A 67,522-nucleotide genomic window follows, 5' to 3' on the forward strand; every position below is an offset into this window, starting at 1 on the left:
TGTATTATACATGGAGATCATATCCCCCCCTTATGTATTATACATGGAGATCATATCCCCCCCTTATGTATTATACATGGAGATCATATCCCCCCTTATGTATTATACATGGAGATCATATCCCCCCTTATGTATTATACATGGAGATCATATCCCCCCCTTATGTATTATACATGGAGATCATATCCCCCTTATGTATTATACATGGTGATCATATCCCCCTTATGTATTATACATGGAGATCATATCCCCCCTTATGTATTATACATGGAGATCATATCCCCCCTTATGTATTATACATGGAGATCATATCCCCCCCTTATGTATTATACATGGAGATCATATCCCCCCCTTATGTATTATACATGGAGATCATATCCCCCTTATGTATTATACATGGAGATCATATCCCCCCTTATGTATTATACATGGAGATCATATCCCCCCTTATGTATTATACATGGAGATCATATCCCCCTTATGTATTATACATGGAGATCATATCCCCCCTTATGTATTATACATGGAGATCATATCCCCCCTTATGTATTATACATGGAGATCATATCCCCCCTTATGTATTATACATGGAGATCATATCCCCCCTTATGTATTATACATGGAGATCATATCCCCCCTTATGTATTATACATGGAGATCATATCCCCCCTTATGTATTATACATGGAGATCATATCCCCCCTTATGTATTATACATGGAGATCATATCCCCCCTTATGTATTATACATGGAGATCATATCCCCCCTTATGTATTATACATGGTGATCATATCCCCCTTATGTATTATACATGGAGATCATATCCCCCCTTATGTATTATACATGGAGATCATATCCCCCCTTATGTATTATACATGGAGATCATATCCCCCCCTTATGTATTATACATGGAGATCATATCCCCCCCTTATGTATTATACATGGAGATCATATCCCCCCCTTATGTATTATACATGGAGATCATATCCCCCCCTTATGTATTATACATGGAGATCATACATGTTGACCCCCCCAGTTGTACCCCCCCTAGTATGTATGATGCATATTCTTAGCCCCCAAGTGCAGAACCTTACATTTATCACCATTAGCCCTCATTGGCCCCATAGTCCCCCCAATTACACAGAGCATTGAGGTCGGCTTGTAAGTTGGAGACATCCTGTAAGGACGTTATTCCCCGGCACAGCTTGGTGTCATCTGCAAAGACTGGAATGGGATTTATAATCTCACACCCCATATTGTTTATATATATATATATTAATAAGTAAGGGTCCCAACACTGAACCCTGGGGTACCCCACTAATAACACTGAACCTTGGGGTACCCCACTAATGACACTGAACCTTGGGGTACCCCACTAATAACACTGAACCTTGGGGTACCCCACTAATAACACTGAGCCTTGGGGTACACCACTAATAACACTGAACCTTGGGGTACCCCACTAATACTACTTAACCCTGGGGTACCCCACTAATAACACTGAGCCTTGGGGTACACCACTAATAACACTGAACCCTGGGGTACCCAATTAAAAACACTGAACCTTGGGGTACCCCACTAATAACACTGATCCTTGGGGTACCCCACTAATAACACTGAACCCTGGGGTACCCCTCTAATCACACTGAACCTTGGGGTACACCACTAATAACACTGAACCTTGGGGTACACCACTAATAACACTGAACCTTGGGGTACCCCACTAATAACACTGAACCTTGGGGTACCCCACTAATAATACTGTAACTTGGGGTACCCCACTAATAACACTGAACCTTGGGGTCCCCCACTAATAACACTGAACCTTGGGGTACCCCACTAATACTACTTAACCCTGGGGTACCCCACTAATAACACTGAACCCTGGGGTACCCAATTAAAAACACTGAACCTTGGGGTACCCCACTAATAACACTGATCCTTGGGGTACACCACTAATAACACTGAACCTTGGGGTACCCCACTAATCACACTGAACCTTGGGGTACACCACTAATAACACTGAACCTTGGGGTACCCCACTAATAACACTGAACCTTGGGGTACCCCACTAATAATACTGTAACTTGGGGTACCCCACTAATAACACTGAACCTTGGGGTCCCCCACTAATAACACTGAACCTTGGGGTACCCCACTAATACTAGTTAACCCTGGGGTACCCCACTAATAACACTGAGCCTTGGGGTACACCACTAATAACACTGAACCCTGGGGTACCCAATTAAAAACACTGAACCTTGGGGTACCCCACTAATAACACTGATCCTTGGGGTACCCCACTAATAACACTGAACCCTGGGGTACCCCTCTAATCACACTGAACCTTGGGGTACACCACTAATAACACTGAACCTTGGGGTACACCACTAATAACACTGAACCTTGGGGTACCCCACTAATAACACTGAACCTTGGGGTACCCCACTAATAATACTGTAACTTGGGGTACCCCACTAATAACACTGAACCTTGGGGTCCCCCACTAATAACACTGAACCTTGGGGTACCCCACTAATACTACTTAACCCTGGGGTACCCCACTAATAACACTGAACCCTGGGGTACCCAATTAAAAACACTGAACCTTGGGGTACCCCACTAATAACACTGATCCTTGGGGTACACCACTAATAACACTGAACCTTGGGGTACCCCACTAATCACACTGAACCTTGGGGTACACCACTAATAACACTGAACCTTGGGGTACCCCACTAATAACACTGAACCTTGGGGTACCCCACTAATAATACTGTAACTTGGGGTACCCCACTAATAACACTGAACCTTGGGGTCCCCCACTAATAACACTGAACCTTGGGGTACCCCACTAATACTAGTTAACCCTGGGGTACCCCACTAATAACACTGAGCCTTGGGGTACACCACTAATAACACTGAACCCTGGGGTACCCAATTAAAAACACTGAACCTTGGGGTACCCCACTAATAACACTGAACCTTGGGGTACACCACTGACACCCCTAGACCATTCAGAGTATGAATCATTAACCACTACTCTCTGAATACGATCTTTTAGCCAGTTTTCTATCCATTTACATTCAGATTTCTCCACCCATAGACTTTACCTTACATATTAGCCGTGTGTGGGGAACTGTGTCCAAGTATACCACGTCCACCGCCACCCCTCTGTCCAAGTATACCACGTCCACCACCACCCCTCTGTCCAAGTATACCACGTCCACCGCCACCCCTCTGTCCAAGTATACCATGTCCACCGCCACCCCTCTGTCCAAGTATACCACGTCCACCGCCACCCCTCTGTCCAAGTATACCACATCCACCGCCAACCCTCTGTCCAAGTATACCACGTCAACCACCACCCCTCTGTCCAAGTATACCACGTCAACCACCACCCCTCTGTCCAAGTATACCTTGTCAACCACCACCCCTCTGTCCAAGTATACCACGTCCACCGCCACCCCTCTGTCCAAGTATACCACGTCCACTGCCACCCCTCTGTCCAAGTATACCATGTCAACCACCACCCCTCTGTCCAAGTATACCACGTCCACCGCCACCCCCCTGTCCAAGTATACCACGTCAACCACCACCCCTCTGTCCAAGTATACCACGTCCACTGCCACCCCTCTGTCCAAGTATACCATGTCAACCACCACCCCTCTGTCCAAGTATACCACGTCCACCGCCACCCCTCTGTCCAAGTATACCACGTCCACTGCCACCCCTCTGTCCAAGTATACCACGTCCACTGCCACCCCTCTGTCCAAGTATACCACGTCAACCACCACCCCTCTGTCCAAGTATACCACGTCCACCGCCACCCCTCTGTCCAAGTATACCACGTCCACTGCCACCCCTCTGTCCAAGTATACCATGTCAACCACCACCCCTCTGTCCAAGTATACCACGTCCACCGCCACCCCTCTGTCCAAGTATACCACGTCCACCGCCACCCCTCTGTCCAAGTATACCACGTCCACTGCCACCCCTCTGTCCAAGTATACCATGTCAACCACCACCCCTCTGTCCAAGTATACCACGTCCACCGCCACCCCTCTGTCCAAGTATACCACGTCCACCACCACCCCTCTGTCCAAGTATACCACGTCCACCACCACCCCTCTGTCCAAGTATACCACGTCCACCGCCACCCCTCTGTCCAATAATACCATGTCCACCGCCACCCCTCTGTCCAAGTATACCACGTCCACCGCCACCCCTCTGTCCAAGTATACCACGTCCACCGCCAACCCTCTGTCCAAGTATACCACGTCAACCACCACCCCTCTGTCCAAGTATACCACGTCAACCACCACCCCTCTGTCCAAGTATACCACGTCAACCACCACCCCTCTGTCCAAGTATACCACGTCCACCGCCACCCCTCTGTCCAAGTATACCACGTCCACTGCCACCCCTCTGTCCAAGTATACCATGTCAACCACCACCCCTCTGTCCAAGTATACCACGTCCACCGCCACCCCTCTGTCCAAGTATACCACGTCAACCACCACCCCTCTGTCCAAGTATACCACGTCCACCGCCACCCCTCTGTCCAAGTATACCACGTCCACTGCCACCCCTCTGTCCAAGTATACCATGTCAACCACCACCCCTCTGTCCAAGTATACCACGTCCACCGCCACCCCTCTGTCCAAGTATACCAGGTCCACTGCCACCCCTCTGTCCAAGTATACCACGTCCACCGCCACCCCTCTGTCCAAGTATATCACATCCACCGCCACCCCTCTGTCCCAGTATACCACGTCCACCACCACCCCTCTGTCCAAGTATACCACGTCCACCGCCACCCCTCTGTCCAAGTATACCATGTCCACCACCACCCCTCTGTCCAAGTATACCACGTCCACCGCCACCCCTCTGTCCAAGTATACCACGTCCACCGCCACCCCTCTGTCCAAGTATACCACGTCCACCACCACCCCTCTGTCCAAGTATACCACGTCCACCACCACCCCTCTGTCCAAGTATACCACGTCCACCAACACCCCTCTGTCCAAGTATACCACGTCCACCACCACCCCTCTGTCCAAGTATACCACGTCCACCGCCACCCCTCTCTCCAAGTATACCATGTCCACCGCCACCCCTCTGTCCAAGTATACTACGTCCACCGCCACCCATCTGTCCAAGTATACCACGTCCACCGCCACTCTTCTGTCCACGTATACCAAGTCCACCGCCACCCCTCTGTCCAAGTATACCAGGTCCACCGCCACCCCTCTTTCCAAGTGTACCTCGTCCACTGCCACCCCTCTGTCCAAGTATACTACATCCACTGCCACTCCTCTAATCGTTTCATGATGGTTTAATCCCAGCTCACCTCTACATGTTGTCTACAGTAAACATTTAAGCTTCCACTGATTACAGAATACTAATACTGTGAGTCCTGACCCTTATACTATATAACTTGTACATTACATACTCCTGACCCCTGCACTATATACTCTATGTTGTACATTACATACTCCTGACCCCTGCACTATATACTCTGTTGTACATTACATACTCCTGACCCCTGCACTATATACTCTATGTTGTACATTACATACTCCTGACCCCTGCACTATATACTCTATGTTGTACATTACATCCTCCTGACCCCTGCACTATATACTCTATGTTGTACATTACATACTCCTGACCCCTGCATTATATACTCCATGTTGTACATTACATACTCCTGACCCCTGCACTATATACTCTATGTTGTACATTACATACTCCTGACCCCTGCACTATATACTCTATGTTTTACATTACATCCTCCTGACCCCTGCACTATATACTCTATGTTGTACATTACATACTCCTGACCCCTGCATTATATACTCTATGTTGTACATTACAGACTCCTGACCCCTGCACTATATACTATATGCTGTACATTACATCCTCCTGACCCCTGCACTATATACTCTATGTTTTACATTGCATATTCCTTACCCCTGCACTATATACTCCATGTTGTACATTACATACACCTGACCCCTGCACTATATGCTCTATGTTGTACATTACATACTCCTGACTCCTGCACTATATACTCTATGTTGTACATTACATACTCCTGATCCCTGCACTATTTACTCTGTTGTACATTACATACTCTTGACCCCTGTACTATATACTCTATGTTGTACATTACATCCTCTTGACCCCTGCACTATATACTCTATGTTGTACAGTACATACTCCTGACCCCTGCACTATATACACTCCATGTTGTACATTACATACTCCTGACCCCATGCACTATATACTACATGTTGTACATTACTTACTGCTGACCCCGACACTATATACTCCATGTTGTACATTACATACTCCTGACCACTGTGCTTTATATTCTATGTTGCACATTACATCCTCCTGACCCCTGCTCTATATACTTTGCTGTACATTACCTACTCCTGACCCCTGCACTATATACTCTATGTTGTACATTCCATACTCCTGACCCCTGCACTATATACTCTATGTTGTACATTACATACTCCTGACCACTGCACTATTTACTCTATGTTGTACATTACTTACTCCTGACCCCTGCACTATATACTCTATGTTGTACATTACTTACTCCTGACTCCTGGACTATATACTCTATGTTGTACATTACATACTCCTGACCCCTGCACTATATAATCTATGTTGTACATTACATACTCCTGACCCCTGCACTATATAATCTATGTTGTACATTACATACTCCTGTCCCCTGCACTATATACTCTATGTTGTACATTACTTACTCCTGACTCCTGGACTATATACTCTATGTTGTACATTACATACTCCTGACCCCTGCACTATATACTCTATGTTGTACATTACATACTCCTGACCCCTGCACTATATACTCTATGTTGTACATTACATACTCCTGACCCCTGCACTATATACTCTATGTTGTACATTACATACTCCTGACCCCTGCACTATATACTCTATGTTGTACATTCCATACTTCTGACTTCTGCTCTCCCCCCTCCCCCCACTGCTATATATACACATAATATGGATTCTCTTTTGTTCCCCCCATTTCCTCCCAGCTGGATATTTTATATCGGATGATGTGATTGGAGCACAGACTTTTACATGGTGATAATAATGTGATCACATCCTCCAACTTTGGACCCTTAAACAGAAAGTGATAATGAGGGAGGAGTCAATACCCCAATGATGGTGGTCTTCAGGATCAGTCCAGTCTTCATCTTGGTTGTTCTCCCCCCATCCTCACTCTCTGACCTCTGGTGGGGCTCAGCCCCGCTGTTCTTCATGACTAAATCATGGAGTAAATAAGGAAGTGCAGTACTTCTTGTGTTGGGAAGATGGTGATGAGTGATAGAGGGGGTGGGGACCCTCGTCCTATAATCCCCTCATCACTGTCCCTCCTATAAAAGACAGTTCTGGTTGTTTCCTCACTCTCTGACTAAGGTCCATGAATAAAGAAATGACCTGGTAGGAGATCAGAGGAGCCATTTCCTAGTTCCCTTGAGGGTGGAATTGTAAGCTCCTCAGAGACCAAGCTGCCTCATGTGGGCGGAGTCCTGGTTTGGGGGAACCAATCAGCTCCTGTCTAGTAATCCTCTTTGTCTTTGTATTTTAGTCCATGGCTGGGAGATGAGGAAAACCTCCGAGGATTGTCTCACTTTGTCTCCAGACTGGAAAGTAGAAGATGAGGACATCACACAGTATAGTCCAGGAGAAAACCCGGCTCCCTCCAATGTCCATCCGGCACCACCCAGTGTAGATAGACCATCGGATTCCTCGTATCCTGAGGAACCTCAGACTGTGTGGGACCGGGCCGGCCTTCCAACAGGGAAGAGATTCTCCTGTACTGAGTGCGGAAAGGGTTTCTGTTCTAAATCCAAACTTAACGTGCATAAAAGATCTCACACGGGGGAGAAGCCGTATTCCTGTCCTGAGTGCGGGAAATGTTTCCAATCTAAATACAATCTTAATGTGCATAAAAGATCTCACACAGGGGAGAAGCCATATTCCTGTCCTGAGTGCGGGAAATGTTTCCAATCTAAATATGGTTTTATTGTGCATAGAAGATCTCACACGGGGGAGAAGCCGTATTCCTGTCCTGAGTGCGGGAAATATTTTTCACGGAAGTCTCATCTTTACTCACATCAGAGATCTCACACAGGGGAGAAGCCGTATTCCTGTCCTGACTGTGAGAAATGTTTTTCCCAGAAGTCTAAAGTTTACAGACATCAAAGATCTCACACTGGGGAGAAGCCATATTCTTGTCCTGAGTGCGGAAAATGTTTTTCAGACAAGTTTAGTCTTCACACACATCAGAGATCTCACACGGGGGAGAAGCCGTATTCCTGTCCTGAGTGTGGGAAATGTTTTTTAAAGAAGTCCATTCTTCATAAACATCAGAGATTTCACACGGGGGAGAAGCCGTATTCCTGTCCTGAGTGCGGGAAATGTTTTTCAGATAAGTCCTATCTTTACAGACATCAGAGATGTCACACAGGGGAGAAGCCGTATGCCTGTTCTGAGTGTGGGAAATGTTTTTCAGACAAGTCTACTCTTCACACACATCAGAGATCTCACACAGGGGAGAATCCGTATTCCTGTCCACAGTGCGAGCAATGTTTTTCAGTGAAGTCCCGTCTTCTCACACATCAGAGATCTCACAAAGTGGAGAAGCCGTATTCCTGTCCTGAGTGCGGGAAATGTTTTTCATACAAGTCTAGTCTTCACACACATCAGAGACTGCACACGGGGGAGAAGCCTTATTCCTGTCCTGTGTGCGGGAAATGTTTTTCACAAAAGACCAGTCTTCACACACATCAGAGACTGCACACGGGGGAGAAGCCTTATTCCTGTCCTGAGTGTGGGAAATGTTTTTCACTGAAGTCTGATGTTTACAGACATCAGAAATCTCACACTGGGGAGAAGCCGTATTCCTGTTCTGAGTGTGGGAAATGTTTTTCATACAAGTCTAGTCTTCACACACATCAGAGATCTCACACGGGGGAGAAGCCGTATTCCTGTCCTGTGTGCGGGAAATGTTTTTCACAAAAGTCCAGTCTTCACACACATCAGAGACTGCACACGGGGGAGAAGCCGTATTCCTGTCCTGAGTGTGGGAAATGTTTTTCATACAAGTCTGGTCTTCACACACATCAGAGATCTCACACGGGGGAGAAGCCGTATTCCTGTCCTGTGTGCGGGAAATGTTTTTCACAAAAGTCCAGTCTTCACACACATCAGAGACTGCACACGGGGGAGAAGCCGTATTCCTGTCCTGAGTGTGGGAAATGTTTTTCATACAAGTGTAGTCTTCACACACATCAGAGATCTCACACGAGGGAGAAGCCGTATTCCTGTCCTGTGTGCGGGAAATGTTTTTCAAAGATGTCCATTCTTCATATACATCAGAGATCTCACACTGGGGAGAAGCCGTATTCCTGTCCTGAGTGCGGGAAATGTTTTTCACAGACGTCCCATCTTTACAGACATCAGAGATCTCACACAGGGGAGAAACCACTTTCCTGTACTGAGTGAGGGAAATGTTCCTCACTGAAGTCCTGTGTTCCTGTACATCAGGGGTCCCACACAACCATGGAGGTGTATTAGTGCCTTGAATGTGGGAAATGTCTTCTAGATGAATGTTGCTGGACATCCCAGCTCTCATGTGGGGAAGAAGCACACCCTGATATACACCTCAGATATACTCCATGGCTGATCTTCACCATGGAAGAAACAGTCCATAAGGAGATGAGAGGTCCCCAAAGACATGGATGAAGTGTGGGACCGGGTCAGACATTTTTTGGTGTAATCTTTCACAAATTCTTAGAGGTCTATGTTTATTAAATGAGTGGAATAAATATGAAATGTGTTTGATCAGCCATGAGAGATATTGTCTGTATTTTATTTCATATAGTGGTTTCCTATGACCATCTAGTGCAGGGCTGTCAGACTCTGTCACTGCGTGCACACCAGCAATATGGGGCCCTCAAAGGTCCGGCTGTGTCTGGAAGACGATAGAAATGTCTCTTCTCTTTCTCATATGAAACATTTCCCTCTGCATTCCATTATCACTGGGTTAGTAAGAAGTCAGAACTCGCTCTGAGAGTAGAAGTCTAGGACACATCATGGCAGCAGATATTCCCGGCTACAACTATCTACAATTTATGGAAAATGTGTTTTGGGAACAAAGTTGTGTTTTTCAATCATCAGACAAATATTTCCAATTGTGCTGCTGCTGCTGGGAAGAAGCTGGGGAAGGGCTGGGAAGCAGAAAGTGCAGGGTCTGGAAGAGGACTGGAATCAGCTGCCAGAGTCTGGATGCTGAGGTCAGGGGAGACAGAGATGGGGGTGTGCTGTGGCTGGAAACAGAAGCACAGGATCTGGTGGAGGAGTGCTGTCCTCCTCTCTGCTACTGACTGCTGGGACAGGGAGTAGCAGAGATGGGCCTCCTCAGCTGCACAGAGAAGCACAGGATCTGGTGGAGGAGTTCTGTCCTCCTCTCTGCCGCCGACTGCTGGGATGAGGAGTAGCAGAGATGAGCTTCTCCACAGCTGCACAAAGAAGAGCAGGATCTGGTGGAGGAGTTCTGTCCTCCTCTCTGCTGCCAATTGCTGGGATGAGGAGTAGCAGAGATGAGCCTCTCCACAGCTGCACAAAGAAGTGCAGGATCTGGTGGAGGAGTTCTGTCCTCCTCTCTGCTGCCAACTGCTGGGACGAGGAGTAGCAGAGATGAGCCTCTCCACAGCTGCACAAAGAAGTGCAGGATCTGGTGGAGGAGTTCTGTCCTCTCTGCTGCCAACTGCTGGGACGGGGAGTAGCAGAGATGAGCCTCTCCACAGCTGCACAAAGAAGTGCAGGATCTGGTGGAGGAGTTCTGTCCTCTCTGCTGCTGACTGCTAAGACAAGGTGCTTGAGAGCCTGAATATCCGAGATTTTCCTTTCTGGGCCTATCTGCAGATAAGACACTTTCTGCTCTCACACAAACCGTTTCTTGACTGGACTCGTCCCCTCACTCCTTCTGAATCTCTATGCTCTAAAGCTGAACCACACAAACATTTGATTTCGGAGATTTACCCCCTCCTCGTTGAGAGCAGGGCTTACGACTCCTTACCCTCCTGCCGTGCATGGAACAGAGACCTGGAAGACAGTCGGACTCCAACTGGGACCAAATATTCATGCATGCCCATAAGTGCTCCCTAATGTCTTGACTCAGGAAAACGGCTACAAATTGGCTTTGAGATGGTACCGAACCCCGTTGAGAATCTCTCATTTCAACCCAGCTTTCCCCAATAGCTGTTGGAGATGTGGAACATCAGATGGGTCCTTTCTCCACATTTGGTGGTCCTGTCCGAGTATCCAACCATTCTGGCAGGAGGTCCACAGGCTTGTAGTGTCTGTAACCACCTTGCCCCTAGCTCTGTCTCCTGCCCAGTTTCTTCTCCATCATTCCCCCCTTCCCAGGGGACAAGACTTCAAATCTCTAGCCATGAATATGGTCAACGCAGCCAGACTCTGTCTTCCAGCTCTTTGGGGCTCCACTCGCCCTCCCTCCATACGTGACTGGCTGACCCGGGTGAGTAAAATTGCGGAAATGGAGGAACTGATTGCGACTGCACTTGACTCCCCCACTAAATTGTCCCACATCTGGGCCTGCTGGACTCATTTTACAACTACCCCTTCATACCAGTCCCTCATGGACCGACCCACCTGATTTATCCATTTCAATACCGGGCAATTTTCCCCCATCCTGCCCAGGCCATTTTTCACGTTTCAGCACTCTCACATTTTGAATGACAATTGCGCGGTCATACAACATTGTACCCAAACTAACATTTTATTGTTTTCTTCACACAACTAGAGCTTTCTTTTGGTGGTATTTAATCACTGCTGGGGTTTTTATTTTTTGCTAATTTAACAAAAAAAGACCAAACATTTTGAAAAAAAAACACGTTTTTCTTTGCTTCTGTTATAAACGTTTACAAATAAATAATTGTTCTTCATAAATTTAGTCCGAGATGTATTCTGCTACATGTCTTTGGTGAAAACAACCCAAATTAGGATTTAGTTTGTAGGAAGGTTATAGAGTTCACAAACTATGGTATAGATCTGAATATTGATCAATCCTGAAGTACTGACAGCCAATCTAATTTCTTGAGGTCCAAGAATGTCAGGACAGTACAGATATTCCCACAAATGACCCCTTTTTGCAGAGTAGACAGTCCGACGTACTTCATAAGAGGAATGGCGAGTTTTTTGAAGTTGTATTTTTTTTGTCATAATTTTTCGTAAAATTAAAAAAATTATTTTCACTATTTTTTTTTTTACATACTGTCACCAGTGCAGTACAGCGTCATCATATAACTGGCATGGCGGTGAACAGGGACACTGACTGGTGACAGTATGAAAAAAATATATATATTTATTTTTTTATTATTTTTCAATTTTTATTAAATTTTTTTATTTTTTTTTCATATTTTACTATGACCAAAGTAGTACAATGTTACCATAGTAACATTGTACTACTTTGGGGAAGTGATCAGTATTTTTTTTTTTTTTTTACACAATTTGCTTATAGCAAAGAATTACTTTGCTATAAGCAAGCATTTACCTCAATGAAATCGATTCATTCAGGTTTTTTTTTTTGTGCTTAGCTGTGATTTGGTCACAGCTAATCACATGACATGTGCATGTGATTAGCTGTGACCATTCACAGCTAGGCACTAGTATACAATGGATGGCATGAATGAAGCCATCCTTTGTATACAACTGTCATGTGACCTGCTGTGATTGGTCACAGCAGGTCACATGGTACCAGCAACGGGGGCCGGTACTCAGATCTGTCATCGGCCGTGTCCGAGGTAAACGGCCGGTGACAGATCGCACCGCTGCTGGGCCTAATTGGTCCCGTGGGCCTTGTGTTTGACACATCTGATGTAGTGGTAATAATGAGGCACTGTGGTACTATTACTACACTATGGACACTGGATGGAGCTACACTCTGGGCTGCTGGAAAGTGGCACTCAGGGAGGCCTAGGAGACTTTTAGCATCAATTGGGAAGTGGAAGGATTCTTTCTCCACCCCCCACCTCTGTACGATGGGCCGTGTACATACATGTGCAGTATGGCCGGGAGACGTCAGGAGTCTGGCGGTTCCTGTACCTGTGTCCATGTTGGGCGGCACAGCCATGCTTCCAGAGTATTCATGGAGAGTCTCCGAGTGCTGTAAGCAGCTGACAGTGTTCTTCCCCACAGACACCCCCCAGACATGCATACTGGAAGGAGGTCCTGATTCCTCTATATAGATCTATATATCACTAGAGGGGGTCACCGGCAGGAGGAAGGAGGTCCCGATTCCTCTATATAGATCTTTATAACTCTAGACGGGTCACCGGCGGGAGGAAGGAGGTCCTGATATCTCTATATAGATCTTTATATCACTAGAGGGGTCACCGGCAGGAGGAAGGAGGTCCTGATTCCTCTATATAGATCTTTATAACTCTAGAGGGGTCACCGGCAGGAGGAAGGAGGTCCTGATTCCTCTATATAGATCTTTATAACTCTAGAGGGGTCACCGGCAGGAGGAAGGAGGTCCCGATTCCTCTATATAGAGCTTTATAACTCTAGAGGGGTCACCGGCAGGAGGAAGGAGGTCCCGATTCCTCTATATAGATCTATATATCACTAGAGGGGTCACCGGCAGGAGGAAGGAGGTCCTGATTCCTCTATATAGATCTTTATATCACCAGAGGGGTCACCGGCAGGAGGAAGGAGGTCCCGATTCCTCTATATAGATCTTTATATCACCAGAGGGGTCACCGGCAGGAGGAAGGAGGTCCCGATTCCTCTATATAGATCTTTATATCACCAGAGGGGTCACCGGCAGGAGGAAGGAGGTCCCGATTCCTCCATATAGATCTTTATATCACCAGAGGGGTCACCGGCAGGAGGAAGAAGGTCCAGATTCCTCTATATAGATCTTTATATCACCAGAGGGATCACCGGCAGGAGGAAGGAGGTCCTGATTCTTCCATATAGATCTTTATATCACTAGAGGGGTCACCGGCAGGAGGAAGGAGGTCCTGATTCCTCTATATAGATCTTTATATCACCAGAGGGGTCACCGGCAGGAGGAAGAAGGTCCAGATTCCTCTATATAGATCTTTATATCACCAGAGGGATCACCGGCAGGAGGAAGGAGGTCACGATTCTTCCATATAGATCTTTATATCACTAGAGGGGTCACCGGCAGGAGGAAGGAGGTCCCGATTCCTCTATATAGATCTTTATATCACCAGAGGGGTCACCGGCAGGAGGAAGGAGGTCCCGATTCTTCCATATAGATCTTTATATCACTAGAGGGGTTACCGGAAGGAGGAAGGAGGTCCTGATTCCTCTATATAAATCTTTATATTATTATTATTACATCGAGTTTATATAGCGCCAAAGGGTTTGCTCAGCGCTGTACAATAGAGGGGGGGACAATACATGAAACAGTACAGTAACAACAAACAGCACACGAGGGGTTAGAGGGTCCTACTCTTTCCAGCTTACAATCTAGGAGGGAGGGGGTAGTGGTACAGGAGGAAATGGCTGTGGGGGATGGAGTGGTAGGAGGAGGGAAGGGCAGCAGCTGTTAGGTGAGGGTGGGGTAGGCTTCCCTGAAGAGGTGGGTTTTCAGGGAGCGCCTGAAGGTGAGGAGGGAAGGTGACAGTCTGATGGATTGGGGTAGTGAGTTCCAGAGGATGGGGGAGGACCTGGAGAAGTCTTGCAGTCGTGCATGGGAGGAGGAGACCAGGGAGCAAGATAGAAGGAGGTCCTGTGAAGAGCGAAGGGTACGGGTAGGGTGGTACCTGGGAATCAGGTCGGTGAGGTAGTTAGGGGCAGTGTTGTGAATGGCTTTGTAGGTCAGAGTGAGTAGTTTGAATTTAATGTGTTGGACAATAGGGAGCCAGTGGAGGGAGAGGCAGAGGGGGGTGGAGGCCAGTGGAGGGATAGGCAGAGGGGGGTGGAGCCAGTGGAGGGAGAGGCAGAGGGGGGTGGCAGAGGTGGAGCGGTTGGTGAGGTGGAGGAGTCTAGCCGCTGAGTTCAGGATGGTCTGAAGCGGGGAGAGCCTGCACTGGGGTAGGCCGGTGAGGAGGGAGTTGCAGTAGTCAAGGCGTGAGATAATCAGGGAGTGTACGAGTAGTTTAGTGGTGTCTGGGGTGAGGAAGGTACGTATCTTGGCAATGTTGCGGAGGTGGAGCCTGCATGTGTTTGTAATTGATCTGACATGAGGTTGGAAGGAAAGGTTTCCGTCCAGAATGACGCCAAGGACCTTGGCTTGCGGGGCGGGATTGATGGTGGCGTTGTTGGTAGTGATGGAAAGGATGGGGGGGCGCGGGGAGGGGGAAAGATGAGAAGCTCGGTTTTGGAGAGGTTGAGCTTGAGGAAATGGAGCGACATCCAGTCAGAGATGTCGTTTAGGAGGTGAGTGATGCGGGCGGAGAATGTGGGGGTGAGGTGAGGGGTGGAGAGGTAAATTTGAGTGTCATCAGCGTAGAGGTGGTAATTGAAGCCGTGGGAGTGTATGAGTTTGCCAAGGGAGGAGGTGTAGATGGAGAAGAGAAGGGGTCCAAGGACAGAGCCCTGGGGGACCCCAACAGAGAGGGGGAGGGAAGGGGAGGTGGCACCGTTGTAGGAAACGCTGAAGGAGCGTTGGGATAGATAGGACGAGAACCAAGAGAGAGCGGTGTCTCTGATGCCAAGGGAGAGTAGTTTATTAAGGAGGAGGGGGTGGTCAACTGTGTCAAAGGCCGCGGAGAGGTCCAGGAGGAGGAGGAGGACAGAGTAGTCACCTTTGGCTTTGGCGGTTAGTAGGTCGTTGGTGATTTTGAGGAGGGCAGTTTCGGTGGAGTGTAGGGGACGGAAGCCAGACTGTAGTGGGTCAAGGAGGTTGCTGTCAGTTAGGTGGGCGCTTAGGCGATCGTAGACCAAGCGCTCAAGGAGCTTGGAGGTGAGTGGCAGCAGGGAAATTGGTCTGAGGTTGTTGAGGTCAGTGGGGTCCAGGGAGGGCTTTTTGAGTATGGGGGTGATGTGCGCATGTTTTAGGGGGGAGGGGAATACGCCAGTAGAGAAGGAGAGATTAAAAATGTGGGTGAGGGAGCGGATGAGGGAAGAGGGGCGTGACCGGAGGAGTTGAGAGGGGATAGGGTCCAGGGGGCCGGTAGTGAGGCGGGCTTCTGAGAAGACTCTGGTGACTTCCTCAGTGGTAGTAGGGCTGAAGGAGTGCAGTGCTGGGGGGGTTATGGTAGGCAGGGCCTTGGGTGTGGTGGGGGGCAGCGCCGTTGCGAGGTCAGAGGAGGGGAGAGATGAGGGGGTGATGGAGGGGGGAGGCTAGATGGGGAGGTAGATTGCAAGTTGACTATGTCCTTGCGGATTGCGTCAATCTTGTTGTGGAGATGAATGGCAATCTCGTGGGCGGAAAGTGAGGTACTGAGTGGAGGAGGGGGGGAGAGAGCAGGGAGTTGAAGGTGGAGAAGAGTCGGCGAGGGCAGGTGGAGAGGGTGTTGATCAGGTTTACGAAGTAGGCCTGCTTGGCGGCGTGGAGGGAAGAGGTGTAGGTGAGAAAGGCAGATTTGTAGAGGGAGAACGCACGAGGGGACCTGGTTTTGTGCAATAGTCTCTCCAGCGTGCGACTGCGACGTTTGAGGCATTTAGTATGGTCGTTCTGCCATGGTTGGAGCGGTCTAGGTTTGATGTTGCGTGTGGTTAGGGGTGCCACTAGAGGTGTCACCGGCAGGAGGAAGGAGGTCCCGATTCCTCTATATAGATCCTATCACTAGAGGGGTCACCGGCAGGAGGAAGGAGGTCCTTATTCCTCTATATAGATCTTTATATAACTAGAGGGGTCACCGGTAGGAGGAAGGAGGTCCCGATTCCTGCATATAGATCTTTATATCACCAGAGGGGTCACCGGCAGGAGGAAGGAGGTCCAGATTCCTCTATATAGATCTTTATATCACTAGAGGGGTCACCGGCGGGAGGAAGGAGGTCCCAATTTCTCTATATAGATCTTTATATCACTAGAGGGGTCACCGGCAGGAGGAAGGAGGTCCTGATATCTCTATATAGATCTTTATATCACTAGAGGGGTCACCGGCAGGAGGAAGGAGGTCCTGATATCTCTATATAGATCTTTATATCACTAGAGGGGTCACCGGCGGGAGGAAGGAGGTCCTGATTCCTCTATATAGATCTTTATATCACTAGAGGGGTCACCGGCAGGAGGAAGGAGGTCCCGATTCCTCTATATAGATCTATCACTAGAGGGGTCACCGGCAGGAGGAAGGAGGTCCTGATATCTCTATATAGATCTTTATATCACTAGAGGGGTCACCGGCGGGAGGAAGGAGGTCCTGATTCCTCTATATAGATCTTTATATCACTAGAGGGGTCACCGGCAGGAGGAAGGAGGTCCCGATTCCTCTATATAGATCTATCACTAGAGGGGTCACCTGCAGGAGGAAGGAGGTCCCAATTCCTCTATATAGATCTTTATATCCCTGGAGGGGTCACCGGCAGGAGGAAGGAGGTCTTGATTCCTCCATATAGATCTTTATATCACTAGAGGGGTCACCGGCAGGAGGAAGGAGGTCCCGATTCCTCTATATAAATTTTTATATCACTAGAGGGGTCACCAGCAGGAGGAAGGAGGTTCTGATTCCTCTATATAGATCTTTATATCACTAGAGGGGTCACCGGCAGGAGGAAGGAGGTCCCGATTCCTCCATATAGATCTTTATATCACTAGAGGGGTCACCGGCAGGAGGTCCTGATTCCTCCATATAGATCTTTATATCACTACAAGGGCAGGGGCGGACTGACCATTTGGAAACTCAGGCACTGCCCGAGGGCCCAGGGTCAGTAGGGGGCCCCATGAGATGCCCCTGGTACCTTTTTTCAAAGGCTTTTTTGAGTTTGGGCAAGGACACAGGGGCCCCATGATCCCCTATTGCCTGGGGGCCCCATGAGTTGTCAGTCTGCCCCTGTACAGGGGTCACCGGCAGAAGGAAGGAGGTCCTGATTCCTCTATATAGATCTTTATATCACTAGAGGGGTCACCGACGGGAGGAAGGAGGTCCCGATTCCTCTATATAGATCTTTATATCACTAGAGGGGTCACCGACGGGAGGAAGGAGGTCCAGATTCCTCCATACAGATCTTTATATCACTACAGGGGCAGGGGCGGACTGACCATTTGGAAACTCAGGCACTGCCTGAGGGCCCGGGGTCAGTAGGGGGCCCCATGAGATGCCCCTGGTACCTTTTTCAAAGGCTTTTTTGAATTTGGGCAAGGACACAGGGGCCCCATGATCCCCTATTGCCTGGGGGTCCCATGCGTTGTCAGTCCGCCCCTGTACAGGGGTCACCGGCAGAAGGAAGGAGGTCCTGATTTCTCTATATAGATCTTTATATCACTGGAGGGGTCACCAGCTGGAGGAAGGAGGTCCCGATCCATTCATATAGAGCTTTATATCACTAGAGGGATCACCGGCGGGAGGAAGGAGGTCCCGATTCCCCTATATAGATCTTCATATCACTAGAGGGGTCACCAGCAGGAGGAAGGAGGTCCCGATTCCTCTATATAGATCTTTATATCACTAGAGGGGTCACCGGCGGGAGGAAGGAGGTCCCGATTCCCCTATATAGATCTTCATATCACTAGAGGGGTCACTGGCGGTAGGAAGGAGGTTCCGATTCCTCTATATAGATCTTTATATCACTAGAGGGGTCACCGGCGGGAGGAAGGAGGTCCCGATTCCTCTATATAGATCTTTATATCACTAGAGGGGTCACCGGCAGGAGGAAGGAGGTCCCGATTCCCCTATATAGATCTTTATATCACTAGAGGGGTCACCAGCAGGATGAAGGAGGTCCCGTTTTCTCTATATAGAGCTTTATGTCACTAGAGGGGTCACCGGCAGGAGGAAGGAGGTCCCGATTCCTCCATATAGATCTTTATATCGCTAGAGGGGTCACTGGTGGGAGGAAGGAGGTCCCGATTCCTCTATATAGATCTTCATATCACTAGAGGGGTCACCAGCAACCTCATTTAGAATACTGTGTCCAGTTCTGTAGACCTCGCTTACATAAAGATATTGATGAGATAAAATGAGTCCAAAGATGGGGAACAAAAATGATGAAAGGTCTGGGGGGGATAAAACATATCAGGATAGACATCAGGAACGTAACATGTCCAGTCTGGAGGAAAGAAGGGAAAGGGGAGACATGACTGAAACCTTTAAATACATGAAGGGGATGAATAAGGTTCAGGAGGGCAGGATTTTCTTGTTCAAACATTTTATTGGTATCAAAACATAGGGGTAAAGACATTAACCGTAGGCTTTAGATAGTATATTAACAACAGGACATAGAGGGAATATATGCACAGTATTAATGTCTTTAAATAGAGAGGGAGAGAAAGATTCAAGGAAACAATGTATCATAGCCTATATTGCTAAGTATATGAAAAAAAAATATTAGCAATAGGTAATAACATGCCAAAGAGAGTTTGTTCAGTGAGGATAGACTCTCCAGAGCTACGTGGGGGATTAGGGGTAGATGGGATGACCAAGGAAGAGAGGGGGAGGGAGGAAGAAGGGTGGTGAAGATGGCTCCATGATTGGTGGGGAAGGATGGAATTAGTTTGCTTGCCCGGTTAGAAGTGGTACCAGGAAAGTGCAGAAAATATGTAGTTTGCATATCAGGGAAGGAGGGATTCATCAAAATTTTGCAGGAGGAAACACTCTACCCAGGGATTCCAGACATTCAGGAACTTAGGGATTGTATCGAGAATTGTGGCTTCAACCTTTGCATGTACCATGGCTTGCGTTACTCTGATTTTGACAGCAGCAATGCTTAAGGTGGAGGATTTCCAGGATTTTGCTATGACCTGTTTGGCTGCTGTGGTTACTTGCAGGACGAGTTTGAATTGTGACGAAGTTACGCCAGGAGGGTGTAGATTGAGGAGAGCTGTTGTCGGATTAGGTTGAAGCGAGTTTGCACAAAGTTTGGATATCATAGTGAAAACATCAGTCCAGAAAATTTGGGCTATCAGGCAGTTCCACCAGATATGATAATGTGTACCCGGATCTGCACAGCCTCTAAAGCAGTTGGGGGAGTAGTTAGGGATGTATTTTGCGATTCTCGCTGGGACCAAGTACCAACGAGTCAGAACTTTATAGTTGGTTTCCAAGGCTACAACATTCTGTGTAGATGATTTTGTGTTGGCCCAAATATGGTCCCAATCAGATGGATCTAATTGCCTGTTCAGGTCTGTTTCCCATCTGAGGGTGTATGAAGGGGGGGTGTGGAGGCCGAATTTGTGATGAGGGAGTATAGGCTGGAGATGAGGCTGCGCCTGTGGGGATCTTTATAACAAGCCCGTTCAAAAGGAGACATGGTATTAGTTTGATTGGGTATTTTAGTGTAGGGGCCGTAAAAGTGGGAGGCTATATTCCTCTTGTAAGGAAGCAAAGGATTTGAATTTGTTCCTCTGTAGGAAATGATGTGTGCGGAGTAGGTTAGCAGAGGTCCATAGGTTGAATGGGAGTGGCGATGACCATGCTGGGGGGAAAGCTGGGTTCTTAAGAAATGAGAGTAAGGGATTATGCAATGATTGGAGAAGGTAGCGAGTCTTTATTTTGTCCCACACTGATAGAAAGTGAGAGGTGATGGGGTTCGTTATCGAGCAGCGATCAATTGGTCTAAGCCAAAGTAAGTTAGCCGTGGACAGGGGGTTGCAATCTATAGATTCGAGAATGACCCATTGAGGAATTTCATAGGTCGCATGGTATTTTGCCAGTTGAGCTAAGTGTGCTGCCTGATAATATTTACCAACACTGGGAAGGCCAAGACCGCTGTTGAATTTGGAGTGAAAGAGGGTGGAGCGGGGTATGCGGGGGCGAATAGTGCCCCATATGTAAGAGAAAATACGCCGCTGTAGTACGCTAAGATAGTGGGGAGGTACTGGTATTGGGAGAACTCTGAATAGATATAAAATTTTTGGAAGTATTGACATCTTTACAACTGCTATTCTGCCTAGCCAAGCGAGTGGTAAGGAGGACCATTTAGTCATTAGAGCAGTAAGGTGAGTTAGCATAGGAGTATAGTTAGCTGCATACAGGTCTGATATATTAGGGGTCAGTTTGATTCCCAGGAAAGGAATATGATTCTGCAACCAAGGAAATGGGAGAATCTGTTTCAAGTGAGCCAGTTCTGAGGGAGGAGGGAAATATTAAGAGCCATGGAGTTGCAGGGATTTATTATTAGGCCAAAGAGTGATCCAAACCTCTCGAGAAGCCGGAGGAGGGAAGGAGAGGAAGTCAAGGGAGAAGTGAGAAATAGTAGAACGTCATCTGCAAATACGCATAGCTTGTGGTGAGAGCCCCCTATCTCAAGCCCTCGGACATCCGGGTTATCTCTGATTAGGAGGGCAAGCGATTCTATGACCAAAGCAAAGAGTAAGGGGGAAAGAGGGCAGCCCTCCCTTGTGCCACGGGAGATTAGAAGGTGAGCTGACCTATGTCCTAGGTATCTAATTCAGGCCGAAGGCTCTCGATATAGAGAGAAAATCCAGGTTAAAAAGTGTGGGCCAAAGCCCCAGCGGCTCAGAATGTAGCGTAGATATGGCCAAGAAACCGTATCAAATGCCTTCCTGATGTCCAAGGACAGGAAACAGGTAGAAATGTTGCGGGATTTGGCAATGTGTGCCAAGAGAGTTGCGCATCTAACATTATCTCCGGCCTGTCGAGTTGGAATGAATCCCACCTGGTCATTATGGATTAAAGAACCTATACATATATTGAGGCGTGTGGAAAGAATTTTGGCTAGTATTTAATATCAATGTTGAGGAGGGAGATCGGCCTATAGTTGGACCATTGCCTGTCATCCGAGTTAGGCTTTGGGATCATTGAGATGTTAGCTTGCACTGTTTCTAGGTTAAAGGTATGGCCCGATAAAATGGCATTAAAAGCATTGGTGAAGATGGGCGTTAGAAGATGGGCAAATTTTTTGTAATAAGTAGCGGAAAAACCATCCGGTCCTGGGCGTTTGTGAAGCTTTACATTTTTAACTGCGTTTAAGGTTTCAGTTGGGGTGATGGGTTGTTCTAATGCTGCGAATTGGTGTTCGGAAAGTGTCGGGAAGGAGATGGGAGCCAGAAAGGCGTCAGCCTGGGTGGGATCAAAAGGTGTGGAGGGAGAGCAAAGTCGTGAAAGATGTTTGTGAAAGGTTTGTAGGATGTGTTCTGGATTGCTATAGAGGTTGCCAGAAGAGGTGCGTATTCGGCCTAGTAATCTGATCAAGCCTACGAAGCGAGAGTGCTAGAAAGGTATTAGGTTTATTTGCTTTTGTGTAGTATTTGTGTCGGGATCTACAAAGTGAGAGCTCCGCCTGATCTGTGAGAAATAGATCAAGAGCCAATCGCGCTCTCTCCAGAGCTTCACGGTTGGCTGGTGTAGGGGTCACTTGGAAGGCTTGATGGGATTGGTTGTAGGTTCTTTCGAAGGAGAGACGTCATTGCCTTCTTGCTTTGTGTAAAAAGGACACTTTACTAATGCAGAATCCCCGTATGACCGGTTTATGTGCTTCCCAGAGGAGATATATCGGGTGTTTGGTTTAGTGATAAGTAATCTTTGAGAACAGCTTCAATTTCTGAGCAGTGAGTTGGATTTGCTAGTAAATTGTCATTAATGATCCATGAGGGGTCAGAAGGGGATGGGACTAGGGAGGCCATGGAGGTGAATACGGCGCTATGATCAGACCAAGGGATTGGAAGTATTTCAGAGGTCAAGAGCCGAGAGGAGGAGCTGGCGGTTATGAAAATGTGATCAATCCTAGAGAAAGACTTATGGGGGTGTGAATTGAAAGTGTATTGACGTTTAGTTGGATTAAGTTCCCTCCAGGTATCTATCATGGAATGACGCTGTAACACGGTTTGAAGGGTTTGCTTGGGGGTGGGGAGGGGAGAGGGTTGGGGAGATTTGTCAAGAAAGGGATATAAGGTGCAATTTGAGTCTCCACAAACAAAGTACCTCGCGTATGGTGGTCTATAACCGACAATAGATGGGAGAGGAATGGTAAGGGACCTTGGTTCGGGGCATAATATGTGACTATGGTAACGTCTACATCTAGGAGTTGTCCTGTTAACAGGAGATAACGGCCCTCAGGGTCTTTGATTTCATTACATAATGTAAAGGGTGTCGTGCGATGGAAGGCGATGAGTACCCCTCTGGTCTTGGTTGAGGCTGAGGCTGTGTAAACCTGTGGGTACCGGGGGCCAAAAGACTTGGGAGTGGAGTTTGGGGTGTAGTGTGTTTCCTGCAGGCAGACTACATGGGCCTTGAGTGATGCAAAAGAGTGGAAGGCTTTGTTGCGCTTCCGCGGCGTGTTGAGGCCCTGAACGTTAAGGGTGAGAATATTTAATGGGCCCATAGGGAAGGTGTGTGGCATGTTAGATGATAAAGTGTTGCTAGCCGTGAAAGAAGCTGGTAATTGCTATGTAAGATGGTCTGAATGCCTAAAAGGCAGGGTGAGGTCATGGAGCCATATAAAGGAAAGGGTGAGGGAACATAAACAGGGAAAGGTACCAGGAAAAGGGAGTACGGGGCCATTCTGGGCCCGAGGAGCGGTCCCTGGAGCCACCTAAAATCAGGGTGGTTCAGGGAGCTGTAGTAGCCCAAGTGCTATTAAATGAGCAATAGCACCGGGGTTAAAGGAGAGTGCACAGGTACGCGGACCGTGGGGATAACAGTGGTTTAAGTAAATGTACAATTATGGGATCCCAGAAAAGAGTAGGTCTATTCTCATACATCTCAAGAGGTCCTAAGGTCAGGCGGCATCAGGTGTGAAAGCAGACCAACAGGAAAGAAAAGAAGTGGCATCCTAAGCCTCCAGAGTTGGGGTCCCCGCATACAATCTAAGACACATCCAAGATGAAGCAATGTCAACAACGGTGTACATAGATCAATAGGCTCTCAAGGATATGTGGGAGAAAACATTTCAAATTAACCATCAATTTATGAGGAAAACCCAAAACAAGGGTTTTGTTGCAAAAGCAAATGCCAAAAAAAGGAAGGAACAAGGAGGCCAAACTAGTCCTGGGGACCAAAATAAGGATACACAATGTCCGCATCAGAGCGTGAGGCCAGGAACATGGATACCATTGGTACCATGGGTACCAAGATCGTCAACATGTGTCTGGAATGAGTCGTCAAGATTGTCTACTCTCTGTTCTAGGTCGGCAGTGCGTTGTCCTAGTTCGCGGATTTCTCTGGACAATGTAGCTGTAATACGGTCAGAGGTTTGTTTCAGAGCTTTATGTAGCATCTTCTCAAATCATGCTAGGAAATCGGGGGATGTAAGGTCAGGTGTTGGAGCGTGTGCGGGGGTGTCTTGATCAATGTCAGACTCACCCTCTGACTCGCTGAGATGGCTGGGCTGTGCGTCCTGTAAGGCCTGCAAGGCTGCATAGGACTTTGTAGCCTGTTTGCTGTCCTGCGTTGAAGCAGTGGCCATCTTTGAAGAGGCTTTTGCTAGTGCCTCTTTTATAGGCTTATGTTTTGGTGGAGCCTGGTTTCGGGGTGCCCCTTTAACTATGGTGTGATCTGTCAAGTGAGGGTGCCTCCTTGGATCTGTGGGCAGGCCCCTGCTTGGCCTGCAGAGGAGATGGGGCGGAAGCTCCCTGCACCCGTCCTGCTGACCGAGCCAGAGCAGGTCTGAAGGGTTTTGCCGTGGGGACCTGCTCCTCCTGAGGTGCGGTGCTGGCCGGAATCCGTGGTCGGGCTGCTGTGTCACCCGGCGGGGAGACAGAGCACTGGCTCTGTGTAATCATCCCGCCAGCCACACATGCGCACTCCCCTTGCTTGGCATGCTGAGGAGACGGAGCTGAAGCTCCCTGCACCTTTCACGCCTACCGAGCCAGGTCGGGTCTGGGAGTGTTGCCGAGGGGACCTGTACCTCCTGTGATGCCATGCTGGCCGGGATCCGTGGGCGGACTGACGTGTCACCCGACGGGGAGATGGAGCTCTAGCTCTGCATGTCCGTCCCGCTTGCTACGCATGCACACTCCAGGAGGGCAGGATTTTAAATATGAAAACAAAATGAAAAACACGGCACATGACCTCCAACTAACTGGAGGAAAGTTCACAACTAATCTCTTGAGTACTGTCCGTGATACTTTTTTTATTTGCACTAACATACAATATTGAGGACAAGCTTTCAGGGAATGTCCCCTTCTTCAAGGTCCAAGCAGTACTATACAAATCACAAAGTTTTAGCAGAAGGGAGTCAAGCTTGAGCTGATAGTCATAAAAATGTTGGATAATGGTTGAGGAATCCCATGTCCAAGTTAAGGCCGTTATCTTTTGTGTCAAATAGAATTATCATTCTTAGTGCAAACGTTTTTCTTTCCTGAATGGATTTGAATTTTCCTTTAAGAACAAAAATATTGAGGTCTCCCATTGTGTGGCCTGGTTGTGTGAAATGGTGTCCCCCAGGTGTTCAGAAGTCATTTTCTTTATGTTCCTTGATGGTATGTCTGTGCAGATTCATCCTTGTTTGTAACTTCTGTCCTGTTTCACCAACATAAGATCCTTTGCTGCATTTTCTGCACTGGATAAGGTACACAACATTACTGGAGGTGCCACTACAATCACCTCAACTAATCTCTGAAAGTATTATTTTACTGAAAGAGTAGTAGATGCTTGGAATAAATTTCCAGTAGAGGTAGTGAGCCAGAGACAAATCACAGAGACCATCACAATAGTACACAATGGATGGCTATGAATGAAATTCATTGTATACAACTGTCATGTGGGCTGAGGCCCTTGCCGGGCCCCTTGGCAGGACTGTCACAAAAAATCTTTCTGTTGGCTGTTCGGAAAACTCCAGCTGATAACCCCTTCTCACAATGTCTAAAATAAAGGGGCTGGAAACCGCCGCTTCCCACTGTGGGAGAAAGGCCACCAATCTTCCTCCCACAGGGGGAACCGAGTCATTGTGGCTTCTGGGGCTTTTTAGGAGGACAAAAAATCACTCCCTGCCTCTACCTCTCTGCCCCCAAGACCTTCTCTGTCCCTCTGATATGAGGCTCTTTGCTGGGCGTGATCTCCGAGTCCCCACCTCCTGCAGCTTCCTTTTTAGGGGAAAGGACTTTTTCCTGTCTGCCGTCCGGTCTAGAACTTCCTCCAACCCAGGCCTGAACAGGAAATCCCCTGTAAAGGGGATGCCACACAACTTAACCTTTGACGTGATATCTTCCTGCCATGTTTTCAACCATAAAGCCCTCCTAGCTGAGTTTGTTAGGGCCGCTGACCTGGCCCCCAGCCTCACCAACTCTGCAGAAGCATCCGCAATATACCCCACACCTTGTAATAAGGTTTTGAATGAAGCCAGAATTTTTCCTTTGGGGGAGTCGACCACAATATGGGCCTGCAACTGTGTTAACCAGTATTCTAGATTTCTGGCCATGACAGTTGTGGCCATGGCAGGTTTCAGGTTTGACAGGGTTGAATCCCAAGCCTTCTTAAGGAGGGATTCCGCTCTCCTGTCTAACAAATCCGGCAAGACCCCCATATCCTCGAACGTCAGGTCCGTTTTCCTCGCTGTTTGTGAAAAGGCTGCGTTGAGCTTGGGGTTTTTATTCCACACGGCCCCAGGATCCTCACTAAATGGAAACCTCCTCCTAAGAGCTCTAGAAAAGAAGGGCTTCCTTTCCGGGTCCTGCCACTCTTTCCTGATAGTATCAACTAAGATCTCGTGCACCGGGAAAACTCTGTGCCTTTGTTCCTCTAACCCCTGGTACATCTGATCATGCAAGGACAAGGTCTTAACTTCCTCCTTTATGTCTAAGGTTTCGTATATGGCCCCTAAAAGGTCATCTAACTCCTCTAGGGATAACTTGTACTGAGAAGGGCCCCTGAACTCATCTGAGGGACCCTCCCCAGCTGACTCCTCTTCCGATTGGGAATCCCCTGAGGGTTTCTCATCCTCCCCTGTCATGAGAAGTTCCCTGTTCTGACCTGCTGAGGCCACCGGGGGGGCAGGGGGCTGTCTGGGGAACGGCTAACCTTTCCATAAGACTCTTGAAAGAGTTGAAGGTACTGGTCAGCTCCTTCACTGAACTGACCAAGTCACCCTGTTCTGGCCCCTCCTCCTTCACTAACCCTTCAATGCAAGGGCCGCAAAGAACCTTCCTCCAAGATTCCTTTAACACTGCCTTGCAGGATGGGCATCTGCGCTTAGGCTCCTGATGCTTAAGCTTCTCCCGAGCCTTGCCCTGAAAGACAAAAAAGGGAGCAGAAAGGGAGCCGATCACCCACTGCCATTCACTCCCCTGCTCCCCCCCTTACTTCCCGGCAGGGCCTAAGGACCTGACACCCTCCAACAGGACCCTCACCCTGCCCAAAAAGACCCTCTCACCACAAGAGGGTCCGGGAATACCCCAGGAGCTAGGGGCCACCAGGTAGGGGAGGACTCCTCTGAGTCACCTTAACTGAGACTGGCTGGTGCTGGCATCCCCTGGTCCCAGTGCTTCTGCTCCCGACATCCTTCCCAGGAGGGTGGTCGCCTGATGCGGTAGCCTGTCCCCCAGGCTGTTCCGCTCCACATTTGAATTTTACGTGCCGCGGTGTCTAGGGCTGCGGACGGAAGCAGAAACCGTGACCCTGGGAGAAGCCCCGCCCCTTCTGCCGGAACTGCCGTTCCCCGACATCCGGCCCGGCAAGCTCCATTGACCGCCAGCATGGGAAGGAGCAGGACTCCTCCCCGATCCTCACCAGATCTCACCGTGGCCGCCCCAATGCCCCAACTCACCGGAGGGGGTCGGGGGGCAAAGAGCAGGTACGTGCTTGCCCCCTGTCCCCCACAGTACACACTCACTGCATGGCAGCAGGCCAGGGGAGGATCGCAGCCGGACACTCCGGCCTTCACTCCCTGCTGCCCTGAGTCTCCCAGCCAGCTCTCCGACCCTCGGCTCAGCCCTAACCTGCCTTGAGCTTCCTCACATGTCTCCCCACCAGAGGAAACACCTGAACTGAGGTCGGAGGGGAGTGGAGAGCTTTTTATTTTGGGTGGAGGTGTTTCTTCAGGTGGGGAGGAGCCAAGGTCTCTCAAGGTGCTGTCCTGAAAGACTAAAGGTGAAAAAGGGGTTTGACAAACACAGTGTATCGAGACATTTCAAAATAAAACACAACTGTGATGCTAGTTTGCTAACCTTTTATGGTATAGATATGGATAAACCACATTGGAGAGGAACCGATTTAATAAATGCTTTTTCCAAAAAAGAGACATACTGGATCTATGAATTCTTTGAAACCTAATGGGTTGAATGTGGATATTAATTTGAATTGCTTTCTCACAAATTTTTTATATTTTTTTATATTTGATTATATTTATATATTTTACACTTGTTAGAGTTCCCTTTTAATCTGGTACTGCCCCTTTAAATATCCGTCATGGGTATTTTTTTGATTTGATTGTTTTTCGCTTTCTTTACCTGTGTTTTTTGGTTCTATAAATATTTTTATTTTCCTGTTTTTTTCTTTTCTTTTTTCCCCAGTATTTGTTATTCATGCCATTTATATGTTTTATGTTGTTGATTGTATCGATGGCGACTGATTATGGAGATATTATGCTTACGGCATATGTCCCAATTGAGATCAGCTGCTGGCTGTCAAGTGCAGTGAATATTTAATGAGGGTTTGACGTCTCACATCCATCCGCTCCGTGAGGACGTTGATGATGAAATGCATAGGGCGGAGCCTTTGGATGTGATGTCAGGATGTTCCCTAGTCGTTGGTATGGCGCATGTGCAGCCAGGCTGGGTCCGTGTCTGTATTATTCTATACGCTGCTTATGCTGGTGTCGGCTTCTTGTAAGTGCAACATGTTTGACTAAATTGACAGTTTTATGAAGTACTGCACCATGAGTCTTTATTCCCTTGTATTTTGAGTGGAGGTCTGATCATCCTAAGGATTCGGTGGTTGAGTGGTGAAGTGGATCTAGATGGTACACATTCTCTGCAGAGTATTGCTCCCTGGAGACCAGTTATCAAATTCCTAGTGTTGCTGCCTCAAGTTACTGATCATTGCTCCCAGAGCAGAAAGCGTTATATGCTGATTTATAAAATGATCAGCATCACGCTCTGGTGAGTTCATTCAATCTATTCGGTGGTGGATGCACTTTTGCTGATATTTGGTTGAACATTTATTTCATCACACATTATTTATTTTGGACTTTTTTGGTTGGACTTTACAATATATTTTTATTGATTTATTTTTTTTTATTGAATTATATTTTTTGATTGTATTTTAATTTGATTTGTTTATTTAAATACATATTTGTTTAGCGCAACCTGCTTTTTATCATAAGCGCTTGCTTGATTTCTTTACTAAAAGGCGCAATACTCACCATCATCTGGTGAGTGCGGTTGAAGTTCGTTTCACACTAGTGGATGGTGGAAGCACATTTCTTTAGGAGAAGGATTTTATTTAAAATTATTTTTTCATAAACATTTGGGAAGAAGGAATTTTTTACACTTTTTTTTATTTTTATTTATTTAAAAAAAAAATTTGGACACTTTATTAGTAATATTATTTAATATCTAATATTATTTATTTTGAATATTGATTCAGACACTGTTTTGGTTTGATATATGTTATATATTTGGTGAGGGGGCTTTTGATTTGCGCTGTTTATTTATAACTTACAGTGCTAACAAATTGTTTTACCAAGTAATCGTCCGTTAACCACTTGCCTACCAGGCACTTATACCCCCTTCCTTACCAGGCCAATTTTCAGCTTTCAGCGCTGCCGCACTTTGATTGACAATTGCGCGGTCATGCAACATTGTACCCATATGAAATTTTGATCATTTTTTTCTCACAAATAGAGCTTTCTTTTGGTGGTATTTAATCGCCACTGGGCGCTTTACTTTTTGCGCTATAAATTAAAAAAAGTGCAAAAAATTTGAAAAAAAAAAAAGTTTATTTGTATCTTTTATAAAATTTTTCAAACAGGTATTTTTTCTCCTTCACTGATTTGCGTTGATGAGGCGGCACTGATGGGCACTGATAGACGGCACTGATGGGCACTGATAGGCAGCACTAAAGGGCACTGATAGGCAGTACTAATGAGGTGGCACGGATAGGCGGCACTGATAGACAGCACTAATTAGGGGTCACGGATAGGCGGCACTGATATGCAGCACTGATAGGCGGCACTGATAGGTGACACTGATGATGGGTACTGATAGACGGCACTGACTGGCATCACTTCTGGGCACTGACTGGCGGCACTGACTGGCACAACCCCTGGGCACTGACTGGTGGCACTGACTGGCGGCACTGCTGGGCTGCACTGGTGGGTGGCACTGGTGGGCAGCACTGGTGGGTGGGCACAGGTGGGTGGCACTGGTGGGCACAGGTGGGTGGCACTGGTGGGCACAGGTGGGTGGGCACAGGTGGGTGGCACTGCTGGGCACATGTAGGTGGCACTTCTGGGCACAGGTAGGTGGCACTGCAGAGTGGCACAGGTGGGTGCACTGCTGGGCACAGGTGGGGGCACTGCTGGGAACGGGTAGGCGGGGCTAGTGGGCGCACAGCTGGGCAGAACTTGCGGGTGTCACTGCTGGGCACCAATCATCAGGGCACTGATCATCAGTGCCCTGATGATCGGTGCCGATCCCCGCTCTGACAACTGCCGGTTCTCGGCAGTACTTTCCTCACGATCTGACAGCGTGAGGAAAGTGCAGCCGAGAACCGGCACTTGCATTTCCCTGTGATCAGCGTGTCATTGGACACCGCTGATCACGTGGTAAAAGGCCGGTGGGATCGGCCTTTCACCACATCACGTGATCAGCTGTGTCCGTAGGACACAGCGATCACGGAGATCGCCGGGTGCGCGCCCCCTGGGGCGCGCAGGAGAGCGCGTTCTGGGAGGACATCATATGACGTCCACTCAGAACTGGCCGGCCGCGGTGAAGCCGTCATTTGGCTATGCGCGGTCGGCAAGAGGTTAAAATTGACCAATGACGTTGTAAAATGTGTCTGATTAGAATATTTGAACACTATCCGAGTGGGTTCAGCCACCATGTTGACCTTCTTCTTTTGATAGAGATGGTTCAAACATGATTGTCGACAAGTGCAGTTATATGCTTTGCAGACAGGTTTTGCTATCGCCTCTATCAAGCAATCGCTCTCTTAGGTTGTTGGCTGCCTCTTGGAAACAATTCAGTTGAACAATTGCACTTAGGCCTCAGATACTGACTATATGGTATAGAGTTCTTGAGTGGTTGGGGGTGAAAGCTGGATGCATGTAATATGCATTTCCTGCTGCATCTTTCCTATATAGTCCACTTGATAAGTGGCCATCACTGTCCTTGTATATGCGAACATCCAAAAAGTTCACCAATTCCCTATTATAAGACATAGTGAATTTAAGGTTATAGTCATTGAAATTCATTTTGTCAAAACATTCCAAAAGCATTTGCTCCGACCCCTCCCAGACTAGAAAAACATCGTCAATGTACCTGTGCCACATGGATATGTGGCTGAAGTACATAGTGAGGCTCTCATCTTAGAGGAACCACTGCTCCCACTCCCCCAAGTACAGATTAGTGTAGGATGGGGCACAACAAGTCCACACCCTGGACACACTCTGGACACACCCTGGACCTGGAGGAAGTGGGAGCCGTTGAATGAAAAATAATTATGATGAAGGATGTAGTCTAGCCCTGTCAATACAAAATCATTCATAGGCCAGTCTTGAATGGGTCGTTGGGAAAGAGTGCGTCTTATGGCTGCTAAACCCCGATCATGGGGAATGGAGCTGTATAGGGCCTCAATATCGATGGTAACTAACAAGCCTTCTTTGGGAACAGTGGAGTCCTCAATAATTTGTAAAAAGTGGACGGTATCCTTAAGAAATTAAGGTAATGATGATAAATGAAGTTGTAGGTATTAGTCTATAACACGACTCAAATCTTCAGTTAGACCGCCATTCGCCAAAACTATTGGACGTCCAGTAGGATTTTTTGGATCCTTGTGTATTTTAGGTAAACTAAAATGTAGGAGTTCTAGGGAATTTCACTCTAATGTATTCCCATAATTGCTTCTGGATGATACCTTGTTCTAAAGCACTCTCAATAGAACTCTGCCACAAACCTTGCAATCAAAGTTGAGGGGATGGAGCGATACCAATTGTTGTTGGACAGAATTTTGTAACACATTTCCTTGTAATGTATGTTGTCCATAATGACTACGTTACCACCTTTTACAGATGGTTTCATTGTAATTATGTTATTGTTCTGTAGGGCGCGTGGCACTTCTTGTTCCATAGAAAACAAATTGTCACTGTACATATGATTATAGGAGAGGTTCTTGATGTCTTTCAATGTTTGTTTAAGGAATATAGCAATGCTAGGATAATTGCTCAAAGGTGGAAACTTTGAGGACGGCTTTTTAAATTGAGTAAAGGAATTGAATGGTGATTGGTCTGATTCCCACAATAGTGAGTCCAGATCGAGTTGATCAATAGGATCACTGGGTTGGCTTTCTTCCAGCAGGAGCGTCAAATCTCTGAGGGCTTTGAAATCTCTGCTGGAGTATTGCGACCAATCAAAAGATTCAGTGGCATGGCTGTATTTCCCATAAGCACATCTTATGGAAAGTTTTCTGGCAAAAAGCTGTAAATCCTTAACTAATTCAAACCCATCTGTATTTTGATGTGGACAGAAGCTTAGTCCACGAGAGAGAAGATTTTCTTCAAATTGGGTCAAGGCATATGAGGACAAATTGACAATATTCAATGCAGAGGTCAAGTTCGGGTCAGGTAATGTTCTATCCCCAGGCCCGATCTCCCTCTTTGGGTTCTAAAAAAAGCAGTAGAACTCACCTGCTATTGCATCCTCTACAAGAGAGAGTCATGTGATAGGACTTCGTGACTCACTTATGTGTTCTCCTGTAAGGATACGGGGTGAGTATCCAGAGAACGTTTTTTATTTTTCTATTATGGTTTCTTTTAAGGCGACCTTGTCCCCTGTTCAGAGTAGAATACATTCAAAGAGAGGAGGAGGAGTCAGAGTCCAATGGTGTATTATTGAAATGTGATAATTCTAAGGTGTCCTGTGTAGTGTGGTGATCGCGCCTCCTCTGGAGGTTCATGTTCTAAGGTGTCCTGTGTAGTGTGGTGATCGCGCCTCCTCTGGAGGTTCATGTTCTAAGGTGTCCTGTGTAGTGTGGTGATAGCGCCTCCTCTGGAGGTTCATGTTCTAAGGTGTCCTGTGTAGTGTGGTGATAGCGCCTCCTCTGGAGGTTCATGTTCTAAGGTGTGCTGTGTAGAGTGGTGATAGCGCCTCCTCTGGAGGTTCATGTTCTAAGGTGTCCTGTGTAGTGTGGTGATAGCGCCTCCTCTGGAGGTTCATGTTCTAAGGTGTCCTGTGTAGTGTGGTGATCGCGCCTCCTCTGCAGGTTCATGTTCTAAGGTGTCCCACGTAATGTGGTGATAGGGCCTCCTCTAGAGGTTCATGTTCTAAGGTGTCCTGTGTAGAGTGGTGATAGCGCCTCCTCTGGAGGTTCATGTTCTAAGGTGTCCTGTGTAGTGTGGTGATAGCGCCTACTCTGGAGGTTCATGTTCTAAGGTGTCCTGTGTAGTGTGGTGATAGCGCCTCCTCTGGAGGTTCATGTTCTAAGGTGTCCTGTGTAGTGTGGTGATCGCGCCTCCTCTGGAGGTTCATGTTCGAAGGTGTCCTGTGTAGTGTGGTGATCGCGCCTCCTCTGGAGGTTCATGTTCTAAGGTGTCCTGTGTAGTGTGGTGATAGCGCCTCCTCTGGAAGTTCATGTTCTAAGGTGTCCTGTGTAGTGTGGTGATCGCGCCTCCTCTGGAGGTTCATGTTCTAAGGTGTCCTGTGTAGTGTGGTGATAGCGCCTCCTCTGGAGGTTCATGTTCTAAGGTGTGCTGTGTAGAGTGGTGATAGCGCCTCCTCTGGAGGTTCATGTTCTAAGGTGTCCTGTGTAGTGTGGTGATAGCGCCTCCTCTGGAGGTTCATGTTCTAAGGTGTCCTGTGTAGAGTGGTGATAGCGCCTCCTCTGGAGGTTCATGTTCTAAGGTGTCCTGTGTAGTGTGGTGATCGCGCCTCCTCTGGAGGTTCATGTTCTAAGGTGTCCCACGTAATGTGGTGATAGGGCCTCCTCTGGAGGTTCATGTTCTAAGGTGTCCTGTGTAGAGTGGTGATAGCGCCTCCTCTGGAGGTTCATGTTCTAAGGTGTCCTGTGTAGTGTGGTGATAGCGCCTCCTCTGGAGGTTCATGTTCTAAGGTGTCCTGTGTAGTGTGGTGATAGCGCCTCCTCTGGAGGTTCATGTTCTAAGGTGTCCTGTGTAGAGTGGTGATAGCGCCTCCTCTGGAGGTTCATGTTCTAAGGTGTCCTGTGTAGTGTGGTGATCACGCCTCCTCTGGAGGTTCATGTTCTAAGGTGTCCTGTGTAGTGTGGTGATAGCGCCTCCTCTGGAGGTTCATGTTCTAAGGTGTCCTGTGTAGTGTGGTGATAGCGCCTCCTCTGGAGGTTCATGTTCTAAGGCAGTGATGGCGAACCCGTGGCACGCGTGCCACAGCCGGCACGCCGAGCCTTATCTGTGGGCACGCCAGGAGAATCCAGCGGCGCGCTGTCTTCTCGGCTGTAGTGTGCGTGACAGCCGGGTCCCAAGTGCGCATGCACAAGAAGCAGTGCTCTTTGTGAATGGTAAGGCGGTACCTGGGACACATGACAGATCCCAGAAGCCGCCGGACCAATCACAAAGCGCAGCGCTTCTCGCGCATGCGCACTGGGCATCCGGCTGTCCGACGAGCGCCCACACTACAGAAGCCGGGAAGACAGCGCGCGGCTGGATAGAGGAACAGGTAAGATAAAAAAAAAACTCTGCGGAAGTAAGAGCGGGTACCTGTCAAATTCAGGTACCCGTTCCCCCTCCCTCCCCAAAGGTCAGCAGTCATCTCCTGTACTGTCCGCAGTCTCTGGTCATCCCTGTGCTGTCCGCAGTCTCTGGTCATCCCTGTACTGTCCGCAGTCACTGGTCATCCCTGTACTGTGTCCGCAGTCTCTGGTCATCTCCTGTACTTTCCGCAGTCTCTGGTCATCCCTGTACTGTCCGCAGTCACTGGTCATCCCTGTACTGTGTCCGCAGTCTCTGGTCATCTCCTGTACTGTGTCCGCAGTCTCTGGTCATCTCCTGTACTTTCCGCAGTCTCTGGTCATCCCTGTACTGTCCGCAGTCACTGGTCATCCCTGTACTGTGTCCGCAGTCTCTGGTCATCTCCTGTACTGTGTCCGCAGTCTCTGGTCATCCCTGTACTGTCCGCAGTCTCTGATCATCCCTGTACTGTGTCCGCAGTCTCTGGTCATCCCTGTACTGTCCGCAGTCTCTGGTCATCCCTGTACTGTGTCCGCAGTCTCTGGTCATCCCTGTACTGTCCGCAGTTTCTGGTCATCTCCTGTACTGTCCGCAGTCTCTGGTCATCTCCTGTACTGTCCGCAGTCTCTGGTCATCTCCTGTACTGTCCGCAGTCTCTGGTCATCTCCTGTACTGTTCGCAGTCTCTGGTCATCTCCTGTACTGTGTCCGCAGTCTCTGGTCATCTCCTGTACTGTGTCCGCAGTCTCTGGTCATCTCCTGTACTGTGTCCGCAGTCTCTGGTCATCTCCTGTACTGTCCACAGTCTCTGGTCATCTCCTGTACTGTCCGCAGTCTCTGGTCATCCCTGTACTGTGTCCGCAGTCTCTGGTCATCCCTGTACTGTGTCCGCAGTCTCTGGTCATCTCCTGTACTGTGTTTGCAGTCTCTGGTCATCCCTTTACTGTGTCCGCAGTCTCTGGTCATCCCTGTACTGTGTCCGCAGTCTCTGGTCATCTCCTGTACTGTGTTTGCAGTCTCTGGTCATCCCTGTACTGTGTCTGCAGTCTCTGGTCATCTCCTGTACTGTGTTTGCAGTCTCTGGTCATCCCTGTACTGTCCGCAGTCTATGGTCATCCCTGTACTGTCCGCAGTCTCTGGTCATCCCTGTACTGTCCGCAGTCTCTGGTCATCCCTGTACTGTGTCCGCAGTCTCTGGTCATCTCCTGTACTGTGTCTGCAGTCTCTGGTCATCTCCTGTACTGTGTTTGCAGTCTCTGGTCATCCCTGTACTGTCCGCAGTCTATGGTCATCCCTGTACTGTCCGCAGTCTCTGGTCATCTCCTGTACTGTGTCCGCAGTCTCTGGTCATCCCTGTACTGTCCGCAGTCACTGGTCATCCCTGTACTGTGTCCGCAGTCTCTGGTCATCTCCTGTACTGTGTCCGCAGTCTCTGGTCATCCCTGTACTGTCCGCAGTCTCTGATCATCCCTGTACTGTGTCCGCAGTCTCTGGTCATCCCTGTACTGTCCGCAGTCTCTGGTCATCCCTGTACTGTGTCCGCAGTCTCTGGTCATCCCTGTACTGTCCGCAGTTTCTGGTCATCTCCTGTACTGTCCGCAGTCTCTGGTCATCTCCTGTACTGTCCGCAGTCTCTGGTCATCTCCTGTACTGTCCGCAGTCTCTGGTCATCTCCTGTACTGTTCGCAGTCTCTGGTCATCTCCTGTACTGTGTCCGCAGTCTCTGGTCATCTCCTGTACTGTGTCCGCAGTCTCTGGTCATCTCCTGTACTGTGTCCGCAGTCTCTGGTCATCTCCTGTACTGTCCACAGTCTCTGGTCATCTCCTGTACTGTCCGCAGTCTCTGGTCATCCCTGTACTGTGTCCGCAGTCTCTGGTCATCCCTGTACTGTGTCCGCAGTCTCTGGTCATCTCCTGTACTGTGTTTGCAGTCTCTGGTCATCCCTTTACTGTGTCCGCAGTCTCTGGTCATCCCTGTACTGTGTCCGCAGTCTCTGGTCATCTCCTGTACTGTGTTTGCAGTCTCTGGTCATCCCTGTACTGTGTCTGCAGTCTCTGGTCATCTCCTGTACTGTGTTTGCAGTCTCTGGTCATCCCTGTACTGTCCGCAGTCTATGGTCATCCCTGTACTGTCCGCAGTCTCTGGTCATCCCTGTACTGTCCGCAGTCTCTGGTCATCCCTGTACTGTGTCCGCAGTCTCTGGTCATCTCCTGTACTGTGTCTGCAGTCTCTGGTCATCTCCTGTACTGTGTTTGCAGTCTCTGGTCATCCCTGTACTGTCCGCAGTCTATGGTCATCCCTGTACTGTCCGCAGTCTCTGGTCATCTCCTGTACTGTGTCCGCAGTCTCTGGTCATCCCTGTACTGTGTCCGCAGTCCCTGGTCATCCCTGTACTGTGTCTGCAGTCTCTGGTCATCCCTGTACTGTGTCCGCAGTCTCTGGTCATCCCTGTACTGTGTCCGCAGTCTCTGGTCATCCCTGTACTGTGTCCGCAGTCTCTGGTCATCCCTGTACTGTGTCCGCAGTCTCTGGTCATCCCTGTACTGTCCGCAGTCTCTGGTCATCCCTGTACTGTCCGCAGTCTCTGGTCATCTCCTGTACTGTGTCCGCAGTCTCTGGTCATCTCCTGTACTGTCCGCAGTCTCTGGTCATCCCCTGTACTGTGTCCGCAGTCTCTGGTCATCTCCTGTACTGTGTCCGCAGTCTCTGGTCATCTCCTGTACTGTGTCCGCAGTCTCTGGTCATCCCTGTACTGTGTCCGCAGTCCCTGGTCATCCCTGTACTGTGTCCGCAGTCTCTGGTCATCCCTGTACTGTGTCCGCAGTCTCTGGTCATCCCTGTACTGTGTCCGCAGTCTCTGGTCATCCCTGTACTGTGTCCGCAGTCTCTGGTCATCCCTGTACTGTGTCCGCAGTCTCTGGTCATCCCTGTACTGTCCGCAGTCTCTGGTCATCCCTGTACTGTCCGCAGTCTCTGGTCATCTCCTGTACTGTGTCCGCAGTCTCTGGTCATCTCCTGTACTGTCCGCAGTCTCTGGTCATCCCCTGTACTGTGTCCGCAGTCTCTGGTCATCTCCTGTACTGTGTCCGCAGTCTCTGGTCATCTCCTGTACTGTGTCCGCAGTCTCTGGTCATCTCCTGTACTGTGTCCGCAGTCTCTGGTCATCTCCTGTACTGTGTCCGCAGTCTCTGGTCATCTCCTGTACTGTCCGCAGTCTCTGGTCATCCCTGTACTGTCCGCAGTCTCTGGTCATCCCTGTACTGTCCGCAGTCTCTGGTCATCCCTGTACTGTCCGCAGTCTCTGGTCATCCCTGTACTGTGTCCGCAGTCTCTGGTCATCCCTATACTGTGTCCGCAGTCTCTGGTCATCCCTGTACTGTGTCCGCAGTCTCTGGTCATCTCCTGTACTGTTTCCGCAGTCTCTGGTCATCCCTGTACTGTCCGCAGTCTCTGGTCATCTCCTGTACTGTGTCCGCAGTCTCTGGTCATCTCCTGTACTGTATCCGCAGTCTCTGGTCATCCCTGTACTGTGTCTGCAGTCTCTGGTCATCCCTGTACTGTGTCCGCAGTCTCTGGTCATCCCTGTACTGTCCGCAGTCTCTGGTCATCCCTGTACTGTCCGCAGTCTCTGGTCATCTCCTGTACTGTGTCCGCAGTCTCTGGTCATCCCTGTACTGTGTCCGCAGTCTCTGGTCATCCCTGTACTGTGTCCGCAGTCTCTGGTCATCCCCTGTACTGTGTCCGCAGTCTCTGGTCATCCCCTGTACTGTGTCCGCAGTCTCTGGTCATCCCTGTACTGTGTCCGCAGTCTCTGGTCATCCCTGTACTGTTAATTAGTTTGCACTACTGTACGAGTTGTTTTTTCTAAACCAAAAGCTCGATATTCAGGTTTCATTGCAGTGTTGGCACTTTGAAAGAAATAAGTTGGTTTTGGGTTGCAGTTTGGGCACTCGGGCTCAAAAAGGTTCGCCATCACTGTTCTAAGGTGTCCTGTGTAGTGTGGTGATAGCGCCTCTTCTGGAGGTTCATGTTCTAAGGTGTCCCACGTAATGTGGTGATAGCACCTCCTCTGGAGGTTCATGTTCTAAGGTGTCCTGTGTAGTGTGGTGATAGCGCCTCCTCTGGAGGTTCATGTTCTAAGGTGTCCTGTGTAGTGTGGTGATAGCGCCTTCTCTGGAGGTTCATGTTCTAAGGTGTCCTGTGTAGTGTGGTGATAGCGCCTCCTCTGGAGGTTCATGTTCTAAGGTGTCCTGTGTAGTGTGGTGATAGCGCCTCTTCTGGAGGTTCATGTTCTAAGGTGTCCCACGTAATGTGGTGATAGCACCTCCTCTGGAGGTTCATGTTCTAAGGTGTCCTGTGTAGTGTGGTGATAGCGCCTCCTCTGGAGGTTCATGTTCTAAGGTGTCCTGTGTGGTGTGGTGATAGCGCCTCCTCTGGAGGTTCATGTTCTAAGGTGTCCTGTGTAGTGTGGTGATAGCGCCTCCCCTGGAGGTTCATGTTCTAAGGTGACCTGTGTAGTGTGGTGATAGCGCCTCCTCTGGAGGTTCATGTTCTAAGGTGTCCTGTGTAGTGTGGTGATAGCGCCTCTTCTGGAGGTTCATGTTCTAAGGTGTCCTGTGTAGTGTGGTGATAGCGCCTCCTCTGGAGGTTCATGTTCTAAGGTGTCCTGTGTAGTGTGGTGATAGCGCCTCTTCTGGAGGTTCATGTTCTAAGGTGTCCCACGTAATGTGGTGATAGCACCTCCTCTGGAGGTTCATGTTCTAAGGTGTCCTGTGTAGTGTGGTGATAGCGCCTCCTCTGGAGGTTCATGTTCTAAGGTGTCCTGTGTAGTGTGGTGATAGCGCCTTCTCTGGAGGTTCATGTTCTAAGGTGTCCTGTGTAGTGTGGTGATAGCGCCTCCTCTGGAGGTTCATGTTCTAAGGTGTCCTGTGTAGTGTGGTGATAGCGCCTCTTCTGGAGGTTCATGTTCTAAGGTGTCCCACGTAATGTGGTGATAGCACCTCCTCTGGAGGTTCATGTTCTAAGGTGTCCTGTGTAGTGTGGTGATAGCGCCTCCTCTGGAGGTTCATGTTCTAAGGTGTCCTGTGTGGTGTGGTGATAGCGCCTCCTCTGGAGGTTCATGTTCTAAGGTGTCCTGTGTAGTGTGGTGATAGCGCCTCCCCTGGAGGTTCATGTTCTAAGGTGACCTGTGTAGTGTGGTGATAGCGCCTCCTCTGGAGGTTCATGTTCTAAGGTGTCCTGTGTAGTGTGGTGATAGCGCCTCTTCTGGAGGTTCATGTTCTAAGGTGTCCCACGTAATGTGGTGATAGCACCTCCTCTGGAGGTTCATGTTCTAAGGTGTCCTGTGCAGTGTGGTGATAGCGCCTCCTCTGGAGGTTCATGTTCTAAGGTGTCCTGTGTAGTGTGGTGATAGCGCCTCCTCTGGAGGTTCATGTTCTAAGGTGTCCTCTGTAGTGTGGTGATAGCGCCTCCTCTGGAGGTTCGTGTATTGAGGGGTAGTCCACCTGTATGCTTTCCTTTCCAAAAACGCTGTTTTATCTCTCTAAAATGTATTCTCTTTTTTTGTTGATGTGTTTGTACAAATCTGCTAGGCCTTCCCTAAGTTTCCTCCCCAAATCAGAATACAATGAATGTGTTGTGAATGCAGATAACAATCTCTCTGCACCTCCAATATCCTTCTCCAATGATAACATCTGTTTATTATATTCCGGAGCCAATATGGACATCATTTGCTGTGAGCATGATTGTAGGCTTTCCTCCCGTTCCCTCTTGAATTCCTCACTTATTTTTTCAATGTTGGGAAAGATCTGGATCCTCCACCCAAGTGGGTTGATCTTTTCTCGGGCATACTTATCGAATGTTTTAATATGCCAAAAAAGTGCCGATTTCTTTTCCAAGAGCTTTCCCAACCTCAAAAACAGCGAATACATTTCTGTTTTTTTTGTTCCTTCAGGGAAAAGTCCACCTGATAAGAAAACATCAAATGTAGCCATTCTTGACCCCGGAACTCACTCATATTGATGGATCCACAATCCCATTCCAACAAATGTAACACTTCAATGGCAGAGGATGTGCCCTGTACAGAGGAAAACATGTAAATAATTAGAGATGAGCGAATCGAACATGACAAAGTGGAATTCGTTTCGAAGATTAGGAAATATTCGATTCGCGCCGAATCCGAAAATTAGCAGACTTCGGATGCACGAATCGAATTTTCCCAAAAATGGCGGCGACATGTGTGGCGACAGAGCGGGGATCTCTGGGAAGGCACGCAGACAAGGCGCGCTGACCCATAATGCATTCATTCATGACATGTGATCGCATTAGCCAATCAGCAGCCAGCCAGCCAGCACTGTGTAATGGTGGAGCTATAAATCGCGGCCATCTTAGAATTCTCCATTAGCCTCCGGTCATTGAAGAGAGACAGACCTGTGTGTATTAGGGACAGAGTTAGGGCCACAGAGACTTTAGGGCCACAGAATCGTTACTCAGGGACACAGAATCGTTAGTCAGGGACACAGAATTGTTACTCAGGGACACAGAATTGTTACTCAGGGACAAACACAGAATTGTTACTCAGGGACACAGAATTGTTACTCAGGGACACAGAATTGTTACTGAGGGACACAGAATTGTTACTCAGGGACACAGAATTGTTACTCAGGGACACAGAATTGTTACTCGGGGACACAGAATTGTTACTGAGGGACACAGAATTGTTACTCAGGGACACAGAATTGTTACTCAGGGAAACAGAATTGTTACTCAGGGACACAGAATTGTTTCTCAGGGACACAGAATTGTTACTGAGGGACACAGAATTGTTACTCAGGGACACAGAATTGTTACTCAGGGACACAGAATTGTTACTCAGGGACACAGAATCGTTACTCAGGGACAGACACAGAATTGTTACTCAGGGACACAGAATTGTTACTCAGGGACAGACACAGAATCGTTACTCAGGGACACAGAATTGTAAGTCAGGGACACAGAATCGTTACTCAGGGACACAGAATTGTTACTCAGGGACACAGAATTGTTACTCAGGGACAGACACAGAATTGTTACTCAGGGACACAGAATTGTTACTCAGGGACACAGAATTGTTACTGAGGGACACAGAATCGTTACTCATGGACACAGAATTGTTACTCAGGGACACATAATTGTTACTCAGGGACAGACACAGAATTGTTACTCAGGGACACAGAATTGTTACTGAGGGACACAGAATCGTTACTCAGGGACACAGAATTGTTACTCAGGGACACAGAATTGTTACTCAGGGACACCGAATTGTTACTCAGGGACACAGAATTGTTACTGAGGGACACAGAATCGTTACTCAGGGACACAGAATCGTTACTCAGGGACACAGAATTGTTACTCAGGGACACAGAATTGTTACTCAGGGACACAGAATTGTTACTGAGGGACACAGAATCGTTACTCAGGGACACAGAATCGTTACTGAGGGACACAGAATCGTTACTCAGGGACACAGAATTGTTACTCAGGGACACAGAATTGTTACTGAGGGACACAGAATTGTTACTGAGGGACACAGAATTGTTACTCAGGGACACAGAATTGTTACTCAGGGACACAGAATCGTTACTCAGGGACAGACACAGAATTGTTACTCAGGGACACAGAATTGTTACTCAGGGACAGACACAGAATCGTTACTCAGGGACACAGAATTGTTACTCAGGGACACAGAATCGTTACTCAGGGACACAGAATTGTTACTCAGGGACAGACACAGAATTGTTACTCAGGGACACAGAATTGTTACTCAGGGACACAGAATTGTTACTGAGGGACACAGAATTGTTACTCAGGGACACAGAATTGTTACTCAGGGACACATAATTGTTACTCAGGGACAGACACAGAATTGTTACTCGGGGACACAGAATTGTTACTGAGGGACACAGAATCGTTACTCAGGGACACAGAATTGTTACTCAGGGACACAGAATTGTTACTCAGGGACACCGAATTGTTACTCAGGGACACAGAATTGTTACTCAGGGACAGACACAGAATCGTTACTCAGGGACACAGAATTGTTACTGAGGGACACAGAATTGTTACTGAGAGACACAGAATCGTTACTCAGGGACACAGAATTGTTACTCAGGGACACAGAATTGTTACTCAGGGACACAGAATCGTTACTCAGGGACACAGAATCGTTACTCAGGGACACAGAATTGTTACTCAGGGACACAGAATTGTTACTCAGGGACACAGAATTGTTACTCAGGGACACATAATTGTTACTCAGGGACAGACACAGAATTGTTACTCGGGGACACAGAATCGTTACTCGGGGACACAGAATCGTTACTCGGGGACACAGAATTGTTACTCAGGGACACAGAATTGTTACTGAGGGACACAGAATCGTTACTCAGAGACACAGAATCGTTACTGAGGGACACAGGATCGTTACTCAGGGACACAGAATTGTTACTCAGGGACACAGAATTGTTACTCAGGGACACAGAATTGTTACTGAGGGACACAGAATCGTTACTCAGGGACACAGAATCGTTACTCGGACACAGAATCGTTACTGAGGGACACAGAATTGTTACTGAGGGACACAGAATTGTTACTCAGGGACACAGAATCGTTACTCAGGGACACAGAATCGTTACTCAGGGACACAGAATTGTTACTCAGGGACACAGAATCGTTACTCAGGGACACAGAATTGTTACTCAGGGACACAGAATCGTTACTTTCTGCTTCACAACCACTATTGTACGTTCAAAGAGTTAAATACATTTACACGCCGGCTGGCGGTAATATTTTTTGGGTGATTAGTGCATTCCAGTGACACAAACGTACAGTTTCCAGCCAACGGCAAGCTGCAATTGACCGATTGTGCTAAATAAACTGACTTTCTGCTTCACAACCACTATTGTACATTCAAAGAGTTAAATCCGGTTTTATTTTTGGGGTGCTTATTGAATTAAAGAGTATGTCAGACAACACGCAGAGGAATGGCAGAGGAGACAATGTTTCAGGAGCGAGCAGACGTGGCAGCAGAGGAAGGGGTCGAGGCAGCACTAGTCGCAGCCAGAGGCCAGTGCTCCCGGTGTCATCCAGCGGTCGTGTCTCCACCGACAACCCTGCCGTCATCGATTGGTTGGCTCGGTCGTCTTCCTCTTCCCAGGTCACCTCTGACACCTACAGCCAACGGTCGGTGGGTACGTCAGACACAACCGTTAGTTGGCATGGCCCGGGAGCAAGCCCACTGAAATCACGTGTCCTCTACCTGCCCCTGTCCTTTGGTGTTCCCTCACCAAGCGAAGTATCGCATGCTGTGAGCTCAGCCCCACTGTACAGTGAGGAAGAGCTAACAGAGGGCGGTCAGGAACGGGGGGAGACATCCGCCTCTTCAGCAGCCAGGCGAAGAAGTACTGGCGAGGAGAGTGGCTCGGTAGCCAGTCTAGAGACAGGTCTGTCTCCTGACCCACACGCAGCCGAGGGGGCTAGTAGTGAGGAGGAGACCCTACTTGATGATGAGGAGGTTGATCGCACTTGGCAGCCTCGTCGTCATCAGGCTATTGCTTCCGCATCATCAGGAGAAGAGGGTGCCAGCTTGCCAGCGAGCAAAACAGTTGGTGGGTTGCCCAGGAGGCAGCAGGGTCGCAGCAGTGTCAGTGGAGCCAAACGGCCACGGAGTAGAGCACCAGCTCCACTGCAGCCTACCACCACGGCCAGTAGTGGTGCCGGTGTGCACGGAGGAAGTAGCAGTCAGCCAGTGAGGAGTAGCGGGGGCAAAGTTTCCTACTCGGCGGTGTGGCAATTTTTCGTCAAGCCGCCTGAGGAAGTAAACGTAGCCGTATGTCGACTATGTGGCCAGAAAGTCAAGCGTGGCCAGGGGGCCCATGTTGGGGCTTCCGAATACTGCTGCCTCCACCGCCACCCTGCGCCATGTGCCACTTTCAGGTCTCCTTACACTGTTGGTGGGTTCCATTTTGTGATAGGGTGCTGTATGGCCTTCCATTGCTGCTGCCTCCACCGCCAACCTGCGCCATGTGCCTCTGTCGTCTGCTCACGCTGCTGACGGCTTCCGCTTTTTAACATAGGCCTCTGTATGGCCTTCAATTTTAGCTGCTTACGCTCCGCCACTCTGCCATGGGCCCCTGTACCGCCTCCTCATGCTGCTGCCAGGCCCGTAATCTGCCATGGGCCCCCGTACCGACTCCTCATGCTGCTGCCAGGCCCGTAATCTGTCATGGGCCCCTGTACCGCCTCCTCATGCTGCTGCCAGGTCCAGAGTGTGTCATGGGTCCCTGTACGGCCTCCCATTGCTGCTGTCTCCATCGCCACACTCTGCCATGTGCCACTTTTAGGTCTCCTCACACTGCTGGTGGGTTCCATTTTGTCATAGGGTGCTGTATGGCCTCCCATTGCTGCTGCCTCCACCGCCACACTGTGGCTCCGTGACTGCCCAAATGAGTGAAGTGTGCGGTGATTCTAAGATCGACGGCACTCATCTGCATGTCATACTGACTGACAGTATTATTTCTCTTCCCCAGCAGACTCCAAGGGCATTTAAATTAAAGGTACAGTGTTCTGCACTAATATAAAGGCTCTCTGAAGCCTAGAAACACCCTTTTATAAGTTAAATTCGCAGCGAATATATTCGCCTCGAATCGAATTTATTCCGCGAATTCGGCGAATCAGCCGAATCGAATTTTTGAATACTTCGCTCATCTCTATAAATAATATTCATTGTAATGTGTAAACGATGATCGCGTTCCTTCATTTTTATATTGAATAAAAGTTCTTTTCTTATTATCTATCGCTTTTGTAACTTTGGCCGTAAGCCACATAGGTTGGATTTTTAGCCTTTTATACTTGTTGCCCATGGGAATATATTTTGCAGTGTGGTCACATACAGTGGGGCAAAAAAGTATTTAGTCCGCCACCAATTGTGCAAGTTCTCCCACTTACAAAGATGAGAGAGGCCTGTAATTGGCATCATAGGGAGACCTCAACTATGAGAGACAAAATGAGAAAACAAATCCAGACAATCACATTGGCTGATCTGGAAAGAATTTATTTGCAAATTATGGTGGAAAATAAGTATTTGGTCACCTACAAACAAGCAAGATTTCTGGCTCTCACAGACCTGTACCTTCTTCTTTAAGAGGCTCCTCTGTCCTGCACTCATTACCTGTATCAATGGCACCTGTTTCAACTTGTTATCAGTATAAAAGACACCTGTCCACAACCTCAAACAGTCACACTCCAAACTCCACTATGGTGAAGACCAAAGAGCTGTCGAAGGACACCAGAAACAAAATTGTAGACCTGCACCAGGCTGGGAAGACTGAATCTGCAATAGGCAAGCAGCTTAGTGTGAACAAATCAACTGTGGGAGCAATAATTAGAAAATGGAAGACATACAAGACCACTGATAATCTCCCTCGATCTGGGGCTCCACGCAAGATCTCACCCCGTGGGGTCAAAATGATCACAAGAACGGTGAGCAAAAATCCCAGGACCACACAGGGGGACCTAGTGAATGACCTGCAGAGAGCTGGGACCAACGTAACAGAGGCTACCAGCAGTAACACACTACGCCGCCAGGGACTCAGATCCTGCAGTGCCAGACGTGTCCCCCTGCTTAAGCCAGTACATATCCGGGGCCCTCTGAAGTTTGCTAGAGAGCATTTGGATGATCCAGAAGAGGATTGGGAGAATGTCATATGGTCAGATGAAACCAAAATAGAACTGTTTGGTAGAAACACAACTTGTCGTGTTTGGAGGAGAGAGAATGCTGAGTTGCTTCCAAAGAACACCATACCTACTGTGAAGCATGGGGGTGGCAACATCATGCTTTGGGGCTGTTTCTCCGCAAAGGGACCAGGACGACTGATCCATGTACAGGACAGAATGAATGGGGCCATGTATCGTGAGATTTTGAGTGCAAACCTCCTTCCATCAGCAAGGGCATTGAAGATGAAACGTGGCTGGGTCTTCCAACATGACAATGATCCCAAACATACCGCCCGGGCAACGAAGGAGTGGCTTCGTAAGAAGCATTTCAAGGTCCTGGAGTGGCCTAGCCAGTCTCCAGATCTCAACCCCATAGAAAACCTTTGGAGGGAGTTGTCTGGATTTTTTTTCTCATTTTGTCTCTCATCTTCCCAACACAAGAAGTACTGCACTTCCTTATTTACTCCATGATTTAGTCATGAAGAACAGCGGGGCTGAGCCCCACCAGAGGTCAGAGAGTGAGGATGGGGGGAGAACAACCAAGATGAAGACTGGACTGATCCTGAAGACCACCATCATTGGGGTATTGACTCCTCCCTCATTATCACTTTCTGTTTAAGGGTCCAACATTGGAGGATGTTATCACATTATTATCACCATGTAAAAGTCTGTGCTCCAATCACATCATCCGATATAAAATGTCCAGCTGGGAGGAAATGGGTGTAAAAAAAGAGAATCCATATTATGTGTATATATAACAGTGGGGGGAGGGGGGAGAGCAGAAGTCAGGAGTATGTAATGTACAACACAGAGTATATAGTGCAGGGGTCAGGAGTATGTAATGTACAACATAGAGTATATAGTGCAGGGGTCAGGAGTATGTAATGTACAACATAGAGTATATAGTGCAGGGGTCAGGAGGATGTAATGTACAACCTAGAGAATATAGTGCAGGGGTCAGGAGTATATAATGTACAACAGAGTATATAGTGCAGGAGTCAGGAGTATATATTGTACAACATAGAGTATATAGTGCAGGGGTCAGGAGTAGGTAATGTACAATATAGAGTATATAGTGCAGGGGTCAGGAGTATGTAATGTACAACATAGAGAATATAGTGCAGGGGTCAGGAGTATGTAATGTACAACATAGAGTATATAGTGCAGGGGTCAGGAGTATGGAATGTACAACATAGAGTATATAGTGCAGGGGTCAGGAGTATGTAATGTACAATATAGAGTATATAGTGCAGGGGTCATGAGTATGTAATGTACAACATAGAGTATATAGTGCAGGGGTCAGGAGTATGTAATGTACAACATAGAGTATATAGTGCAGGAGTCAGGAGTATATATTGTACAACATGGAGTATATAGTGCAGGGGTCAGGAGGATGTAATGCACAACATAGAGTATATAGTGCAGGGGTCAGGAGTATGTAATGTACAAGTTATATAGTATAAGGGTCAGGACTCACAGTATTAGTATTCTGTAATCAGTGGAAGCTTAAATGTTTACTGTAAACAACATGTAGAGGTGAGCTGGGATTAAACCATCATGAAACCGGTTAGATTGGAGGTGAGCAAATCCTTAGACAGAGGGGTGGCGGTGGACGTGGTATACTTGGACAGAGGGGTGGCGGTGGACATGGTATACTTGGACAGAGGGGTGGCGGTGGACGTGGTATACTTGGACAGAGGGGTGGCGGTGGACGTGATATACTTGGACAGAAGGGTGGCGGTGGACTTGGTATACTTGGACAGAGGGGTGGCGGTGGACGTGATATACTTGGACAGAGGGTTGGCGGTGGACGTGGTATACTTGGACAGAGGGGTGGTGGTGGATGTGGTATACTTGGACAGAGGGGTGGCTGTGGACGTGGTATACTTGGACAGAGGGGTGGCGGTGGACGTGGTATACTTGGACAGAGGGGTGGCGGTGGACGTGGTATACTTGGACAGAAGGGTGGCGGTGGACGTGGTATACTTGGACAGAAGGGTGGCGGTGTACGTGGTATACTTGGACAGAGGGGTGGCGGTGGACGTGATATACTTGGACAGAAGGGTGGCGGTGGACTTGGTATACTTGGACAGAGGGGTGGTGGTGGATGTGGTATACTTGGACAGAGGGGTGGCTGTGGACGTAGTATACTTGGACAGAGGAGTGGCGGTGGACGTGGTATACTTGGACAGAGGGATGGCGGTGGACGTGGTATACTTGGACAGAGGGGTGGCGGTAGACGTGGTATACTTGGACAGAGGGGTGGCGGTGGACGTGGTATACTTGGACAGAGGGGTGGTGGTGGACGTGGTATACTTGGCCAGAGGGGTGGCGGTGGATATGGTATACTTGGACAGAGGGGTGGTGGTGGACGTGGTATACTTGGACAGAGGGGTGGCTGTAGACGTGGTATACTTGGACAGAGGGTGGCGGTGGACGTGGTATACTTGGACAGAGGGATGGCGGTGGACGTGGTATACTTGGACACAGTTCCCCACACACGGCTAATGTGTAAGGTAAAGTCTATGGGCTGGAAAAATTTGAATGTAAATGGATAGAAAACTGGCTAAATGATTGTATTCAGAGAGTAGTGGGTAATGATTCATACTCTGAATGGTCTAGGGGTGTCAGTGGGGTACCCCAAGGTTCAGTGTTATTAGTGGGGTACCCCAAGGTTCAGTGTTATTAGTGGGGTTCCCCAAAGTTCAGTGTTATTAGTGGGGTGCCCCAGGGTTCAGTGTCATCAGCGGTGTATCCCAAGGTTCAGTGTCATCAGTGGGGTACCCCAAGGTTCAGTGTTATTAGTGGGGTTCCCCAAAGTTCAGTGTTATTAGTGGGGTGCCCCAAAGTTCAGTGTTATTAGTGGTGTACCCCAAGGTTCAGTGTTATTAGCTGGTTCCTGCCCAGCCTATGGCCAGATGGTGGCCGGGCGAGAACCTCGTCCCTCTGGGTGGAAGACATATGGCGTCCTTCTAGGCATGCGCAGTTGCATGCCTGCAGAGCTGTGAAGCGATCTGTCACTGGCCATGTACCTCGGACACGGCCAATGACAGATCTGTGTACCGGCCCTGTTGGCAGTACCATGTGACCTGCTGTGACCAATCACTGCAGGTCACATGACAGTCGTATACAATGGATGGCTTCATTTTCTTCCCAAAAGACGACCAAAAATTATGAAATAAAAACACATTTTTCTTTTTTTCTGTTATAAAAGTTTGCAAATAAATAATTGTTCTTCATAAATTTAGGCCGAGATGTATTCTGCTACATGTCTTTGGTGACAATAACCCAAATTAGGATTTATGATTTAGTCTGTAGGAAAGTTATAGAGTTCACAAACTATGGTATAGATCTGAAAATTGATCAATCCTGAAGTACTGACGGCCAATCTAATTTCTTGAGGTCCAAGAATGTCAGAACAGTACAGATATCCCCCAAATGTCAGAACGGTACAGATATCCCCCAAATGTCAGGACGGTACAGATATCCCCCAAATGTCAGGACGGTACAGATATCCCCCAAATGTCAGGAGAGTACTGATATCCCCCAAATGTCAGGAAAGTACAGATATCGCCCAAATGTCAGGACGGCACAGATATTCCCCAAATGTCAGGACAGTACAGATATCCCCCAAATTTTTGTTTGGGTACAGTGTGAAAGTGCTGAAACCTGAAAATTGGCCTGGGCAGGAAGGGGGTAGAAGTGCCCGGTATGGAAGGGGTTAGTGGGGTACCCCAAGGTTCATTGTAATTAGTGGTGTACCCCAAGGTTTAGTGTTGGGACCCCAACTTATTAATATATTTATAAACAATATCGGGTCTAATATTAAAAATCCCAAGGGGGGATATGATCACCATGTATAATACATAAGGGGGGGATATGATCTCCATGTATAATACATAAGGAGGGATATGATCTCCATGTATAATACATAAGGGGGGATATGATCTCCATGTATAATACATAAGGGGGGATATGATCTCCATGTATAATACATGAGGGGGGATATGATCTCCATGTATAATACATAAGGGGGGATATGATCTCCATGAATAATACATAAGGGGGGATATGATCTCCATGTATAATACATAAGGGGGGGATATGATCTCCATGTATAATACATAAGGGGGGATATGATCTCCATGTATAATACATAAGGGGGGATATGATCTCCATGTATAATACATAAGGGGGATATGATCTCCATGTATAATACATAAGGGGGGATATGATCTCCATGTATAATACATAAGGGGGGATATGATCACCATGTATAATACATAAGGGGGGATATGATCACCATGTATAATACATAAGGGGGGATATGATCACCATGTATAATACATAAGGGGGATATGATCTCCATGTATAATACATAAGGGGGGATATGATCTCCATGTATAATACATAAGGGGGGGTATGATCTCCATGTATAATACATAAGGGGGGGATTGCTGTAGGAAAGTCCTGGATTCTTTCTTGGATACACAGAATATAACTGGATGTAACATTTATGGGGAAAGTTGATCCAGGGAATATCCGATTGCCTCTCGGGGGGGTCAGGAAGGAATTGTTTCCCCTGCAGGAGCAGATTGGATCGTGCTTTGCTGGGTTTTTCCTTCTGGTGGATCAGCTGTGGGTGTCGGATTATAACTTTTATTTTTAATGGTACAACTAGATGGATGTCTTTTTTCAGCCAGACTAACTATGTAACTCTGTAGGTCCCACACCGCTGCCTCCCATCTCCTGAGACTGCACTCAGTGACTTGGGTCTGAGACACTACAGACATATCCCTCCACCCGGCACAGCCAGCAGATAACAGAGAAGGTCCCCTGGAGGAGTCAGGCACAAGGCAGGAGACCCCAGTCACATGTCCTGGGTGCCTACAATATGCAATGCTTAGAGTAAAAATCAACATTTTGCTGCCAGCTGAACCCCAGAACCTCCATAAATCCAGTCTAGAGACATAAATTGTGTCTGCAGCACAGAGAAGGAAGATTATCCGAGAGAAATCCAGGAATACAGGACGGGGAACACAGCTCAGGAAAGTGACCAGGGGATTACAGGCTGATATCACCCAGTCCCCGCCCTACTCTGGACCAATCAGTGAGCAGTATGGGTGGAGGAATGGATTTAGTGTTCATGACCCACCTGTGCTGATCTCTGTAGGAGTGTCCTCCTCTATAAATGTCCCCGTTATTCCATCCTCCTCCATAGACTGCTGATCATCCCTCACATACGCCTCTTCTTCTTCTGCTTTCACCTCAAATTCTATATCGATTGGATCTCCACTCTAAATCAAGGAAATGAGAGAGAATATCATCTGTAAAATGTAAGATTTATGATTGTGACATCACACACAAAATCCACACATTGTCTCCCTTCACAGAAGCAGATCACATGTGATATGTCGGTACATTTCCCCTAAATACCGCATGCCATCCTGAAACTGTCCATTTCCTATCCCGTGTTGCGGTATTGACCACAAACACTGAACACGCTCAGTAAATACCGCATGAACAGGCGTTACATTCACAGAAGGAAATAAAGAATGAAATGCATGCGGTCATTAATTAGTGGTGGAGACATGCGGCATTCAGGAAATGTGTACTGCTTGGTAAAGAGTGGGCGGCCGCTGGCATCCTTAACAACCAGTAAACTACATGGTTGTTAGGGAGCGAGTGGCCGCCGCATCCTAACCAACCAATAAATCTGAAAAAAAGAATTACTGGAAAGGAAAAATTAAGAAAATGGCGTGGGGTCCCCCAGAGGGGTCTAGTATGGATTTTGAGGGGGACCCCTTGCCAAAATGAAAGAAATACATACCAGACCCCTATCTGAGCATGCAGCTCGGCAGGTCAGTAAACAGGGGGATGAGAAAGCAACCCCCCCTCCTGAAACATACCAGGTCACATGCCCTTAACATGGAGTGGATGTTCTGTTGCAGGGGGGGGCTTTGCTTCTCCAAAGCACCTTGTCCATGTTGATGGGGACAAGGGACTCTTTCCCACAACCCAGGCTAGTGGCTGTGGGGCTTTGCAGGCAGAGGACTTACAAAATTTAACAGAGGCCCTCAGATCCCTCACCCCATGGGAATGAGTATGGGGTACATGGTACCCCTAATTAGTCACCACAAAAAAGTATTCTGTTAAAGACAGCAGGCAGTATTTGACAAGTCCTTTATTAAAAAAACAAAACTAAATCAAAATGTCCCCCCCGGTGTAGATCCATCATCAATCACGATGCTCGCTGTCACCGCTGACTCAGAAAGAAAAGCTCCGCTCCCAATGAAGACTCCCCTCTGTCTGACAGCTCTGCTGCCACTAAATATACTAAGGGACGGTGCCACTCGGTGATGTCACTGACCAGGGCATGTTGTATTGGTGACATCACAAGAGGGTAAGGCCACCCAGTGATGTCACAGGGTGGTAGAACTCCTTAGTTTATTTAGAAGTGAGAGGCGGCGGAGCTGTCAGATGGCAGGAGGGGAGCTTTGTTTTGTCTTCGAGTCAACAATGACAGCGAGTATTGTGATTGGATCATTGATGGATCTACATCAGGGGGATATTGTTCTTTATTTGTGTTTTGCCAAAAATTACTTCGAGTTTTTTTACACTACACTTTTTTTGGTGAATGAATAGGGGTGCTATGTACAGGTGTAACTCGAAAAATGAGAATATGGTGCAAAAGTTCATTTATTTCAGTGCAGCAACTTAAAAGGTGAAACTAATATATGAGACTCATTACATGCAAAGCAAGATAGTTCAAGCCGTGATTTGTCATCATTGTGATGATTATGGCTTACAGCTCATGAAAACCCCAAATCCACAATCTTAGAAAATGAGAATATTCCATGCAATCAATAAAACACGGATTGTACATAGAACAATATCGCACCTCTGAAAAGTAGAAGCTGCATATGTACTCAGTACTTGGTTTGGGCCCCTTTTGCAGCAATTACTGCCTCAATGCGGCGTGGCATGGAAGCTATCAGCCTGTGGCACTGCTGAGGTGTTATGGAAGACCAGGATGCTTCAATAGCGGCCTTCAGCTCTTCTGCATTGTTCGGTCTCATGTCTCTCATCTTTCTCTTGGCAATGCCCCATAGATTCTCTATGGGGTTCAGGTCAGGCGAGTTTGCTGGCCAATCAAGCACAGTAATCCCACGGTCATTGAACCAGGTTTTGGTGCTTTTGGCAGTGTGGGCGGTGCCACGTCCTGCTGGAAAATGAAGTCAGCATCTCCATAAAGCTCAACTGTGGAAGGAAGCATGAAGTGCTCCAAAATCTCCTGGTAGACGGCTGCGGTGACCCTGGACTTAATGAAGCACAGTGGACCAACACCAGCAGATGACATGGCTCCCCAAATCAACACAGACTGTGGAAACTTCACACTGGACTTCAAGCATCTTGCAGTGTGTGCCTCTCCATTCTTCCTCCATACTCGGGGTCCTTGTGCCTCTTTATTCTTCCTCCATACTCGGGGTCCTTGGGCCTCTCCATTCTTCCTCTATACTCGGGGTCCTTGGGCCTCTCCATTCTTCCACCATACTCGGGGTCCTTGGACCTCTCCATTCTTCCTCCATACTCGGGGTCCTTGGACCTCTCCATTCTTCCTCCATACTCGGGGTCCTTGGGCCTCTCCATTCTTCCTCCATACTCGGGGTCCTTGGGCCTCTCCATTCTTCCTCCATACTCTGGGTCCTTGGGCCTCTCCATTCTTCCTCCATACTCGGGGTCCTTGTGCCTCTCCATTCTTCCTCCATACTCGGGGTCCTTGTGCCTCTCCATTCTTCCTCCATACTCGGGGTCCTTGTGCCTCTCCATTCTTCCTCCATACTCGGGGTCCTTGGGCCTCCCTCTCCATTCTTCCTCCATACTCGGGGTCCTTGTGCCTCTCCATTCTTCCTCCATACTCGGGGTCCTTGGGCCTCCCTCTCCATTCTTCCTCCATACTCGGGGTCCTTGTGCCTCTCCATTCTTCCTTCATACTCGGGGTCCTTGTGCCTCTCCATTCTTCCTCCATACTCGGGGTCCTTGTGCCTCTCCATTCTTCCTCCATACTCGGGTTCCTTGTGCCTCTCCATTCTTCCTCCATACTCGGGGTCCTTGTGCCTCTCCATTCTTCCTCCATACTCGGGGTCCTTGTGCCTCTCCATTCTTCCTCCATACTCGGGGTCCTTGTGCCTCTCCATTCTTCCTCCATACTCGGGGTCCTTGTGCCTCTCCATTCTTCCTCCATACTCGGGGTCCTTGTGCCTACATTCTTCCTCCATACTCGGGGTCCTTGTGCCTCTCCATTCTTACTCCATACTCGGGGTCCTTGTGCCTCTCCATTCTTACTCCATACTTGGGGTCCTTGGGCCTCTCCATGCTTCCTCCATACTCGGGGTCCTTGTGCCTCTCCATTCTTCCTCCATACTCGGGCTCCTTGTGCCTCTCCATTCTTCCTCCATACTCGGGGTCCTTGTGCCTCTCCATTCTTCCTCCATACTCGAGGTCCTTGCTTTCCAAATGACATGCAAAAGTTGCTCTCATCAGAAAAGAGGACTTTGGACCACTGAGCACAGACCAGGTCTGTTTTTCTTTAGCCCAGGTAAGACGCTTCTGGCGTTGTTTGTTGTTCAGGAGCGGCTTGACAAGAGACATACGACATTTGAAGCCCATGTCCAGGATCCGTCTGTGTGTGGTGGCTCTTGATGCACTGACTCCAGCCTCAGTCCATTCCTTGTGAAAGTCCTCAACACTTTTGAATGGCCTTTTCCTGACAATCCTCTCCAGGCTGCGGTCATCCTTGCTGCTTGTGCACCTTTTTCTTCCACACTTTTCCCTTCCACATAACTCTCTATTAATGTGCTTTGATACAGCACTTTGGGAACATCCAACTTCTTCTGCAATTCCCTTTTGAGGCTTTCCCTCCTTATGGAGGGTGTCAGTGATGGTGTCAGGTCAGCAGTCTTTCCCATGATTGTGATTCCTACTGAACCAGACTGAGAGACCATTTAAAGGCTCAGGAACCCTTTGCAGGTGTTATGGCTGAATGATCTGATTAGAGTGGGACACTTTGAGCCGAGATTATTCCACCTTTTCACAATATTCTCATTTTCTGAGATTGTGGATTTGGGGTTTTCATGAGCTGTAAGCCATAATCATCACAATGATGACAAATCACGGCTTGAACTATCTTGCTTTGCATGTAATGAGTCTATCTCATATATTAGTTTCACCTTTTAAGTTGCTGCACTGAAATAAATCAACTTTTGCACAATATTCTCATTTTTGTGAGTTTCACCTGTACTCTATACTCATTAACATTGTGGGGGGGGCGGGATCTGGGGGCTCCTTGCTAGAGGTGGCTTCCAGATTCCAATAAGCACCCCACCCACAGCCCCCACAACCACTGCCCAGGGTTGTGGGAAAGGGACCCTTGTCCCCATTGACACGGGGATAAGGTGCTTTTGAGGTGGCAGAGCGCCCCTGCCCTGAAGCACCCACCCCATGTTGAGGATATGTGGCCTGGTATGGTTCAGGAGGAAGGTGGGCACTCACTAAGGGTTTGGTATTGATTTTGAAGGGGAACCAACGCCTTTTTTTTTTATTATTTTGGCATCGGGGTTCTCATCAAAATCCATACCAGACCTGTCACAGCTGTCAGCGGGGAACTTGGTGGCCGTCCGCTCCTTGTTTACTGGTTGTTGGGGACACTGGCGGCTGCCCTCTCCTTAACAACAAGCTATTTACAAGTGTTGCTAAGGACACCAGTGGTAAATTACCCGCAGGATTCACTACTAAAAACAGAATGCAGCATCTTACTACATACTGGGATACGGGAAGATACCGCTTTGTGATTGGAGCCCATAGTCTACAAGTCCATGTTCTAGATTCCCCATCCCACCAACCTTGTAATAGTGAGGGATGGTGTGACCTTCCTGTGTGGAATCCCGGGAATACAGAGGACGGGGACATCTCTCTGGTGGGTTCCTGGTATTAGGTGGCTCCATCATATCCTTGTGTCCTTCTGAAAACTCCTCCATCACTCCATACTCCTCATCCTCCTCTTTATACTCTTCTTTAACATCAATATTATCATCCCCGAGGATTCCACTCTGAAAGATATAATAAAACATTCATTGTAACAAACATGCTGTGTATAAATCACAACTACCAATAATTGTCATCATCTACCTGATGATGGTGAGGGATGGTGTGACCTTCCTGTGTGGAATCCCGGGAATACAGAGGACGGGGACATCTCTCTGGTGGGTTCCCATGACTGGATCCATCTGTAGGAAACGCACACACTGACTGAATCCATTGTTTCTATGTGTTTATCAGATGATGGGGGATCTAGGTGGATCCTCCGTACTGCTCTCTCCTTTACAATAAAGTCTCCTCTTACCCGGTGATGTGAGGGGCGGCTGATTGTCCATCATGACGTCCTTGTAGAGATCCTTGTGTCCTTCTAAATACTCCCACTCCTCCATGGAGAAATAGACAGTGACACCCTGACACCTTATAGGAACCTGACACACACAATGATACAGTCACCATCCAGACACATCCCTTGTCTGTTACTGGAGAATGTCCCAGAATTCCCGGCACCGCTCACCTCTCCTGTCAGCAGCTCAGTGATCTGTCTGGTGACTTCTAGAATCTTCTTCTTCTTTCTCTCTTCTATCAGGGAGGGAGGTGGAGGCAATGTGATGTCATATGATCTCCAGACTTCACAGGAGGAAAACTCTACATCTGAACACAAATAGTCACATCAAATGATATTCCCAGAATCCTCCTCACCTCTCCATTCAGGTCTCCATTTTATTAAAGCCCCACTTCAGGCTGAGGTATAATTCCCCCCACAGGACCCCCACACTACGCAGGGTATAGGCTTGTTGCAGCATTCTGATGTCATTACATACAAAGCAGGACCAACAGTCCCACTTTACATGTGAGGATACCAAGGGGCCCCACATCCTAAGAGCATCAGAAAAAAAAGCCAGATGGAGGAACATTGGGAGGAGAAGCTGTGAGGTCAGTGTGATGTCATAGGATTCTCTGACTCTGGTTGGAGGGACATTGGGAGGAGGAGCTGTGAGGTCAGTGTGATGTCATAGGATTCTCTGACTCTGGATGGAGGGACATTGGGAGGAGGAGCTGTGAGGTCAGTGTGATGTCATAGGATTCTCTGACTCTGGATGGAGGGACATTGGGGGAGGAGCTGTGAGGTCAGTGTGATGTCATAGGATTATCTGACTCTGGATGGAGGGACATTGGGGGAGGAGCTGTGAGGTCAGTGTGATGTCATAGGATTATCTGACTCTGGATGGAGGGACATTGGGAGGAGTTGTGAGGTCAGTGTGATGTCATAGGATTCTATGACTCTGGTTGGAGAGGCATTGGAGGAGGAGCTGTGAGGTCAGTGTGATGTCATAGGATTCTCTGACTCTGGTTGGAGAGGCATTGGAGGAGGAGCTGTGAGGTCAGTGTGATGTCATAGGATTCTCTGACTCTGGATGGAGGGACATTGGGAGGAGGAGCTGTGAGGTCAGTGTGATGTCATAGGATTCTCTGACTCTGGATGGAGGGACATTGGGAGGAGGAGCTGTGAGGTCAGTGTGATGTCATAGGATTCTCTGACTCTGGATGGAGGGACATTGGGAGGAGGATCTGTGAGGTCAGTGTGATGTCATAGGACATATAGACTCTGGATGGAGGGACATTTGGATGGGGAGATTTGAGGGGTCCTCTATATGAGGCTCCCATGCAAACCAAATCCTTGTTCCTGGGTGCGTCCTACCTCTCCTAAACTGAAGAGTGAACTTTGACCTTTACTATCCAGAAATCTGTCCGGAATCTGTGGAAGTAAGCTGTCATGTGATCAGGTGACGTGCGGAGGAACGGAGTGTAAATAGCAGACAATTGTCTCCAGAGCCCCTAATGGTGGGGATGGATTTGGCGGCGTGCTGGTGCCAAGTTTCCTCCCCCCAGGGTCACTGCAGGTGTGGAGAAAAGCTGTGTAAGAGGATATGGAGGAGAGATGAGGAGGAGATCCAGGAATCAGGAGAAAGGTCAGGGCAAGCAACAGACGAGCGCATCCAAGAGACCAAGCCGGGGTCACTACACAGAAAATCAATCCAAGGAAACAACAGGCAGGACGAGGAATAGCAAGAAGGAGCTGAGAGACAAATGAGAATATTGCTCAGCCAATGGGAGATGATCTCAGCATGACTTCCATCATGAAGGAGATGAGGGGGAGGGGAGGAAGTCACTGAAGGTGACCATAGATCCATGGAAATTCAGCTGGTTCAGGAGGGATTGCTCACATTTCCATACATGTGTGGCCACTGGCGGATAAAAGCCACTCCCCCAGTGGCTGCAGCCAATAGCTTCAGTGCTGATCCGTGTATTCTGAGAGCGGAGGAGTTCCCCCATTGTCAGAATACAAGAGTGCAGCGGGGAGGATTCCCCCATCCACCTCCAATGTGTGGATGGGGGAATCGCTTCAGCTTTTATGGTCATCCCGCTGGCTGAACGATAAAACTGAACCATGTAGGCCAGCTTTGGGAGCAAATATATTATCATCAACTCCTCCCCCTGAAGGGGTTCATCTGGGTTCCCACACTATATATGTGTGTATCATCATCTGCTGGAGATAAAAGACATCACAATGACTATGGAGGAAGAGGACGGACGTGACTATGGAGGAAGAGGACGGACGTGACTATGGAGGAAGAGGACGGACGTGACTATGGAGGAAGAGGACGGACGTGACTATGGAGGAAGAGGACGGACGTGACTATGGAGGGAGAGGACGGACATGATGGGGGGTTACTGGGTGTAAATAGGAAATAACATCTTATTACCTCCTCTGCTGCCACTTCACGTCTCCTCTCTACTTCCTGCCTGTACCTGACATCACTTCCTGTCTGTACCTGACATCACTTCCTGTCTTCAATAGAGACTTCCTGTCTGGGTAGAAGTGAGATCCCCACCTTGTGGAAATCAGAGGAACTGCAGCCCCGAGAAGTGTCTGGTAGTGTGACCCCGGCCTTCTGCTGGGTGTGTATGGACTGTAGATCCTTATAGAGGGGTCACCTCCACTCCCACCAAGGGGGACAGAAATATATGACTGCTCGGGGGAGGGATTTTGTCATCTTTGATTTTGCAGTAAAACGTAATTGCAGATTTAGTCCTGTCACATATCTGTTATATGGATACAAGGAACCCCAGATGAAAAATGGCTCCTGATCCCCATATTACATCAGATTTTTTATTTTGGTGGGCATCAGATTTCATGATTGACATTAATGTACAGCATAGGACATTTCTGATAATTATTTTTCTTTACAATTTCTCTTTTTGTGAGTGAATAGAGGTATAGAGGAAGAGACCCTTGACCTTGTCCCCCCTGGCAAGTCCTCATCTCCATGTTGAGGGCATGTCACCTGGTATGGTCCAAGAAGGAGGAAATACACCCCCTCCCCACCTGTTTCATGGCCTGGCCTGCATGCTCAGATAAGGGTCTCGTATGGAATGTTGGCAGGACCTTCAGGAACATATCTCAGATAGTCTCTGTAAGGTGACCATAGACATGGAGGACACCAGCAATGGTTGGGATGTAACATCCCCTGTAAAGGTGGCATGATATGACAGATATTCCTGGAATTCAATGTTCAGTATTACAGATACAGTGTTCTCTTCATTTAGTGGTCAGTAGAAGACAAATGGTCACAATATAAAAATCTGAATAGTCGGCTCTGGAGTGTGAAGATTGGAGGAATGAACACCTAGATGGCAATAATGATCTGACATCCCTGTAGACATAGATACAGATGAATGATCTGTCACCTCACTGAGCCTCAAAGGAAATATTTTGATGTGCTGATCATGACCCCAGTGGGGAGAAGAGATTTGTGCACATTGGGCTCCCCACTGGCTGCAAAGGATTGTCCTTCTTATATAAAATGTTATGTGTCAGGAGTGCAGAATCCCAGAGGGGCCCCCACCATGGTCCTATGGGGTCTGCTCATGACAGCCATGCTGTGAATGAATATGTTGTGATCAGACTTAAACAATGGTGTTGGAAATCACATTGCCAACCCAGACACCAGAAATGTTGGGTCCATATCTATCTATCTACACACAAATCTATCTCTCAACCCCCCACCTCACCCCCTCGGTCTCCGCCCGAATCACACACCTACTGAGCGACATATCAGACTGGATGTCGCTCCACTTCCTTAAACTGAACCTCTCCAAAACCGAGTTTCTTGTCTTCCCCCCAGCCCGGACCACACCCCCCATTGACTTCTCCATCACATCCAACAAACCCGCCCCGCAGGCCAGAGTACTTGGTGTCATTCTGGACTCCAACCTATCCTTCCAGCCCCAAGTCTAATCTTTAACAAACTCGTGCCGACTCCACCTCCGCAACATGCAGACTCCACCTCCGCAACATCGCCAAAATCCGCACGTTCCTAACTCCAGAAACCACTAAACAGCTCATCCACTCCCTCATCATATCACGACTCGACTACTGCAACTCCCTCCTCACTGGCCTGCCTCACCACTGGCTATCCCCGCTTCAGTCCATCCTGAATACGGCTGCCAGACTCATTCACCTTACCAACCGCTCCATTTCCACCAGCCCCCTCTGCCAATCCCTCCACTGGCTTCCACCCCCCTCTGCCAATCCCTCCACTGGCCTCCATTCAGTGTCCTCCACCCCCCTCTGCCAATCCCTCCACTGGTTTCCGATTGTGCAACGGATCAAATTTAAAATCCTAACGCTGATGTACAAAGCCGTCCACCATACTGCCCCGAACTACATCACCGACCTAATATCCAAGTACCGCCCAACACGCACACTCCGCTCCTCACAAGACCTCCTTCTCTCTAGTTCCCTGGTCTCCTCCTCCCATGGCCGCCTCCAGGACTTCTCCAGGGTGTCACCCATCCTCTGGAACTCCCTGCCCCAACCCATTAGATTATCACCTACTCTCCTCTCCTTTAGGCGCACCCTGAAAACCCATCTCTTCAGGGAAGCATACCCCACCCCCTGCTAACTTGCCGACCTCCTCCACTCTTCCTACCACTCCATCCCCCACAGCTATCTCCTCCTGTGCCACCATCCCCTCCCTCCTAGATTGTAAGCTCGAAAGAGCAGGGCCCTCAATCCCCTCATGTTTTGCATTGTATTGGTATTGTTCTGTCACATGTTCTGTCCCCCTTTGTAATGTACAGCGCTGAGCCAACTATTGGCGCTTTATAAATACTGTATAATAATAATAATATAGCCCATGGCACCTTCAGAAGACAGAGCCAACCCCGGGGCTGAGGAGGGAACACCCCCCAGAGGTGATTGGATAGGGTTAGAGCCCCCATACTTATCTCTATAAATTAGGAAGCATGAGATATGGACTTGGTCTCCTGTGTTCTCATCTGTGACTATACCGTCTACAAGAAGATGAAGAGTCACATTCCGTAATCAGCCCATTCTTCATATTTTATTCTGTGTGTCACCCCAATGGGCTCGTTCACAAGGACAGAGTGGCCCCAACCCTACTCTATGTGAGCGAGCCCATTTGGGTGACACATATTTCGGGAGTTTGGTTTATCAGGAGGAGATCATGTGTATGGAGTTATTTCATCATCAACAGAATGAAATATCAAGAGGGAGCTAATTACAGAGTGCAGCTGATGAGAATCCTTCATGTGACAAGTCTCCTCCAGGTCCAACTATGGCCCCAGGCAGAGACAATGATATCAATAGTTTTTGTTATTCTTAAGAAAGATGTAATCCTCGGGACATTGCTGCTGAGTTATGGAGGATTTTATAGGCTGATTGCCATCATATGGATTAGATTGGATAAACCATGTCTGTATCTTCCCCACAAAGGATAATTAATAGGCAAATGTTACAAGAAAACATTCAAAAAGCTGAACTCATCGCACAAGGCCATGTTCAGGGAGACATTTCTATGGGCTGCACTTCCTCTGAGCTCCACAAGGTGATGTTCTCGCTTATACACAAACAGGAAGACAATATGGAAGACAGGAAGTGATGTCAGGTACAGACAGGAAGTGATGTTAGGAACTGACAGGAAGCAATATCAGTACAGACAGGAAGTGATGTCATCTACAGACAGGACATGATGTCAGGTACAGACAGGAAGTTCCATGAGGTAGGAAGTAGAGAGGAGACGTTGGTGGAATTGGCAGCAGAGGAGGTAATAAGATGTGATTTTTTTATTTACACCCAGTAACCCCCGTCATGTCCGTCCTCTTCCTCCATAGTCACGTCCGTCCTCGTCCTCCATAGTCACGTCCGTCCTCTTCCTCCATAGTCACATCCATCCTCTTCCTCCATAGTCACGTCCGTCCTCTTCCTCCATAGTCACGTCCGTCCTCTTCCTCCATAGTCACATCCGTCCTCTTCCTCCATAGTCACATCCGTCCTCTTCCTCCATAGTCACATCCGTCCTCTTCCTCCATAGTCACGTCCGTCCTCTTCCTCCATAGTCACGTCCGTCCTCGTCCTCCATAGTCACGTCCGTCCTCGTCCTCCATAGTCACGTCCGTCCTCTTCCTCCATAGTCACGTCTGTCCTCTTCCTCCATAGTCACGTCTGTCCTCTTCCTCCATAGTCACGTCTGTCCTCTTCCTCCATAGTCACGTCCGTCCTCTTCCTCTATAGTCACGTCCATCCTCTTCCTCCATAGTCACTGTGAGTTGTCATCCATGGTGAGTAGTCTCTGGAAACAGATGGTGTTGGCGGTCAGCATGTGTTTTCTCATTGGGCATCGTTCATTATTAATGATGTAGATCTGCATTGTTGGATGACTAACGGGGGATTACTTTGGGGAAATCTTTGTTTATTAATAAAGGACGAGTCATGTGATGTGGGTGACGTCTTTATTTACTATTTACATTATTTCTTTCTGAATGAGCCCCCCGGGGTATACGTACCCTTACACATTCATGTGGGGGAGGTAGCTGAGAGCCCTCTTATTTGAAGGGGGGATTCAAGATTCCAATGTGTCCCCCACCAGGAGACCCCCCTGGGTCAGGGTTGTGGGGAAGAGGTCCTTTACAAGATACACTCCCCATATTGAGGGCACATGCCTGGCATGGTTTAGGGGAGGGGGTGCGTGATCTGGGGAGGACCCCCAGCCTTCTTTATTGTGTGGGCTTCCCCCATTTATATCTATACCAGACTCCCATCCAGGATAAGGGTCTGCTATGGATTTGTAAGGAGGACCCCACACAGTCTTGTTTTTGTTGTGGAAGTTCCCTATTACCATGTATCCCAGGCTGCTCTATTTACAAACTAGACTGAACCGGGTACATTTGGCTCCTCAATACCTCTCACTATCACCAGCTCCAATGTACTGACATCATGGCTGCTCTCAGACCCCCCACCGGGTATAGGGGCCCCCTGTGATGTCTGCAGCTTCTGACTCTGTATTTAGCCTGTTGGAGCTTCATATACACATATCTGTCTCCAGTCAAAGGACAAGAAAACAAGGATTTTCCTGATATTACAGACCTGCAGGAAACACAACAAACACTAAGTAACCTGATCTACATGTTCCATCTCCCACTGAGAGCAGCCCGTCTAGTACCCCCTTATATCCCCCCCTAATATTATACAACCAATACAGTCCAGATAATTCTCTGCTATCCATCTACAGAGAAAACCACATGACCCCACCAATGAGGATGGAGGAGGACCGGAGTCACATGACTGAGAGGATACTAAACCTCACCCTGGAGATCATCTACCTGCTGACTGGAGAGGTGAGGAGGATTCTGGGAGGTCACATGACATCACTCTCATCTCTATTAATAACACGCAGACCTGACCGGAGAGGTGAGGAGGATTCTGGGAGGTCACATGACATCACTCTCATCTCTATTAATAAAACACAGACCAGACTGGAGAGGTGAGGAGGATTCTGGGAGGTCACATGACATCACTCTCATCTCTATTAATAAAACACAGACCTGACCGGAGAGGTGAGGAGGATTCTGGGAGTCTAACATGATATTCCTATTGGTTCCTCAATACAGAGATTTCCTCTTCTGAAGTCAGGTGATCATATGACCATCACAGTGCCTCCATGTGACTCCTTAAACCCTGAGAGACACAACATGCAGAAGATTCTAGAAGTCACCAAGAAGATGATGGAGCTGCTGACAGGAGAGGTGAGCGGTGCCGGGAATTCTGGGACATTCTCCAGTAACAGACAAGGGATGTGTCTGGATGGTGACTGTATCATTGTGTGTGTCAGGTTCCTATAAGGTGTCAGGGTGTCACTGTCTATTTCTCCATGGAGGAGTGGGAGTATTTAGAAGGACACAAGGATCTCTACAAGGACGTCATGATGGACAATCAGCCGCCCCTCACATCACCGGGTAAGAGGAGACTTTATTGTAAAGGAGAGAGCAGTACGGAGGATCCACCTAGATCCCCCATCATCTGATAAACACATAGAAACAATGGATTCAGTCAGTGTGTGTGTTTCCTACAGATGGATCCAGTCATGGGAACCCACCAGAGAGATGTCCCCGTCCTCTGTATTCCCGGGATTCCACACAGGAAGGTCACACCATCCCTCACCATCATCAGGTAGATGAGGAACAATCACTGATAGTATCATTAGGATCTGTACATTATCTGCATTGTTACCATTGATGGCATTTTATTATATATTCAGAGTGGAAACCTGAGAGATCCTAAAGCTGAGGTTAAAGAAGAGATAAAAGAGGAGGAGGATGAGGTTGGGGGGATGGAGGAGTCAGAGCTTCTAAGAGAACACAAAGATCTGTACCAGGACACCATGGTGGAGTCATCCAGCTACAGGAACCCACCAGAGAGATGTCCCCGTCCTCTGTATTCCCGGGATTCCACACAGGAAGGACACACCATCCTTCAGTATTACAAGGTTGGTGGGATGGAGAATCTAGAACATGGACTGATGAAGACAATGTGTGGAGTTTTTATGTGATCTTATATTTTACAGATGATATTCTCTCTCATTTCCTTGATTTAGAGTGGAGATCCAATCGATACAGAATTTGAGGTGAAAGCAGAAGAAGAAGAGGCGTATGTGAGGGATGATCAGCAGTCTATGGAGGAGGATGGAATAACGGGGACATTTATAGAGGAGGACACTCCTACAGAGATCAGCACAGGTGGGTCATGAACACTAAATCCATTCCTCCACCCATACTGCTCACTGATTGGTCCAGAGTAGGGCGGGGACTGGGTGATATCAGCCTGTAATCCCCTGGTCACTTTCCTGAGCTGTGTTCCCCGTCCTGTATTCCTGGATTTCTCTCGGATAATCTTCCTTCTCTGTGCTGCAGACACAATTTATGTATCTAGACTGGATTTATGGAGGTTCTGGGGTTCAGCTGGCAGAAAAATTCTGATTCATGGGCGTTACTTGACACAGACACCTGGGACATGTGATTTGGTTCTCCTTCCCCATGCCCGGGTCTAGTAAGATCTCTGACAGAACAATTCTCCCAGGGTTACTTGTTCTGTTATCTGCTGGCTGTGCCGGGTGGAGGGATATGTCTGTAGTGTCTCAGACCCAAGTCACTGAGTGCAGTCTCAGGAGATGGGAGGCAGCGGTGTGGGACCTCTGCAACTTGTCTACAGTAAACATTTAATGTTCCACTGATTACTGAATACCAATATTATGAGTCCTGACCCTTACACTGTATCATTTATATTGTAAATTACATACTCCTGACCCAAGCACTATATACGCTATGTTGTACATTACATACTCCTGACCCCTGCACTATATACACTATGTTGTACATTACACACTCCTGACCCCTGCACTATATACTCTATGTTGTACATTACATACTCCTGACCCCTGCACTATATACTGTATGTTGTACATTACATACCCCTGACCCCTGCACTATATACTCTATGTTGTACATTACATCCTCCTGACCCCTGCACTATATACTCTATGTTGTACATTACATACTCCTGACCCCTGCACTATATACTCTATGTTGTACATTACATACTCCTGATCCCTGCACTAGATACTCTATGTTGTACATTACGTACTCCTGACCCCTGCACTAGATACTTTGTGTTGTACATTACATACTCCTGACCCCTGCACTATATACTCTATGTTGTACATTACACACGCCTGACCCCTGCACTATATACTCTATATTGTACATTACATACTCCTGACCCCTGCACTATATACTCTATGTTGTACATTACATACTGCTGACCCCTGCACTATATACTCTATGTTGTACATTACATACTCCTGACCCCTGCACTATATACTCCATGTTGTACATTACACACGCCTGACCCCTGCACTATATACTCTATGTTGTACATTACATACTCCTGACCCCTGCACTATATACTTCATGTTGTACATTACACACGCCTGACCCCTGCACTATATACTCTATGTTGTACATTACATACTCCTGACCCCTGCACTATATACTCCATGTTGTACATTACATACTCCTGACCCCTGCACTATATACTCCATGTTGTACATTACATACTCCTGACCCCTGCACTATATACTCCATGTTGTATATTACATACTCCTGACCCCTGCACTATATACTCCATGTTGTACATTCCATACCCCTGACCCCTGCACTGAAAGGAATGATTTTCTTTTCCCCTCAGAGACCCCCGGTCTGTGGAGAGATTCCTGGTTTATCAGCAGAATTCTGGGAACACCCCTTGAACACGGAAATCACGACAGCTTATGTTCAGAGATGTT

At 48.1% G+C, this 67,522-nt stretch overlaps 2 long non-coding RNA genes across 2 annotated transcripts; both read right to left on the reverse strand.

Annotated features, from left to right (window-relative positions):
* Nucleotides 1–40,643: 40,643 nt before the first annotated feature.
* On the reverse strand, nucleotides 40,644–51,995 carry LOC149435024 (uncharacterized). The gene is made up of 2 exons (XR_016308572.1): nucleotides 51,877–51,995; nucleotides 40,644–41,046 (listed from the first exon to the last, which is right to left on the reverse strand). It is a non-coding gene; the product is annotated as an uncharacterized LOC149435024 (long non-coding RNA).
* A 4,913-nt stretch (nucleotides 51,996–56,908) lies between these two features.
* On the reverse strand, nucleotides 56,909–59,652 carry LOC149435025 (uncharacterized). Its single transcript, XR_016308573.1, has 4 exons — nucleotides 59,585–59,652; nucleotides 57,334–57,470; nucleotides 57,124–57,247; nucleotides 56,909–57,007 (listed from the first exon to the last, which is right to left on the reverse strand). It is a non-coding gene; the product is annotated as an uncharacterized LOC149435025 (long non-coding RNA).
* Nucleotides 59,653–67,522: the final 7,870 nt, after the last annotated feature.

This window comes from Staurois parvus, unplaced genomic scaffold, assembly GCF_062004578.1.
Source record: "Staurois parvus isolate SC_StPar_1 unplaced genomic scaffold, SC_StPar_1.0 ptg001623l, whole genome shotgun sequence".
Classification (NCBI taxonomy): Eukaryota; Metazoa; Chordata; class Amphibia; order Anura; family Ranidae; genus Staurois; species Staurois parvus.